This window comes from Triticum urartu, chromosome 1A (assembly GCF_056163025.1).
Source record: "Triticum urartu cultivar PI428250 chromosome 1A, HENAU_Tu73, whole genome shotgun sequence".
Taxonomy (NCBI): Eukaryota; Viridiplantae; Streptophyta; class Magnoliopsida; order Poales; family Poaceae; genus Triticum; species Triticum urartu.
The window spans coordinates 24,138,606-24,210,512 of record NC_141873.1 but is presented as its reverse complement, the minus strand read 5'-3'; the positions used below and the strand labels follow the sequence as shown (position 1 = coordinate 24,210,512).

At 45.1% G+C, this 71,907-nt stretch overlaps 1 protein-coding gene and 2 pseudogenes across 1 annotated transcript; 2 read left to right on the top strand and 1 right to left on the bottom strand.

The window, feature by feature from the left end:
• The first annotated feature begins 1,486 nt into the window (after positions 1-1,486).
• LOC125532452 (uncharacterized) lies at positions 1,487-2,756 on the top strand (annotated as a pseudogene).
• Positions 2,757-31,795: 29,039 nt separating this feature from the next.
• Positions 31,796-32,959, top strand: LOC147988653 (uncharacterized; annotated as a pseudogene).
• A 5,282-nt stretch (positions 32,960-38,241) lies between these two features.
• On the bottom strand, positions 38,242-39,578 carry LOC125532453 (uncharacterized). The gene has a single exon (XM_048696510.2). The coding sequence runs from the start codon at positions 39,499-39,501 to the stop codon at positions 38,842-38,844; it is 660 nt and encodes a 219-aa protein (XP_048552467.1). The 5' UTR covers positions 39,502-39,578; the 3' UTR covers positions 38,242-38,841.
• Positions 39,579-71,907: the final 32,329 nt, after the last annotated feature.

Here is a 71,907-nt window from a genome sequence, read left to right as displayed (position 1 = left end):
CGAGGGAGGGCATTTCATACACCTGGAGGAGCCTCCTTCAGGGACTGGAGTTGGTCAGACACGGCTACATATGGCATATTGGCGATGGTCAGCAGGTTGATATCTCGGAGGACCCATGGCTGCCAAAAGCTTGGACACGGCGGGTGCAAACACCGAGGAACGGAATCCTGCTCAACAAAGTGCATGAACTTATAAACCCCATCACTGGGAAATGGGATGAGGAGTTGGTACGAGATATCTTTGTCCCAGAAGATGACAATCTGATCCTTGCGATTCCTTTGCGGGAAGGCATGCATGATTTCATAGCGTGGCACTATGACGAGAAGGGCATGCATTTAGTAAAGCAAGCATATAAACTAAAGGTGAAGATGCATGAGATAGCAAATGGAGTGGAGGCAGGCAGGAGTGGAGAACTACATGGCTCTCTCAATGCGTGTGAGAACATGTACTGGAGCCGGATATGGAAGATGCCGTGCCAGAGCAAGATCAGAATGCTCACATGGCGTTTGGCCCATAACTCGCTAGCCACACGCGCCAATCTAGAGGCTAGAGGGATGGTTATTAAAGACACTCGCTGCCTTCTTTGTGCGCGGAACGTCGAGGATGGTGGCCACCTTTTTATCCGGTGCAAGGAAGCTAAAGAGGTGTGGCGCGCGCTGGGGAAGGAAGCTGTCAGGATGGAACTGGAGAGTTACAACTCCATAGGGGATGTCATGGATCACTTGTGGTGGAGGATAGGGTGCAGATCCTGTACTTCTGGTGGGAGTGGTGGAACGAGAGGAACCGTGTCAGGAAGAACGAAGGCAGAACACGGGCAACGGAGATAGTGCACCGGACTAAGATAGCCACCATGGAGTACTGGGAGATTCTGGGGAAGAAGGAGCGACACTCTTCCAGGGTGAAGACTAAATGGCGGGCACCTGAAGCGGGCATTCTGAAGTTTAACATTGATGGTGCCCATGTGCCAGAAAGCTCACACTCTGCGTGGGGAGTGGTTGCCCGTGACCACACTGGAGATGTAATAGCTTGCATGGCAGGGAGGAACGAGCATGTCCATGATGCATTTGCAGTTGAGTTACGAGAGGCCGAGGGCGCAGTGGAACTGATTGCCCATCTTAGGGCGATCCAGATCAGCATCGAAACTGATTCACAGCTTCTCCAGGCGGCCCTTACTCAGAAGGAGCCAAGCTTTTCAGCGTATGCCTCGGCTCTGGACGACCTGAAGATCCAAATGAGGCTATGGTTCTCCAAGTGTGATGTAATCGCATGCAGGCGGGAGGCCAACGGTGTTGCGCATGAGCTCGCTAAGCTAGGATATGAATGTAATGTGGATGAATGTAATGTGCACGAACCCACCATATGCGCTTTGCTTTGACCCTCAAAAAAGAGTCGAGCCCAATCTCCTCGGACTGAACTGGTCGAGCCCAGCCATTCCCCTCCACCGTCTCCCTCACCGGACACACTCAACCCAGACCTAGCGACCGCCATGGCGCCGCCACCGCCGCCGCCAGCGGCGCTCCCGGACAAGCTCGTCGAGGAGATCCTCCTCCGCCTCCCGACCGACGACCCCGCCTGCCTCCTCCGGTCCTCCCTCGTCTCCAAGGCCTGGAGCGGCGCCGTCTCCGGCCCCGGCTTCCGCCACCGCCTCCACGAGCTCCACGGGACACCCCCCCGTGCTCGGCCTCCTCCACGACCAGGACAGCGACCGCGCCCCCTCCTTCTTCCCCACCACGGCCTCGTCCTTCTCCCTCGCCGTCCCGGACGGCCGGTCCTGGCTGGCCCGCGACTGCTGCCACGGCCGCGCCCTCTTCTTCCCCAAGTGCGAGGACGCCAAGGAACTCCTGGTGTGGGAGCCAATCACGGGCGCCCAGCACCTCGTGCCTGTGCCCGCGGCGTTGGAGCGCGGCTACTTGGCTGCGGCCGTGCTCTGCACGGCGGATGGGTGCGACCACCGTGACTGCCTCGGGGGCCCTTTCCGCGTGCTTTTTGTCTTCCCCGGCGGGTATGGCACGTCGGCGTGCGTGTACTGGTCGGAGACCGGTGCCTGGGGCGAGCCGGCCTCGACACACGACGACTTAATGGTATACATACAACATTCTGGCGTTCTCGTCGGCAGCTCTCAGCTCTACTTCGTCTTCTACGACCACGAGGAGAGTGGGTGGATCCTGGAGTACGACTTCTCCAGGCACTCCCTCACTCTGTTCAGCGCACCAGACAACCACTTTGGCCTGTATAATCTCGTGCTCGCAGACGACAGTGGGCTGGGAGTAATCCAACACGTGCATCCGCATCTCAAATTGTGGACAAGAGATGCGAGTGATGGCACTGATGCACGATGGGTGCTCAGCCGGGTCATCTCCCCGTGCAACTTGCTCCCAACTAGTGCTCGCTTGGATGAAGGTTATAGAGTGCTAGTGGTGGGCTTTGCCGAGGGAGCAAATGTCATTTTCGTTAGTACATTGGCGGGACTCTTCGCAATTGAGCTACAATCTGAGCAGGTGAAGAAGGTGTGTGATCAATGTAGTTTCCATAACATGGTTCCAGTTGTCACCTTCTACACTCCTGTGGCCCGAGGCAACCTCCAAAATCTGTTGGCGTCAAAGCCTGGTGAGGATCCAGGTAGTGAGGATGGTGTAGAGGAGGAGAAAACAGTAAATTAGGCGCAACAACTGGCCGACCATTGTTCCAATGCTATCAAGGAGGGGGACTTTGTCAACACTTTCGAAAGCATCCGCCATGACCACAATATCAGGTGAGGGCTCTAGTCCCAAACTCCTTCCCATTCCGAGCTACCCTGAAACATTTGTACAGATGTGATTGTGGAGAAAAAGAAATCCCCCTTAGTTCAGTGCTCATTAAGATTAGCACCATGTGCCATTAGTTTCTTTGGGACTTTGTTGTTTTGTTCAGGAGATAAATTTAGAACAGCTTTAGATGTTTTAGCCTTTTAGGACGAAGTGGTTGCCAAGTGGTAAGAAGGTATTGTCTATTATTGTCCCTTTCTTTGGGCCAGTGGTGGTGCCAGGGGCCCGGGCTGCACAACTGTGTGGTGAAGTGCTTTATTTTCTTTGAAGTTTGCGTTGCTCTCTAGGTTTTTATATGCAATTTCACTTCTATGGAATAGTAACTTTTTGGATCAACCAGCCCCATAGTTTAAACGGGGCATAGCCATCCCATCAGATAGTCATATGTACACAGAAAATGGCCATGTGATTCTGCATATGAAAACTAGTAATAGTCTTGTTTGGGTCTTGGAAGGAACTGTTTGCTGTTTGGACTTGCCTCTTGGATTCTCATCATCATTCCATAGAAGACCGTTTATTCAATGCTGTTTTGCTAATAGTTATTGTTAATTGATAGTAGATGATGTTGAAAACGCTTTCATTTTTTAGAACACTTGTGCCATGGATTGACTATATCTTGAAGTTGTATCTGGTGCCATATGTCTGCCATTTGCTTTCTAAATTTATATAAGTACTCCCTCCGTAAAGAAATATAAGAGCCTTTGGATCACTACTTTAGTGATCCAAACGCTCTTGTATTTCTTTACGGAGGGAGTATACTTTTATCTTTCACATCTGTACTTGGAATAGCAATGCCAGTTTGAACATATATGGAACTAACTAAATAGTCTATATGCACAAGGTAGCTTTTACTACATATAAGAGAGTTCCTCTTTTCAACAATCATGTCTTACATGAATTATGCAATAATGTCAATAGTGGGTGTTAAATGAGCCAATTCATTATCATCATCATGTTATAATGATTAAGTTGGATCATTTAAGCGCTTGTATTTGTATCTTCCTGTTGCTATTTCTTTATGAGTTTCTAGTGGCTAAATAAAATTGATGGTAAGCACCAATGTGTTTTCCTCCTGTTAGGTTAAATACTGGTAATAGTCGTTTTTTAACATGAACACCGACTTAGTCGTCAGGAAACTCAATAGCAAAAACAGAAACACTTGAAGTACTGTAAATAACCTTGGGGTTGTTGGCAGAGGCTTCAAATGTGGTAATGTCAGGGTTCAGATTGCAACAGATTGTTGAAATATGATTCATCTTGATAGAAAGCTCTGAAATCGCTAAGATATGCCTGACACATCGTACAAGATGTTTCTACTCTATTTTCATGTTGCCTCAGTGGTCAATACTCATCTGTTGATGTCTATACAAGAAGCCAACATTTAATCTGTTAATTTTTGTCAATGCTATTGCAGTGTTTGCCATGTTCCATATTCAATTGCAATTGCTCTGAAAAGTCTCCATTGTTTGCTCTTTGCCATGATGACAGTCTTTGCATGTTCTTCTACATGTATCAAATGTTTCCTTTTATGTGAAGTTTACATTTCATTGTGCTAGCATTATATGCCTCTTACATGAGTGTAGCTTTCTGTTTATATATCAGGTATTCAGTTATACTAACATCTTAATCTGGTAGTCTACTTTAGATTACAGACGCAACTTTTTTATGATATATTGTAGTTGATGGAACTTTGACAAGAATTAAGGCACCAAAAGTGGATTGACACCTCGAAGAACTGAATGATGTTGAAGACATGGTATGAAGATAATGCAAGGCTGCTGAGGGTGTGGATTAATCTCCCAGGACTTGAAAAAACAATTAGTAGCTTCTACACCTGGTAGTTCATGTACAACGATGTTTAACATTTGAACGGTTCAGATGTGTTTGATATATGCCCCCTTCAAGGTCTTTATGAAAATTTAGTTTGATACATAAAACAATGAAAAAAAACAAACAAAAACTAAAGGAAACAAAACAGTCTGCAGAAGAACAACTTTCTGTTTGTTTTTTCCTGAAAAGCCGGAGGCTGGAATGGAAATCCTGAAGTGTATATAGCGGGTGCTTGTTGTTCCTCCTCTCCATGGCAACTGTTGTCTTGTGTGGTCAGGTGAGATAGTGAAGCAGAGGCGGCATTGCCATTGAAGATGAAGGGATAGGAGCTACCGCTATCGGAGCCAGTACATCAGTTCTCACCTCCTCGGCTACTGCATCGTTGTTGCCCCCATCACTGTCAAGCGTTGGCAGGTTTTTGTCTTGCCTTTCATCTATTGGCGTCTCAGGTTATTGTTGGCTTAATTTCGTTAAGTTCCACCCTTCCCCTTCGGCGATAATTGTACGGTATGTGTCCCAACATGTGTTTTCTGACTTTTGACCTATATATTGACAATTGAAAATATTCTACGCGTGCATGCATGCCGACCCTTAGCAGCTACATACTCATCTCTTTTGGGGGTGGGCCAGCGGAGGTCGCGTCTCTCTGGCATGGCGCTGCTGTATGAATCCTCACCGACGGCCTAAGCTATCCCTGGCGCTGGTGCTAGCGATGCTCAGCACAAATGCATGTGCGTCGACCTGTTGGCGTGATGTTGGCGATGAGGAGTTGGCCGCGCCAGGCGGCCACCCGTACATGGCGATCAACGTGTACATGGACAGACGTCAGAAAGCCGACGGTACTAGAATTTTAGTGATTCAACCTGCTTCGGCAGCTAAGATGCTGCTTGTTTATTCAATTGTATTCATAAGTTTTTCTCTAAAGCAAGATGAATTGTCTTAGTTCCTTGAAGAAAACATGAATTGTCTCATACATGCAGTAGTACACGATTGATGGTTGAAGATTGCTGAATATACAACAACCCAAAAAAATGTACCCATACATTCATTAAGTTTGCAAATATTTTAAAGGTTAGCCATCATAGTTCGTAGAGTTACATAAAACGTGAAGCAGACAATATCTTGAAGAGACTGCGAAACTCAACATAGATGCATCGTTTGATCCTTGACTCGTATTAGGGTGTTGTTGGAGCGGTGATAAAGGATAGCAATGTGAAATTCATTGCAACTACAAATGAAAAGGTTGATTCCTGTTATAATGCTTTTACAATAGAGGCGCTATCCTTGAGGTTTGGTCTAAATCTTGCATATATGAGCGGATGCAATAAACTTGAGATCAATGCGGATAATACAGAAGTGATCACTACCATGAAAGAGGGGAGTTGGTCGTTTATTATTGCAAGTGCTATTTTTGATGACTTATATTTTGTGTCCTTAGAATTTAACTCATATAATTTATGAACACAGTTAAAGGGAAACCAACCATGTTTGTGCATGAATTGGAAAGATTGGCTATATTTCCCCTCCTAAACTTTTGTTAGAGTCTACCCCCGAGGACATTGTCCGATGCTTGTAAACAATGCGACGGTTCTTATGAATGAATACAGGAGGATTGAAGTTTAGAAAAAGACATCGTGTCTCCAACACCCATAATATATGTAATGTTAGTGTAACCAACACAAATTTTAATAAAAGCTTCTGACCATTGGGCGGCTATACTAGGCGAACGATCTTCGTTTGATGGACGGAGATGGACGCTACCACTGTTGCGGCGCAGGGTTCGACCATAGGCCGAGTGGCTGCCGAGCACTATTTCGAGGAGGTTCTCAAGGGTGCTCTTTTGATAGAGGCCCAGTGCTCGAAGAATATTATGTTTGAGTGATATGTATTCTCATTGTAAACACAATGCTTTTATGAAATTTTATAAGGCTGTGTTTATACTTTTGCCTGAAAGTAGTATGATGCCTCCTGTGCGGCCGTTTATGTATACATGTGTATAACCTAAAAGATTGCAGCCATCGGCCTCAACCCCCACGCATATAATGCGGAGGTGCTCGCGAAAAACGCGTGTTTACACTTATCCCAATGTCTTGGTCCTATTAAGGAGGTGATAGCGTAGCGAACGAGGCAACCGGACTATAATGCTTTAGCACTTTCACTTAGCCATAGGAGTTTGACAGTGGGGCTACTAGATAGCCCCTGGTGGCTGTAGCGACCAGACCTCAAACAGTCTGATCTCTGTGCTCCGGTGTCATCCCTGGATCAGTAATGCTGACACCACACAGTACTCGGAGGATTTAGAGCAGAGTAGCAATCACACACTTATTACATCGAGTGTCTCAATCGAGAACTTATTACAATAAATATGGCTTAAGGCCATCTAATAACGGTAACAGCGGAAGGCTTGGAAGATAAGTGAGTCCATCAACTCCAACGGCATCACTGAGTATAGAACCACGACCTAAAAACTCCTTAATCGTCGTCTAAAAAGTCTGCAACATTAATGTTGCAGCCCGAAACGGGTCAGCACAAGGAATATGCTGGCAAGTTAACACATAGAGAGTAATGGAATGAAACAGCTATACTATATGCATATTTGGCTGGTGGAAAGCTCTATGGTTACAGTTTTGCGTAAAGCCAATTTTTCCCTACTTCAAAGGAATAAGATTTAATTACTATCATGGTGGTTGTTAAACATTGAGAATGGTTGACAACATTCTCAATCCCAATTAAGCATCATCATTAAACATAACCCAACAAAATTAATTTAGAGTAACATGTTGAGATTCACATGATAATCCAGGTACTAGATACTCAAGATGTCCATAACCGGGGACACGGCTAACCATGATTAGTTTATTACACTCTGCAGAGGTTTGCGCACTTTTCCCCACAAGACTCGATCGCCTCCGTTTGTTTTCTCGCACTACAGGGTGGTTGAGAAGACGGATGACCGAGACATAGTCTTTCAGAAGCGCTAGCACCTTACGATCGGGTAGACCGTACCACCTACATCTGCTAGTATACCACTTTAAGAGTTCGCACAACTTAGTCAACTATGCTAGATCCCATAATAGCTTGTGGCTGCGCACGAAAGTTTCTAGTATGAATAGTCTCATGATCCCTTTGAGCCTGGGTGGCGGTCTAAAAGAAAACAGGCAAGTCCTGAAATACCCAGGTGCCTCAATCCACCCAGATGTGTGTTTAAGTTGCCACCTTAGATAAACCATTAATTAACAAACTCACATCTGTCATGGATATCACTCACCCAATCCACGTCTACTAGCATAGCATGGCATAATAAGCAAACGTAGAAGTAACTCCCAAAGATTTGATAATAAACAGGTAATAGGTACTACCTCAACTACTTCCCATCCCACAATTTAATTAGATCCAAATCATGCAATGTGTGAGGATTGATCTAATGCAATAAAACTGGATAGTAGGAAAGGTATGATCAAAGTGTTACTTGCCTTTCTGATGATCCGCGAAACCTAACGATTCGAAGTAACAAGCGGCGCACTCCGGGTATTCTATCGCAGACAAACAAACAAGCATACAATAAGTACTCATTTAATGCACAGGTAAAACTCAAATAAGAGATCTAACCAGAAAGTTCAACTTAAGAACTCCGGTTGGCAAAAAGAATCAAATCGAATGAAGCAACAAAAGACGAACGGCGAAAGAAAACAACTTTGTTCTAGTAATCTGGATCTAGGGAAAATTTTACAGTAGCAAAAACTTTTTTAAGTTGGTTAAACGGATAGAGGGTTTCGAGACGAATCCCTAGGCGCTTGAATCGCTTGATTCCGATAAATGAGCAAAAAGTTAAACTAAAACGAAAATCGGATCAGGAATCGCGATCAGAAAAATCACGGATTAATTCCGAGAAAAAGAAAAACGACGAATGCCAATTTTTTTCTCTTTTTTTAATTGTTCCGCTCGGAAGAAAAATAAAAATAAATACTAAACGGACTCCAAAAATTCCGAAATAAATTTTCACGGGCTTCCAAAATCAAGCCGCACAAGGTGAACATTTATTTGGGCCCTAAGTGCAATTTTGAAAAACGCACATTTTTCCTAAATTCAAATAAAACACCGAAAAACTCTGAAATAAAATCTTATTTGATTTTATTATTAAATTCTCAATATTTCTTTATTTTGGGAAAGTCATTTTATTCCCTCTCTCATATTTTTGTAATAGAAATAATTGATGATAAAATAAATAAAATCAAATGATCCTATTCTCAAAATTTGAGAAAACTCAAATATGAAAATAACGAAATCCCCAACTCTCTCCGTGGGTCATTGAGTCATGTATAATTTCTAGGATCAACCAAAAAGCAAAATAAAATATGATATGCATGATGATCTAATGTATAACATTCCAAACTGAAAATTTGGGATGTTACGAACCTACCCCCCTTAAGATGAATCTCGCCCTCGAGATTCGGGTTGGCTAGAAAATAGGTGAGGGTGGTCTTTGAGAAAATCTTCCTCTCGTTCCCAGGTGGCTTCATCCTCCGTGTGGTGACTCCACTGAACTTTGCAAAACTTGATAACCTTGCTGCGGGTAACTCGGTTGGCAAACTCGAGAATCTTAACTGGTTTCTCCTCGTAGGTCAAATCGTTATCCAACTGAATAGTTTCCAAAGGCACTGTGTCTCTCAATGGTATGTCAGCCATCTCCGCGTGACATTTCTTTAACTGGGAAACGTGGAACACATCATGTACCCCTGACAATCTTTCGGGCAATTCCAACTTGTAGGCCACTTCTCCCATACGCTCCAAAACTCGGTATGGTCCTACAAATCGTGGTGCTAACTTCCCTTTAACTCCAAAATGCTTTGTTCCCCGAAGTGGAGATACTCGAAGATAAGCCCTATCTCCGACTTCGTAAACTGTCTCCTTTCGTTTAGAATCTGCATAACTTTTCTGTCTGGACTGGGCTACCTTGAGCCTATCGCGAATCAACTTCACCTTCTGTTCAGACTCTTTAATCAAGTCAGGACCAAACAACTGGCGGTCTCCAACTTTGTCCCACGACAACGGTGTCCTGCACCTCCTTCCGTACAAAGCTTCGAAAGGGGCCATCTTCAAACTGGTTTGATAACTGTTGTTGTAAGAGAACTCTGCATATGGCAAATTATCGTCCCAACTAGATCCATAGTCTAGCGCACAAGCTCTCAGCATATCCTCCAAAATCTGATTGACTCTCTCGGTCTGTCCATCTGTCTGTGGATGAAAAGCTGTACTAAATTCTAGCCTGGTTCCCAAAGTTTCGTGCAACTGCTTCCAGAACTTTGAGGTAAACTGGGTTCCTCTATCCGATACGATACTCCTCGGAACTCCATGCATACATACGATCCTGGTCATGTATATCTTTGCCAACTTAGCACTGGTGTAAGTGGTCTTTACTGGGATGAAATGAGCTACTTTCGTCAATCGATCAACTACAACCCAAATCGAGTCATATTCTGAACGAGTCCTGGGCAATCCCGTGATAAAATCCATGCCTAGCTTATCCCACTTCCATTCGGGTATCGGCAATGGTTGTAACAATCCTGCTGGCTTCTGATGCTCTGCCTTTACTCTCTGGCATACATCACAAACTGCTACATACTCAGCAATATCCTTCTTCATTCCGGTCCACCAGAAAATATCCTTCAAATCCAAATACATCTTGGTATTTCCTGGGTGAATTGAATACGGTGAGTCGTGTGCCTCTTGCAAAATCAACCTCCTGATCTCCGGGTCATTGGGCACGTAAACGCAGTCTTCAAACCATAGGGTATCGTGCTCATCCTCATGAAATCCTTTAGCTTTTCCTTTGCTCAGTTTCTCCTTTATAGCGGCAATCTCTTTGTCAGCTTTCTGAGCTTCCCTGATTTTATCCATCAAGGTTGACTGAATCTCCAATGCTGCTACATAGCCTCTCGGAACTATTTCCAAACATAGTTCACGAAGATTTTCTGCTAACTCCTTGGGTGTTTCTCCCGTCATTAACGTATTGACATGGCTCTTACGTCTTAATGCGTCAGCTACTACATTAGCCTTTCCAGGGTGGTAATGCAATTTCATATCATAATCCTTGATAAGCTCCAACCATCTCCTTTGTCTGAGATTTAACTCCTTCTGTGTGAAAATGTACTTCAAACTCTTATGATCCATGTACACCTCACAATGATTTCCAATCGGAAAATGTCTCCATGTTTTCAAAGCATGCACTACGGCTGCTAACTCCAAATCATGCGTAGCATAATTCAACTCATGAGGCTTCAGTTGTCTTGAGGCATATGAAACAACTCTCCCTTCCTGCATAAGCACTGCTCCAAGTCCTCGACGTGAAGCGTCACAATACACCTCATAATCTTTGGTCTGGTCTGGCAAAATCAACACTGGTGAGGTAACCAAACGTTTCTTCAATTCCTGGAAACTAGCCTCACGTTCCTCTGTCCATATGAACTTGGTATCTTTCTTTAACAACTCAGTCATAGGCTTTGCAATTTTTGAGAAATTCTCAATAAATCTCCGGTAGTATCCTGCGAGTCCAAGAAAACTCCGGATCTCTCCAACTGTTGTTGGGGCTTCCCACTTGGTCACGGTTTCAACTTTAGCGGGATCTACTGCTATACCTTCTCCAGATATAACATGTCCGAGGAATCCTACTTCCTTCAACCAAAACTCACATTTGCTGAACTTGGCATATAATTGATGTTCTTTGAGCTTTCCAAGTACCAAACGCAAATGCTCCTTATGTTCCTCTTCATTCTTCGAATAAACCAGGATATCATCAATGAATACTACGACAAACTTATCCAAAAACTCCATAAACACTTTGTTCATCATGTTCATAAAATAGGCAGGTGCGTTAGTCAGACCAAATGACATAATGGTATACTCATACAGCCCATACCTGGTGGTAAAAGCTGTCTTCGGAATATCCTGTTCTCGAATCTTCAACTGGTGGTATCCTGATCGCATATCGATCTTGGAAAATACCTTAGCTCCTTGTAATCGATCAAACAAATCGTTGATCATTGGTAGTGGGTACTTGTTCTTGATCGTTACTTCATTCAATCCTCGATAATCAACAACCATCCTTAATGATCCATCTTTCTTCTCCACTAGTAGTACTGGCGATCCCCAAGGCGAAGAACTTGGGCGAATATATCCTTTATCCAGTAACTCCTTAATCTGCTTCTTAATTTCCACCAAATCCTTTGCTGGCATCCTATATGGTCTCTTTGATATTGGACCTGTGCCTGGCAATAGCTCAATCAAAACTCAATATCTCTATCCGGTGGCATGCCTGGCAACTCCTCTGGAAATACATCAGGGAAATCCCTTACCACTGGTACTTCCTCCTGCACAACTCCTGTTAGGTAATTTACTTGAGTCCTCTTTGGCACATGCCGGGATACATACTTGATCCTTCTCCCTTCTGGTGTGGTAAGCAAAATTGACTTACTAGCACATTCAATATTCCCTTCATACTTTGATAACCAATCCATGCCTAATATCACATCCAATCCTTGAGATTCCAATACTATTAGGTCTGAGGGAAAAACATAGTTACCAATCCTTAATGGTAACCGATCACACCATAGACTTGCCACATACTCTGCTCCGGGCGAGGTTACTAACATGGGTGACCTAAGGGCTTGGGTTGGTAGGTTATACTTATCCACAAATCCCCTTGATTCTGATTCTGGACTAGCAACTGCATCAATGTGTTCTGCTGTTGGATCAACTGGGTGAGCTCCAGTGGAAAGGTAAATCCGGGGTCACGTCTCGGAGGCATCTGAGGGTTTAGAAAAGATGAGATATAAGAATAGAGGGGGTCTAAAGAGAAAACACTACCCATATGCACATGAGGCAAAACAAACAATTCACTTCAATCAATCAAACAAGGGCATACAATCGATCTAACTATCGCAAAAGTGCTCGGACTACTATATTTACATGGTGGACTACTACTACTAATGAGGTGGTCTACTAGAAATATTCTACGGTCGTTGACTCCATGATATCAGCTCCGGCTTCATCAACATAGTCATCATCGCTACTATCTGCTTCCGAGTCGGTGCCGTCAATGATGATGTAGTCTTCCGGGCTAATTTCCTTGGGTTCTTCCTCTTCATCTACTGGCGTAGGGCCTCCCATAAATATTCCAATCTTCTTGATCAGGTCGTCATTCTTCTCCACCAATACTTCAATTTCCTCTTCATAATCTTCACGTGTAGCCTTGAGTTCTTCCTCCAGTTCCTTGATTCTAGTCTTTGCCTTCTTCAGATTTATCATGTCGGCGCACATCTGGTTCTCCTGTCGTCGAATGTGCTGGTTTAGCTCCTGGATAAAAGCTGCAATTGATCTATCCTTCCTGGTGCTGATCATCTCCCAGTGTTCATCTCGGCGCCCACAAATCTGGTAGATAGTATCCTTGAGATCCTTGCGGTATACTTCTCCAATGTGTCCCATGGCGATGTGAGCTGCCATGCTCTTTCCTAGCCTCCAAGTTGGTGCATCAAAAGAAAATTCTATGGGCTCAGTGACTGGCATGAACATCCTTCCTGGTACTTGAACTTGAATCATCCAGCGCTCTTCTTCAGGTAAAGTGGCGTTGTAGGTTCCCGTGAAGCTTGGTACTCCTATATTCAGGTATCTAGTGACTTCCTTCAAGTGGCGTCCAAAGGGTGTATCTTCATCCGGTTGCGTGAACTTGTTCCTTGCATCCGCCATCCTAAAGAGTAGAAAAGATGAGAGGTCAGAAGAGAAGAGAATGAGTAGTGATCTAGGTCTTGTGCTTAGTGGTCGTGTCCTACAGTCAGCGTGTGCTATGATACCATCTCTGTAGCGACCAGACCTCAAACAATCTGATCTCTGTGCTCCGGTGTCATCCCTGGATCAGTAATGCTGACACCACACAGTACTCGGAGGATTTATAGCAGAGTAGCAATCACACACTTATTACATCGAGTGTCTCAATCGAGAACTTATTACAATAAATATGGCTTAAGGCCATCTAATAACGGTAACAGCGGAAGGCTTGGAAGATAAGTGAGTCCATCAACTCCAACGGCATCACTGAGTATAGAACCACGACCTAAAAACTCCTTAATCGTCGTCTGAAAAGTCTGCAACATTAACGTTGCAGCCCGAAACGGGTCAGCACATGGAATATGCTGGCAAGGTAACACATAGAGAGTAATGGAACGAAACAGCTATACTATATGCATATTTGGCTGGTGGAAAGCTCTATGGTTACAGTTTTGCGTAAAGCCAATTTTTCCTACTTCAAAGGAATAAGATTTAATTACTATCATGGTGGTTGTTAAACATTGAGAATGGTTGACAGCATTCTCAATCCCAATTAAGCATCATCATTAAACATAACCCAACAAAATTAATTTAGAGTAACATGTTGAGATTCACATGATAATCCAGGTACTAGATACTCAAGATGTCCATAACCGGGGACACGACTAACCATGATTAGTTTATTACACTCTGCAGAGGTTTGCGCACTTTTCCCCACAAGACTCGATCACCTCCGTTTGTTTTCTCGCACTACAGGGCGTTCGAGAAGACGGATGACCGAGACATAGTCTTTCAGAAGCGCTAGCACCTTACGACCGGGTAGACCGTACCACCTACATCCCCTACATCTGCTAGTATACCACTTTAAGAGTTCGCACAACTTAGTCAACTATGCTAGATCCCATAATAGCTTGTGGCTGCACACGGAAGTTTCTAGTATGAATAGTCTCATGATCCCTTTGAGCCTGGGTGGCGGTCCAAAAGAAAACAGGCAAGTCCTGGAATACTCAGGTGCCTCAATCCACCCAGATGTGTGTTTAAGTTGCCACCTTAGATAAACCATTAATTAACAAACTCACATCTGTTATGGATATCACTCACGCAATCCACGTCTACTAGCATAGCATGGCATAATAAGCAAACGTAGAAGTAACTCCCAAAGGTTTGATAATAAACAGGTAATAGGTACTATCTGAACTACTTCCCATCCCACAATTTAATTAGATCTTAATCATGCAATGTGTGAGGATTGATCTAATGCAATAAAACTGGGTAGTAGGAAAGGTATGACCAAAGTGTTATTTGCCTTGCTGATGATCCGCGAAACCTAACGATTCGAAGTAACAAGAGGCACACTCCGGGTATTCTATCGCAGACAAACAAATAAGCATACAATAAGTACTCATCTAATGCATAGGTAAAACTCAAATAAGAGATCTAACCAGAAAGTTCAACTTAAGAACTCCGGTCGGCAAAAAGAATCAAATCGAACGAAGCAACGAAAGACGAACGGCGAAAGAAAACAACTTCGTTCTAGTAATCTGGATCTAGGGAAAATTTTACAGTAGCAAAAACTTGTTTAAGTTGGTTAAACGGATAGAGGGTTTCGAGACGAATCCCTAGGCGCTTGAATCGCCTGATTCCGATAAACGAGCGAAAAGTTAAACTAAAACAAAAATCGGATCAGGAATCGCGATCAGAAAAATCACAGATTTAATCCAAGAAAAAGAAAAACGACGAACGCTGAATTTATTTTTTCTTTTTTTAATTATTCCGCTCGGAAGAAAAATAAAAAGAAATACTGAAGGGACTCCAAAAATTCTGAAATAAATTTTCACGGGCTTCTAAAATCAAGCCGCACAAGGTGAACATTTATTTGGGCCCTAAATGCAATTTTGAAAAATGCACATTTTTCCTAAATTCAAATAAAACACAGAAAAAGTCCGAACTAAAATCTTATTTGATTTTATTATGAAATCCTCAATATTTCTTTATTTTGGGAAAGTCATTTTATTCCCTCTCATATTTTTGTAATAGAAATAATTGATGATAAAATAAATAAAATCAAATGATCCTTTTCTCAAAATTTGAGAAAACTCAAATATGAAAATAACGAAATCCCCAACTCTCTCCGTGGGTCATTGAGTCGCGTAGAATTTCTAGGATCAACCAAAAAGCAAAATAAAATATGATATGCATGATGATCTAATGTATAACATTCCAAATTGAAAATTTGGGATGTTACAGTGGCTCCGCACTCTCCCGATTTCGGGGTGCGTACATGCCTGGCCGGAAAACGGCCCTTCGTTAAGGCAGAGGAATTCTAACATTCCGATAGGTCATCGAGTGGTTGACCAGTCTCATGCTATATCATGACAGTCAGTTTTCGGCTTTCTCTACTGAGGTGCTCGTCCGGATGAACCAGGGCACAATCGCAGTAGTTCTCCTGGTGCTACCTTAGCCGATAAAGCGGAATGTGAGGCACCAAAACACAGGAGCCGGGCAAACCCAACATTTGACCAAAGACAATGATTCGGAGCTGATGCATATAAGGCCAAACTCGCGACACCGAACACTCCCTAAGGTATTCAGTCTTTATGGTATAAACCGGGCCTAAATAGTGCCCTTTGTAAGAAGCCCCTTGTGTCCAGGTACGTGCATTGTTCTGACGTGGCCATATGCCAAGACGTCAGCATCCTTCTCAATTGTGCTAAGAATTCAGTGGATGTGTATCAACAAGAGACAGTAAAAAAGGTTTACGCAGGGTCTTAATCTAAAAAGAATCCTTGGAACGGGTCCCTGCTGCACGTCTGCGCCTGTGTCTCCGTTGTGCCGTATCCTGGACGGGTGTAGCATGATGGTCATCTGTAAAAGAGAAGATTTTAGGTGAAAAAGTTGTCGTGCAGAGAGATAGTTTTTAAAGGAATCATGTATAATTCAAGATGAGTAAAAATTGCCACTTGTCTGCGCGCGTTGAGCCCCTTGTAATTGTAATAGGGGTGTGACCGGTATGAATTACATATAGCTGCGCCGGACTCGTCTAACCGTGTCCGTGGTCTTGACGACCTGTTAAATGCTTTAGTTGTGAGGCCGTTTTTAGTGTGTGGCTGCCAAGGCAGCCGTACTCTCTTCGGCGCGCAAAGATCGCTTAATACTTCCATTCACTGTAATGATGCCACGTGGACCGGGCATCTTGAGTGTGCGGGAAGCGTAGTGCGGTATTGCATTAAAGCGAGCGAAAGCTTCGCGTTCGAGTAGTGCTTGATAGCCACTTTGGAACGGAGCGATGTGGAAGGTTAAATGTTCGCTACGGAAGTTATCAGGGAAGCCGAATATAACCTTTAGTAGCAGGGAGCCCGTGCAATGAGCCCATGGTCCTGGCGTTACTCCTTTAAAGGTAGTATTGCTATGGAAAATTTTCGTTGGGTATATCTCCATTTCGCGGATTGTATCCTGGTATATCAGGTTTAGATTGCTGCCACCGTCCATCAGGACTCGTGTGAACTGGTATCCGTCAATTATTGGGTCTAATACCAGGGCAGCCCATCCTGCACGCCGGATACTTGCTGAGTAATCAAGATGGTCGAAAGTGATCGGTTGATACAATCAGTGGCAGGACTCCGCGGTGATAGGCCCTTGGGCATATTTTTATGGGAGTGCCGTTTTGTTTCTTCCCTTGATAACGTGTAACACGTTTACTGTTTTGACTTCTGGTGGAAATTTCTTTTGTTCCCCAGTGTCTTTCCTGAGAGGCTCATCCTCGTCTTCGCTTGGTGTATCCTCCCCATTGTGTACGGCGTTGAACTTGCCGGATGTACTGGGGTCGCTGGTGCTGCATCTGGCTAGCCCGCTATCCTCACCCGCGCAAAAGCGGGTCATGAGGCTTGTTAATGCTGCCATTGTTCTCGGCTTTTCTTGGCCGAGGTGTCTGCCAAGCCATTCGTCACGGACGCTATGCTTAAAAGCTGCCAAGGCTTCGGCGTCCGGACAGTCGACAATTTGGTTCTTTTTAGTAAGAAACCTGTTCCAAAGCTTTCGGGCTGACTCTCCGGGCTATTGAGTTATATGACTCAAATCATCCGCGTCCGAAGGTTGGACATAAGTCCCTTGAAAATTTGCCTGAAAGGCGTCTTCGAGCTCTTCCCAACTTCCAATGGAGCTTTCGGGGAGGCTCTTAAGCCAGTGCCGAGCTGGCCCTTTGAGTTTGAGGGGTAAATACTTAATGGCGTGGAGATCATCTCCCCGAGCCATGTGGATATGGAGGATATAGTCCTCAATCCAGACCCCAGGGTCTGTTGTTCCATCGTATGCCTCTATGTTTACGGGTTTGAATCCCTCTGGAAATTCATGGTCCAGCACCTCATCGGTGAAGCATAGGGGGTGTGCGGCACCCCTATATCTGGGTGTACCGCGTTGTTTGGATGTTTGTTGTGTTGCATCGTATGCCGGAGCACGCTTGCGTGGTCCATAGATGGATCTGGTTTCGCCCTCCTTTTGGTGCGAGCCCTCGCGTAGACCGCGTATTGGCTTATGTGCGGCGTTGCTTGCCGCTTTATGTTGGCCGTGAGATCGTCTATCCGGCCAGATGGCTGTTTTAATTTTTGGTTGTGGGAGGGTCTGAGGCCTCCTCATCGAATTCAGGTAGCAACTTCTGCTTTGGGTAGCTCTTGGTGGGGCGATTGCCGCCGTACTTCGCTGCTGTGTTGAGTACTTTACTCCATCTGATTTGGAGTGTGTCCTGCGTAGCCTTGAGCCTTTGCTTCTGCTTTTTCAGACTCCTCACGGTGGCAACAAGCCTTTGGCGGGCATTCTGCTGCTCTGGGTGCTTGTCCGGCGTTATGTCCTCCGGACTATCATCTTTGACAGAATTGGTTTGTTCGGTTTGATTCTCCGTATTGCCATGGTCCGGCGGTGGTTCGCCCTGGTCCAGCGCTGGGTCTGTATGATCATTATTTCTGCCGAGGCGGGATTTGGGGAAGCGCTTGCGCCGCCACTTTGACTGCTTCTTGAGGGAACAAGCCTTCGTTGCGTCCTTCCGTTCCTCGTCGTCGTCTTCTTTTGGTGTGTCCACCATGTATACGTCATATGATGAGGTGGACGTCCAGCGCCACTACAAGGATACCCTCTATAAAGCAACACAAGTTGTACAACATTTTGACTATATGTTGCAAAATTCACTGTAGATACACATATTAAAGTTGTAGCGTATGCGTTGCAGGTTTGCAGCTCATGACCCTATCGTGGTACATATGAAAAAAAAACAGAGGAAAGGAGAAAGGGGCGCACAAGAAACAGAGCCCCCGATTCTCCCCTCATCTCCCCCAAATCGCCGCCACCCACCGCCTTGTCTCCCTCCTCTGATCCTACTCGCCGCCGGCCTTCCCCCTACACTCCTCCCACCTTGCAGCTCCGGAGGCTGCCGGACCTGCCGCATCCCCCACCACCCATCCCCTCTCGCATCCCATCTCTCTCTTCACGCGGCTCCTCACTGCGCCACCTACGGCGGCTGATTCAGGCGACGTCCGGCGAATCCCACCATCTCGAAGCATAGCCCGAGGTTACCTCGCACCACGGCGCCCTTCCAGCCGGCTAGATCCGGCGCTCGCAGCCACCAAAGCCCACCGGCGACCCTCCTCCATGGCTAGGGTTTCCGTCATGGGCTCTGGCGCCGGTGGCCATGTCGTCATCCTCTCGTCCGGTGAGTGCATACCCTCCCCTGGCTTCATCCTCTCTCTCTCCCCTTTCTCTAACCTCTTTTTTTCTCTTCTCCTGTAGACGTGCAGGGAGGAACGACCAGTGGATAGCCTTGCTGCTGCTCAGGACGAAGCAGCCATGGAGCTTTCTCATTGTTCTCCTCTGGTTTCAGGTGCGTTGTTCCACTCCTCCTCTCTGTTCCCAAGTCCTCGATCTGCTACAGTTAAGACCGGCGCTTCGTAACTCCCTCCTTGCATTGCTTAGTCACTAGACACACCCAGCTAGGCTTTCTTTGTTCATTGATATGGTTCGTCCTAATTGCCATGGAGGTGCCCTCACAACCATAAGGACCAACATAGCTTCATGGATATTATTTAACCCAGGTAAGGATAAAACAATAAATCCAAATAGGTGGAACCTACATTACGGCACCAATATAGCTTCAACATGCTTAAGTTCTGCACAGCATACGCATGTGGGGATTGTACAACAGATCAATGTCATGCGCTAAGCCTGCCAGTCATACTTTGTGCTTACCTTCACCGTAGTTAGTCTGACGAATTCCTATAATCTAATTAGTAATTAGGTGTGGACACATATGTTCTGTTTTTTTCTCTGTTCAAGGGAGCAGAATCTTCCGATTTGGCCTTCCGTAAGGACCAAATTAACAACAATAGCGAGGAATATTAGGAGTTAATCCACTGCTACAAATATTTCATTACTGTCATAGTTGGTATAATCAGATTTTATAGTAGAAATATTTAGTATAGATGTCAACGCGGGCACAGATTTGTCAAATCCACATGTATTTGCATGAGTACTACTTTTTTCTACGTCTGAAGTCTGAAATATTTTAAGTAACGGCTAATGATTTCAGTGAAAGAACTCTTTGTTTTTATTTTTTATTTTCTTGGTGTATCCGCATATTGCACCATTTTGCTGTATGAGAGGCACTATTAGAGCCTCCATATTAATTCTAGAAGAGAGTTACAAAGAGTCATTGGATGTGCTAGCCAATGGAATGTAAGGCGTTACATTGTAGATTTTTGTTCGAGAGAGTCGGTTCAGTACTATAGGCCTGTGGGTGACAAAAGAAATATATTAATCCAAGTGGACATTGTTTTCCTGCAGAAATGAGCTAGATCCATCTAGGATGTGACAACGAAGTGCTGAGCAAAGAAGTGGCTTCGTGGGGATGGCATGCTTGATATGCTCTACTGTAAATTATCATGTGCCTTCTCTCCTTTTACTTACTAATTCTCTCCCTGAAGCTGGAAAGAGACCGTGACTTGCAAATTTGATCCTGTGAACCTTAAAACTTATTTTTTCTTTCGAAATGTCCGAGCAGAAGCTAAGATTTGGCTTCACTGATGTAAATAATTCATAAGAGGTTTGCATCCTTCCTTTTTATTTATGTACGTTATGGATAATGGTGCTACTTATGCACATATTCAGGTTGCAGTCAATATTCATCGTAAGAAGTTTTTTTGAAGAGCTATCTTTTGAGCACATATTCAGGTTCGTTTGATATCTAAGCAAGGATAAAACTGATGGTTACTACCTGATATGTCTTCTCTAAAAAATTAAAAGTATTTGATACTCTTAACTTAATTATACGTTAAAATTTAACAAGCATGGGAGAGTCTGAACGTCACATTTGTAGATTCTCACTTTTTAGCTTAAGATCAAGATTCCACAAGGCTAATTGATATGTTAAATTGTATTCAGTTCTGGTGTGGAAACTCATTGGCAAAAAACGTGTATTTTAGGCTTTTAGTTCCAAGTGTCAATACTAGAAAGAGAACGCTGAGTTTGATCTTCAATCAAAATGAGTAACTGGAGCATCAGGTTCTTTTAACCGAAACCTACATTTAGGTAATCATATATGTTGTACTACATCATTTGTTCAGATGTCATACTTTAAGCTAATGACCCCTGTTTTCTTTGCTACACCAAACTATAAATCCTTCCCATCTGATTTCTTAAACTTCTATTCCATCATATAATGAAGCTTATATTTTCAAAAGTTGTAGGTTTGCTCCAAAGCGTGGTGGGCACCTGTCGGTTTGTTTGTTTCCTGTTGGATGAGTCAAACCAACTACAGCTAAATGTTTTGGTTCAGTTTCAGATGACTAAAACCATTTTGGTTCAGTTTGCTAACTAACTGGAGATAATAAGAGAAGTGGTGCTGTCACTCACATTGCCCTTGAATGCACATTAGCACTTTAGCTAGTGTCCATATAATTTTACTGAGCCATGTTGTTCTGCAGACTGTGTGGTATGCTGTGGCATGTGGATTAGTCATCAATGACAACTACACTCATGCTGGTATCTTATCATAATCACATACAAATTGTCTTCAAACTATAGTGCTAGCTTGTTATTTGCTATTGGACTTCTTACTTCTTATTTGCTCTTGCTACAGTTGTAAGTTGTGATACTAAATTTAAACTTGATGGTGCTAAAATCAAAAATGTATTCTGGGCAGTGAATGTCGATATGGCACTTGTGAAATTTGGTATGAAGTCGCAAAAACTACAATACTCTTGGTAATGCAGAAAATACAAAGATTGCATGGCCTTCAACCTTAGTACGTGTATAATATCCTGTCTCTATCGTCAATGCATTGTGTGTTAATTATTCATTTTGTTATTTTCTTTGTAGATTCAAAAGATATATGGATGATTATATCGGTGCATGGCAAGTATACTGCAATGATGATGATGATGTTTCGGTTCATGATGAAGATGATGGATGCTTTCAGTTTTAGTTATGTAGTAGGGATATTGTTCCTATTGGATGATGTTCCTCGGCTAACTTTTAGTTAAGATGTAGGGATGTTGATGGATGCTCTTTCAGTTTGATCTTCGTTGTCAAGAAATTCTTTAGATTATGCATCACATTTCGATGATGTTCCTCTTGTAATACCAACTATTGTAATCCAATAGTTTTATACAAATATGGGTTCTTCCTCTGGCGAGTATACTCTCTTTTCCCCCTTACTTAATATACATAATTATCATCATTATGTGGAGCATTAATTTAATTGCTGGCAATAAATAAATAAATGTATATATAAAATATTATTCACATTATATATGTAAAATAGCTGAAGCGTTGCAAATTCTCGGTTGCCGAGTAATGAGATTTGTATTCTAGTACATTAACCACCAACATATATAAGTGTTGTAAAAACCGGTTTTATTTGTTGTACTCTTGCAACGGCCCCTTTTACCAACGGCTGCATAAACGTTGCGTTATGCGCTAGCAACACTGGATAAGGCAACGGATCCCAAACCGTTGGTAAAGACACTAGCAACGCATATATGGACATTTAGATACGGAAAAGAGTGTTGCTATAGATGGGGTCCTGTTATAGTGCGCTCTGTGGGCGGTGGTTCCTCTTCGCCTCCCGCATCGTCGTCCATACCGTCGATGTATTCGGAGTCGAAGTCGAGCATGTCGGTTGAGTCATCAATAGTGGCTATTAAGTGGGTGGTGGGTGGGCATCGAATTTCTTCGTCGTCCGCATCCCAATCCTGTTGGCCATAATCCGGCCAGGGCTCTCCTGACAAAGAGAGAGACCTTAGTGAATTCAGAATGTCGCCGAAGGGCGAGTGCTGAAAGATATCCGCGGCGGTGAATTCCATGATCGGCGCCCAATCGGATTCGATTGGCAGGGGCGCGGGCGGTTCGCAGTCGGAAAAAGAGTCCGGCACCTTGGGGTCACGGGCTGCGCAGAGGATTAGGCTGGTGTTCGACTCGATCGCCGTTGAGACTGCAGCCCCTGAGGCGGTGTCTAACCACCCGTCCTCGATTGGCGCAGTTGGCTCTGAGCTATGGGTCGGAGCTGATGCGGGAACGACCTCTGGGGTACTGTTCGGCGGCAGAGCTAGGTCATACCCATCGTGACAGTGCGGCGCGCCCGGCAGTGGCTCGAATCCGTCGAAGATCACGTGTCCGTGGATGTCGGCCATGTAGTTCAAACTTCCAAATCTGACCTGACGGCCAGGGGCGTAGCTTTCAATCTGCTCCAGATGGCCAAGCGAATTAGCCCGCAGTGCAAAGCCACTGAATACGAAGATCTGTCCGGGGAGAAAAGTCTCACCCTGGACCGCATCGCTATCGATGATACTAGGAGCCATCAAGCCTAATGGCAACGACACAGAGGAACTCTCAATGAAAGCACCAATGTCGGTGTCAAAACCGGCGGATCTCGGGTAGGGGGTCCCGAACTGTGCGTCTTGATGGCGGTAAAACCCTACGTCCTGCTTGATTAATATTGATGATATGGGTAGTACAAGAGTAGATCTATCACGAGATCGGAGAGGCTAAACCCTAGAAGCTAGCCTATGGTATGATTGTATGTTATGGTTGTTGTCCTACGGACTAAAACCCTTCGGTTTATATAGACATCGGAGAGGGTTAGGGTTACATAAGGTCGGTTACAAAGGAGGAGATATCCATATCCATATTGCCTAGCTTGCCTTCCACGCCAAGTAGAGTCCCATCCAGACACGAGATAAGTCTTCAATCTTGTATCTTCATAGTCTAACAGTCCGGCCAATGGAGATAGTCCGGCTGTCCAGAGACCCCCTAATCCAGGACTCCCCCAGGAGCCTTTGACCCTACTCCGTTGGGGGAACTCACGGCATGGCCACCCGTCCACGGGCGGAAACAAAAGCGTTGCTCCCGGCACTGGTCATGTGGGATCCGCCAGTGGACGCACGCCGCAGGATGCCCTGCCGACTTGCTTGCTTCCCCAGAGTTTATCCAAAAGAAGCAAATCGAATGGCACCCTTGTTTCCATTTCAATTTGGAAACAAAATGAATTCTTTTTTTCAGGATGATTTTATTCCACCAAATCTGGATTCTGACTCCAAACTTCATGTTTGGCAACCAGCTAGCAAGTTTTGCTTTTGGTAAAAAAAATTAGGCTGAAAAGTAGTAGTAATAGACAAGCATTATCTTTTCGGATTTTAAAGTTGATGCCGGAATGTATATTAAGTTAAAGCCGCTCTATAAGGCACAAGACCACACAATCAAATTTCGACCGCCATGTTCAGAGCCATATAAAGCACTAATGCGTGTCTTTGGCACAAACTAAGTAAATGTTCAAAGCTTGTAAGTATCAAGCAAGGTATGGAAGACAAAACATTATACCTTGTCACCACGAATTCAATGGGACCATACAATTTAATCTTTGCGACCAATGAAGGGGCTTGAATTTGCATCAGGACATGTCTCTTTTTGTTCCATCAAGTAAGGCTTGATGAGATTTGATCTTGTGGCTTCTTTCTTGTCCTGCGAATATAACGAGAATCATGTAAACAAATTTACTAAAGTAGTTATCAAATCATGTATATACCAGAGCAGAGAGAGAGACATGCTCATTGCTTTGTATAACATGGTAGGGGCAATGTACATACCAGAGCACAGAGAGAAGCAAATTAGAGCAGCATAAAGAACATATGCTCATTGCTTGTGTACATATCAAATCATAACGATTTTTTAAAGTGGATTGCGCAACTAGTACTAGTTAAGAGAAAGACAATGCTGTCTTTTCTCAAGAAAAGAGAACAAATTGTTGGTCTGGTGATTCCGGTGTCCAATCTCAAAGATGTGCTAGAATTGGTCTTGGCAAATTCAATTCCTACTGCCTATCCAAAAAATGCAGCTCAACCTGTAGATGCACAGTTGGTTCTGTAATCAAGGATTTTAATCCATCATTACACAGTCAAATTTGGGTCTGTCGTGCTAACGCAGACCCGCAAACACCTCACGCATGCGTCCATATCACAGAAGCTATCGTCAAAGCGGTCATGTATCGGTGCGCGGCACGGTCAGGATGTACTTTCTCCCGCAAATCGGAAACAAACGTGGAGGCTTTGCGAGAGTCTGAACCGCTCCCAAGCCCTTTTCTAACCACCCTGGTCCACTCAAACCCCTCCTTCCTCGCCCGCGCGCGTTCCTGCCCAGCGTCAACCGCCAGCATTCATGCCGCTGTAGAGTGCCATGCTCCACATTGAAGACGGCTCAGAGCGGACGCGACCTATCACTGCCTCCGCCATTGAAGTGGTGCATCGGCCGACGGCACCGCCTGTTACACACCCGACTGAACACGCCTCATCGCCGCATTAAACGCCTCCATTAAACCCGCGTGGAAGCCGAGAAAATTACTCCGGTCACACAGTTCATTCACAACCGGGCCGACATTAAACGCAACACCGGACAAGCTCCTCTCATTTGCCCTCTATTTAAACGAGGCCAGAAGCCGGGCAAGAATCGCACCACCAAGTCCACCGCATCTGATGAGAAGGAAGAACAGTTCTCCGGCATAAAAGCCGGTTGGGCGGCCGGCCGAGCCCGCTAGATACGGGTGAGGCAGCTCGCTGCTCCACCTTCCTTGCCTAGCCCGACGGAGCAAGTTGCCGCTCAAGCCGGCGCGTGGTTAAACAACTTGCCGCTCTAAGCCAACTTGCAGAGGAGGGGCGAGTTGCTCCAGGCCGACACGACGGTGAGCACAGCGGCACGGGCATCGTCGCTATCATGGACGACACCATGTCGTACCACCCCTCCCGTGCCCGCGATCGCGCCATCCACCATCAACGCATGCGTAACCGCGCCCAAGTGGCACAGAAAGAAGCCGGCTGCACAGAGATTGACAAGGTGGCCAGCGCGTCCGCGTCCGCCGCCAACATCGAGGGAAAGTAGAATATGGGAGGCTATTGCCGCTTGGGTCCCAGGAAGGCCACTGCCGAGGCGATGCCAGCGTACACATCCGGTGTCTTGTCTGATTCTTCTTCAGTGCAGACCACCATCAACCCTTGTCTGGGCTTCACGGAAGCGGAGGCACCCCTTCCCCTCCGGCTGAAGCATCAGCCGGCAGTTCCACTGCAATAAATGGTGGGGAAGCAAGCCGCCATTTGCGCTGAAGCATATACCTCCGGGGCTCCCGACGGTCCGGTGAGTGGGCTACCGGACAAGGGGAAGACAAAGGGATCCGCCGCGGCCGGCCGTAGACTAGTGTAGTGTATCTGTGTCGTGGGAGTGGAAGCCCACGCGGCCGTACGTGCACATAGTTTTACCATATTAGTTAAAATATGTCCAAAGTGTAAACATTTTTGTCCCGGTTGTATGAAATCCGTCATATTTATATGAAATCCGGTCGTGTTTGCATGAATTTCATCAGTTTGTTGAAAAAGAGTTTGAAATGTATGCGGTTGCGGTTGGATAGAGACCTCCCGCATCCGTGTCCCCGGACTAGTCCCCCCCTGAGCGTGGACGGATGTGGGAAAAATTTTGTAGGTCGCCATTGGAGCTGCTCTAATAAACAAGGTGAAATCAGAAGAGCTTACATGTTTGCAATATATAACTTGACATCAACAATATATGAATACAGTCAAATTTTATAAACATGGTCAAAATATATAACTTGACATCAACAATGACCTCTCAATTTACATATTGGTAGCTGGTTGTGTTGTTTGAGTAAAAGTTACAAAATGAGGCATCACTAGAATTGGCTCTTTGCAAATGTATATATAGACTTATTATTGCATAATTTTCATGAAGGTTGCTACGCGTCGGCCGGCTAATCTCAGAGAAAGACCAGCCACCTGATCAGCCATACGATCAAAGTGTGGAGTGCATCTTACTTCTCTTTGGATCTACACCCAACAAGTCTAGCGACGAATGCAACCTTCTGCAGCAATGAGGATGTTGCGAACTTCACGACAGCAGCACCGACGCCTTAACCATGACATCGATGACGGCAGTCTCACAACAGAGGATGGTGCGATCCAACGAGCGCAACTCCGCCGAGGCATGACACCGTCCACTGCCTGCTCACCCCTCGCCACACATTTGCTTCGATGCTTCAAAAACCCAGAGAGCGATTCTGGCCACCGTCCCTATCATCGGTGCCTCCATGATGCTACCTTGCAGCTACACCACCACCACTGATGATGCTTTACAACACGGCCGCCGATGGACGGAGCGAGATATCGATCGGGCGATCACTAGTAGAAAAACGACTTTTAGTACTGGTTCGTAAGGACCTTTAGTACCGGTTCTAGAACTGGCACTAAAGAGTGGGGACTAAAGGTCCCCCCTCTTTAGTCCCGGTTCAACACGAATCGTGACCAAAGGCCCACCATGTGGCACGAGGCGCGCCGTGGTCTGGGGAACCTTTAGTCCCGGTTCGTAAGGATTTTTAAAATTTTTATTTTTGAAGTAAAGCAAAAACAGCCCGCCTACTGGGCCGGCACGGCCTGCATACGACTAGAAACCCAATCTCTAGTTGGGCCAGGATGTAGGCCCGTACGGCCCAGTAGGCCCCACAGGGCAGAAGATTTGCAATAGGCCCACAAAGGCCTGCTTAGAGAGGAGCTCGACACGGTAGCCGCGGCGGGGCTTATAAACCGGTGCGAGCTCCTCTCCACTAGCGAGGTGGGACTAAACATTGTGCACTGCGGGTGGCAGCGCACCACCTTTAGTACCGGTTGGTGGCTCCAACCTGTACTAAAGGCCTTTAGTACAGGTTGGAGCCACCAACCCGTACTAAAGGCCACCACCTTTAGTACCGGTTGGTGGCTCCAACCGGTACTAAAGACCCCCCCTTTAGTACCGGTTGGAGCCACCAACCCGTACTAAAGGCCACCACCTCTTTAGTACCGGTTCATGGCACGAACTGGTACTAAAGGTTCGCCACGAACCGGTACTAAAGGTTGGCCATGAACTGGTACTAATGAGCACCGCCCGCCTAGCCGTTGGAACCGGTACTAATGGTCACATTAGTGCTGGTTCAATTACAAACCGGGACTAATGAGTTTCACATTAGACCCTTTTTCTACTAGTGGATTTAAGGAGTTTCACAATTTTCATGGCAAACAGAAACACCCAAAAAATAGGTAATCATGGAGAAGTTCAGAATATCAAATATATAATCTCGTCTGGCCAGAAAAAGGAAAAGGGAAACGTTTCACACTAGGGCACCGGCCGAACCTTCGGCCGGTCGCGAGCCATGCTGGCGCCCCGTGCCCGCCCAAGCCGCACCCCACGCGAGACTCCTGTTTTTGTTGGGCCCCCACGTGGACCACCCCTCCTCCCTTATCTTTTTCCCTAACTGCTGCCTTCATCCCCTACCTCTAGATACATCATTTCCCTTGGTTGTATTTCTTCTTCCTTTCCCCGCACTGCTGCCTACCAGTGCTTCTGCCGGCCGTGTGCTTCGCAAGCCAGGGGGACTGCCTGACTGCTACCTGCCGGCCGCCGCCACTGGTTGTGCTATGGCTGGGACACGGTGGTCGCAAATGCTCCATCCGGTGTGGGGAATGCTGGAACTAGAGAAAAAAATGCTACAACCGGTGCATACGTGAGCTACAGGCGGCATTTAATTTTGCTGGAACTAGTAAGTGTCGGCTGTGGAAAAAGTTTCAAGGCGGCATGGGAAAAAAGCTTCCACCGGAGAGAAAATGCTTCAACCGTTTTGGAAAAAGCTTCAACCGGCTGTGTAAAAGCTTCATCCAACTAGAGGAAAAGCTTCAAGTGGCCTGAGGAAAAATGTTTACACCACGAGAAAAAAGCTTCAATGGTAAAAAAAGCTTCAAGCAGCGATTGAAAAGCTTCAACCAGCGGGAGGAAAAGCTTCAAGCGGCAATGACGAAATAGCTTCCACATGTGGAAAAAGCTTCAACCAGGGGAACACCAATGGTATGAGGAGATGACGACGTGAGCTGCGGCCGATAGCACGGTGGTGCTGTGACGGGCGCGCTACGAAGACAGCGAGGCTAGGTGCTGAAACATGAGATGCATCGGCTGTCTTTTGCGTTGTTTTTGAAATGAGGAGCGATGACCGCCGGCGAGGCAGAGGCGGCCAACTGTGATCTAAAGGGGGGCGAGGCGCGACCTATTGCGAGGTCTGCAGCCGGCGGGGACGAGGGTGGTGTAGGAACTACTCGCAGGGAAGGGGGGGGATTTTGAGGATCTCGCGATTGTGGAAGATGAAGTCAATGAGGGACATGGGCCAGCTGGCAAATCAGGCGGTTGACGACGCGCAAATCATGCGGCTGGGGTGTGACCGGCCCAAATTTGGGCCGGTGCACCGGCGCCTATTAGAGCATCTCCAGCCACGCCCCCAACAGGCCCACCCAGGCGTTTTTGCCGCGTCGGCGCCAAAAAAACGGCCCAGTCGTGCCCCTAGAAGCCCGTTTTTCGCCGGCTTGGACTGAAAATGGTGCCGGCGGACCCAGGATGAACCCGGCGCCCTGGGGTGCGCCTGGGGCGCCGGCACAAGCGAAAAGGGCGCGTGGGTCCGCCCTGTCGGAGAGTCGAGCGCCTCTTCCCGCTTTTTCCCCACTTCCCTCCCATACTCTTCCTTCCTCCTGCCAATCTCCCTCCCTCTCGCCTCCCAGCCGGCCGCCACGCCACCGAAGAAGTTCGTCGCCCCCCGCGTGGCGGCAAGCGCGACCGCCTCCGTCGCCCAGCCGAAGCAGAGGAAGCCGAGGGCGCCGCCGACCAAGCCACCGGGCATGTCAAACGCCGAGTGGAGGGCGAAAATTCAGCGACAGGAGGCTGTCACCGCTGATCGGCGGAACAGGGCCATCGCCAAGAAGGCCCGCGACAGCGCGGCGCGCGCGGCTGCGGCTGCCTCATTGGCGGACCAAGCTGAGGCCGAGGCGACTCGCGCGGGGATGATGAATCCACCCGGAAGCCACGCCTAGTACGCGCCCTGGGGCCAGCAAGGCGGCGGCTCTCCGCAGCCATGGGGATCGCCCTCGCCGGGCTACGCCGATGGGGACGCGCACGGTGGGTTCAACCCAAACGTCACTTTCCCCCATGGATACCCGGCCCAGCGCACGCCCTCTGCCGTCTTCGCCGGCGTGCAATACCCCCCATATAACTACTCGCCGCCCGCCTACGCTCCCTCCCCGACGCCCCCACTCCGCCGTGGCCCGCTGCCTTCTCGCACCTCGGCGACACCAATGAGACCGAGGCAGACATGGACGACATCATCGCGGCAGGTTCAGCCGTGGTCGCTGCGTCTCCCGGGTTCGTCACCCAGGACGAGACGGTGGATCTCAGCGGTGGCATGGACGGAGAGCTTGGCTACGTCTACGGCGAGGACGAGCAGGAGGAGCAGGAGGACGAGGACGAGGAGGAGGAGGAGGAGCCGGCGCCTGTTCCGGCGAAGGGGCGCAAGAAGAAGAAGTGGGCGGCCAGGTTAGGCGAGCCGTGCATCAAGTGGGCGTCCAAGGAGGAGGAATGCCTCGCCGAAGCATAGAAAGTCGTCTGCCTCGACCCGACCACCGGCATGAACCAGAGCATCGAGACGTACTGGGACCGCATCAAGGCCGAGTTCGACGAGCACAAGCTCATCGACCCCTACTTCAAAGGCGTCTACATGCAGCGCGGCTCCAAGGCGATGGCAAACCATTGGGGGCGTATCCAGGGGGCGTGCAAAAAATGCATGGGGTCGTCGAGGAGGTCGCGGCTCGCCCAGAGAGCGGCGCCAGCGTTGAGGATCAGGTATGCCACGCCAGTCTCCCGCCTCTCTTCGCCGTGTACGCCCGCCAACTGTTTGTTCCTCCGTGCAGTTGCTGCGCATGTTCGCCCTGTACCGGCAGAGCAACAGCGACGCCGAATTCAAGTACCTCCACGTCTACAAGCGCATTGAAAAGTGCGAGAAGTGGGCGGAAGTCCGGCGCACCCTCGACAAGGCCAAGAAGACCTACAAGCCGGACGCACCGACCCCTGGCGCATCGGAAGGGCGGCCGGACGACAACAACGGTGCCAAGAAGGGGAAATATGTCGACGGCGGCTACCACTCGAGTGCAGGAGTCCATCGAGCACTGTCTCGCTGACGCGCAGGCCCGGGCCGTCCTTCATGAAGAGAAGACCGATGCACGATGGTCGGCGTTGATGTTGAGCAGCGCCGTCAAGCTCGACCTGCTCCGGACCAACGTCACCGCGAAGAAGAGAAACACTGACCTGGCTTTCCTGCGTGGCGGGGCAGACATGCTCCAGAGCACCGACGAGGCGGTCAAGGCGTGGTACTTGGCAGAGCGCGGTCTCATCCGGAACCAATTTCCCTCGACAGCGCCGCCGACACCGACGCCCACGCTGCCGCCGCCGCCAAGCCCATGTGATGACGCCTCCACGACGCCCAGCACCACCGAAGCCGCGCTGACACCGCCCAGCAGAGAATCAGCTCCGACACCGCCAAGCCCGTGCACGCCAACTCCGCCGACGCCTGGGGCAAAGCCCGCCGAGTGATGCGTTGCGCACGCGAACTTCTGCCGCTCTATTTTTTGTACGCCAAACTGTGACTTGCGATCGCCGGACTTGTGGTGTCTTTTGTGAGCGAGAACGACCAAGTTCGAATTTTCTGCATCTTGGTGGTGGCGCCTGGGGGCGTGACTAGGAGCTAGGTCACCCTCAGGGACCGAACTTGCGCCGGTTCACCCCCAGACCGCTCTTTTTTAGTGCCCTGAGTGCCCAAAGGAAAAAAAGGAAACTTCAGGTAGGCTGTTTGTGTGTACGACAGAGTCGAGCCCAATCTCCTCGGACTGAACTGGTTGAGCCTAACCATTCCCCTCCACGGTATCCCCCACCGCACGGACCCAACCAAAGACCTAGCGACCGCCATGGCGCCACCGCCGCCGGCGCTCCCGGACGAGCTCGTCAAGGAGATCCTCCTCCACCTCCCACCCAACGACCCCGCCGGCCTCCTCCATTCCTCCTTCGTCTCCAAGGCCTGGATCAGCGCCGTCTCTGGCCCCGGCTTCCGCCGCCGCCTGCATGAGCTCCACGGGGCAACCCCCGTGCTCGGCCTCCTCCATGACTAGGCCAGCGACCGCGCCCCCTGCTTCATCCCCACGATGGCCTCGCCCTTCTCCCTCGCCATCCCGGACGGCCGGTCCTGGCTGGCCCGTGACTGCCGCCACGACCGCGCCCTCTTCTTCCCCAAGTGTGAGGACGCCAAGGAACTCCTAGTGTGGGAGCCAATCACGAGCGCCCAACACCTCGTGCTTGTGCCCGCGGCGTTGGAGCGCGGCTACTTGGCTGTGGCCGTGCTCTGCGCGGCGGATGGGTGCGACCACAGCGACTGCCTCGAGGGCCCTTTCCGCGTGCTTTTTGTCTTCCCCGGCGGGTATGGCATGTCGGTGTGCGTGTACTTGTCGGAGACCGGTGCCTGGGGCGAGCCGGCCTCGACACACGGCGACTTAATGGTATACATACAACATTCCGAAGTTCTCGTCGGCAGCTCTCTGCTCTACTTCGTCTTCTACGACCACGAGGAGAGTGGGTGGATCCTGGAGTACGACTTCTCCAGGCAGTCCCTCACTCTGTTCAGCGCACCAGACAACCACTTTGGCCTGTATAATCTCGTTCTCGCAGACGACGGTGGGCTGGGAGTAATCCAACACGCACATCCGCATCTCAAATTGTGGAAAAGAGAGGCGAGTGATGGCACTGATGTGCGATGGGTGCTCAGCCGGGTCATCTCCCCGTGCAATTTGCTCCCAACTAGTGCTCACTTGGATGAAGGTTATAGAGTGCTAGTGGTGGGCTTTGCCGAGGGAGCAAATGTCATTTTCGTTAGTACATTGGCGGGACTCTTCACAATTGAGCTACAATCTGAGCAGGTGAAGAAGGTGTGTGATCAATGTAATTTCTGTAATGTGGTTCCAGTTGTCACCTTCTACACTCCTGTGGCCCGAGGCGACCACCAAAATCTGTTGACGTCAAAGCCTGGTGAGGAGGCAGGTGGTGAGGATGGTGTAGAGGAGGAGAAAACAGTAAATTAGGTGCAACAACTGGCCGACCATGGTTCCAATGCTATCAAGGAGGGGGACTTTGTCAACACTTTCGAAAGCATCCGCCATGACCACAATATCAGGTGAGGGCTCTAGTCCCAAACTCCTCCCCATTCCGAGCTACCCTGAAACATTTGTACAGATGTGATTGTGTATAAAAAGAACTCCCCCTTAGTTCAGTGCTCATTAAGATTAGCACCATGTGCCATTAGTTGCTTTGGGACTTTGTCTTTTTGTTCAGGAGATAAATTTAGAACAGCTTTAGATGTTTTAGCCTTTTAGGACGAAGTGGTTGCCAAGTGGTAAGAAGGTATTGTCTATTATTGTCCCTTTCTTTGGGCCAGTGGTGGTGCCAGGGGCCAGGGCTGCACAACTGTGTGGTGAAGTGCTTTATTTTCTTCGAAGTTTGCGTTGCTCTCTAGGTTTTTATATGCAATTTCACTTCTATGGAATAGTAACTTTTTGGATCAACCAGCCCCATAGTTTAAACGGGGCACAGCGATGCCCATCAGATAGTCATATATACACAGAAAATGGCCATGTGATTCTGCATATGAAAACTAGTAATAGTCTTGTTTGGGTCTTGGAAGGAACTGTTTGCTATTTGGACTTGCCTCTTGGATTCTCATCATCATTCCGTAGAAGACCGTTTATTCAATGCTGTTTTGCTAATAGTTATTGTTAATTGATAGTAGATGATGTTGAAAACGCTTTCATTTTTTAGAACACTTGTGCCATGGATTGACTATATCTTGAAGTTGTATCTGGTGCCATATGTCTGCCATTTTCTTTCTAAATTTATATAAGTACTCCCTCCGTAAAGAAATATAAGAGCCTTTGGATCACTACTTTAGTGATCCAAACGCTCTTGTATTTCTTTAAGGAGGGAGTATACTTTTATCTTTCACATCTATACTTGGAATAGCAATGCCAGTTTGAACATATATGGAACTAACTAAATAGTCTATATGCACAAGGTAGCTTTTACTACATATAAGAGAGTTCCTCTTTTCAACAATCATGTCTTACATGAATTATGCAATAATGTCAATAGTGGGTGTTAAATGAGCCAATTCATTATCATCGTCATGTTATAATGATTAAGTTGGATCATTTAAGTGCTTGTATCTGTATCTTCCTGTTGCTATTTCTTTATGAGTTTCCAGTGGCTAAATAAAATTGATGGTAAGCACCAATGTGTTTTCCTCCTGTTAGGTTAAATACTGGTAATAGTCGTTTTTTAACATGAACACCGTCTTAGTCGTCAGGAAACTCAATAGCAAAAACAGAAACACTTGAAGTACTGTAAATAACCTTGGGGTTGTCGGCAGAGGCTTCAAATGTGGTAATGTCAGGGTTCAAATTGCAACAGATTGTTGAAATATGATTCAGCTAGATATAAAGCTCTGAAATCGCTAAGATATGCCTGACACATCGTACAAGATGTTTCTACTCTATTTTCATGTTGCCTCAGTGGTCAATACACATCTGTTGATGTCTATACAAGAAGCCAACATTTAATCTGTTAATTTTTGTCAATGCTATTGCAGTGTTTGCCATGTTCCATATTCAATTGCAATTGCTCTGAAAAGTCTCCATTGTTTGCTCTTTGCCATGATGACAGTCTTTGCATGTTCTTCTGCATGTGTCAAATGTTGCCTTTTATGTGAAGTTCACGTTTCATTGTGCTAGGATTATATTCCTCTTACATGAGTGTAGCTTTCTGTTTATATATCAGGTATTCAGTTCTACTAACATCTCAATCTGGTAGTCTAGTTTAGATTCCAGACTCAACTTTTTTATGATATATTGTAGTTGATGGAACTTTGACAAGAATTGAGGCACCAAAAGTAGTGATCCAAAGGCTCTTGTATTTCTTTAAGGAGGGAGTATACTTTTATCTTTCACATCTATACTTGGAATAGCAATGCCAGTTTGAACATATATGGAACTAACTAAATAGTCTATATGCACAAGGTAGCTTTTACTACATATAAGAGAGTTCCTCTTTTCAACAATCATGTCTTACATGAATTATGCAATAATGTCAATAGTGGGTGTTAAATGAGGCAATTCATTATCATCGTCATGTTATAATGATTAAGTTGGATCATTTAAGTGCTTGTATCTGTATCTTCCTGTTGCTATTTCTTTATGAGTTTCCAGTGGCTAAATAAAATTGATGGTAAGCACCAATGTGTTTTCCTCCTGTTAGGTTAAATACTGGTAATAGTCGTTTTTTAACATGAACACCGTCTTAGTCGTCAGAAACTCAATAGCAAAAATAGAAACACTTGAAGTACTGTAAATAACCTTGGGGTTGTCGGCAGAGGCTTCAAATGTGGTAATGTCAGGGTTCAAATTGCAACAGATTGTTGAAATATGATTCAGCTAGATATAAAGCTCTGAAATCGCTAAGATATGCCTGACACATCGTACAAGATGTTTCTACTGTATTTTCATGTTGCCTCAGTGGTCAATACACATCTGTTGATGTCTATACAAGAAGCCAACATTTAATCTGTTAATTTTTTTCAATGCTATTGCAGTGTTTGCCATGTTCCATATTCAATTGCAATTGCTCTGAAAAGTCTCCATTGTTTGCTCTTTGCCATGATGACAGTCTTTGCATGTTCTTCTGCATGTGTCAAATGTTGCCTTTTATGTGAAGTTCACGTTTCATTGTGCTAGCATTATATTCCTCTTACATGAGTGTAGCTTTCTGTTTATATATCAGGTATTCAGTTCTACTAACATCTCAATCTGGTAGTCTAGTTTAGATTCCAGACTCAACTTTTTTATGATATATTGTAGTTGATGGAACTTTGACAAGAATTGAGGCACCAAAAGTGGATTGACACCTCGAAGAAGGGAATGATGTTGAAGACATGGTATGAAGATAATGCAAGGCTGCCGAGGGTGTGGATTAATGTCCTAGGACTTGAAAAAACAATTTGTAGCTTCTACATCTAATAGTTCATGTACAACGATGTTTAACATTTGAACGGTTCAGATCTGTTTGATCTATGCCCCCTTCAAGGTCTTTATGAAAATTTAGTTTGATACATAAAACAAAGAAAAACTGAAGGAAACAAAACAGTCTGCCCAGAAGAACAGCTTTGTGTTTGATTTTTCCTGAAAAGCCGGGGGCTGGAATGAAAACCCTGAAGTGTATATAGCGGGTGCTTGTTGTTCCTCCTCTACATGGCAACTGTTGTCTTGTGTGGTCAGGTGAGATAGTGAAGCAGAGGCGGCATTGCCATTGAAGATGAAGGGATAGGAGCTACCGCTATCGGAGCCAGTACATCAGTTCTCACCTCCTCGGCTACTGCATCGTTGTTGCCCCCATCACTGTCAAGCTTTGGCAGGTTTTTGTCTTGCCTTTCATCTATTGGCGTCTCAGGTTATTGTTGGCTTAATTTCGTTAAGTTCCACCCTTCCCCTTCGGTGATAATTGTATGGTATGTGTCCCAACATGTGTTTTCTGACTTTTGACCTATATATTGACAATTGAAAATATTCTACGCGTGCATGCATGCCGACCCTTAGCAGCTACATACTCATCTCCTTTGGGGGTGGGCCAGCGGAGGTCGCGTCTCTCTAGCATGGCGCCGCTGGATGAATCCACACCGAAGGCCTAAGCTATCCCTGACGCTGGTGCTAGCGATTCTCAGCACAAATGCATGTGCGTCGACCTGTTGGCGTGATGTTGGCGATGAGGAGTTGGCCGCGCCAGGCAGCCACCCGTACGTGGCAATCAACGTGTACATGGCCAGACGTCAGAAAGCCGACGGTACTAGAATTTTAGTGGTTCAACCTGCTTCGGCAGCCAAGATGCTGCTTGTTTATTCAGTTGTATTCATAAGTTTTTCTCTAAAGCAAGATGAATTGTCTTAGTTCCTCGAAGAAAACATGAATTGTCTCATACATGCAGCAGTACACGATTGATGGTTGAAGATTGCCGAATATACAACAACCCAAAAAAATGTACCCATACATTCATTAAGTTTGCAAATATTTTAAAGGTTAGCCATCATAGTTCGTAGAGTTACATAAAACGTGAAGCAGACAATATCCTGAAGAGACTGCGAAACTCAACATAGATGCATCGTTTGATCCTTGACTCGTATCAGGGTGTTGTTGGAGCGGTGATAAAGGATAGCAATGTGAAATTCATTGCAACTACAAATGAAAAGGTTGATTCCTGTTATAATGCTTTTATAGTAGAGGTGCTATCCTTGAGGTTTGGTCTAACTCTTGCATATATGAGCGGATGCAATAAACTTGAGATCAATGCGGATAATACAGAAGTGATCACTACCATGAAAGAGGGGAGCTGGTCGTTTATTATTGAAAGTGCTATTTTTGATGACTTATATTTTGTGTCCTTAGAATTTAACTCATATAATTTATGAACACAGTTAAAGGGAAACCAACCATGTTTGTGCATGAATTGGCAAGATTGGCTATATTTTCCCCTCCTAAACTTTTGTTAGTCTACCCCCGAGGACATTGTCCGATGCTCGTAAACAATGCGACGGTTCTTATGAATAAATACAAGAGGATTGAAGTTTAAAAAAAGACATCGTGTCTCCAACACCCATAATATATGTAATGTTAGTGTAACCAACACAACTTTTAATAAAAGCTTCTGACCATTGGGCGGCTATACTAGGCGAACGATCTCCGTCTGATGGAACTTCTGTAAGTAACTTGTAATACTGCGATCTTCAACATCAAGTTACATGTGCAGGAGAAATAGAAGGAATAAATTCAATCATGCCTTCATCTTGTCCATTTGCAAGAACTCAATATGGAGTATGGCCCAAGTCCATATTTTCTAATCTGAGCAACCGGTCCATTAAAGAGACCATTTGAACAATGATAAAATGCAACACGAAGTCATCATCATGTCCCTCCCTTCCATATAAAGCCGGTACTGAGATTTTCACTGAGACCAGTGATTGGTCACCATATCTTTAAGCATATGTTGCTTCATATGCACCTCAACAATTGTAAAAAGTGTGTCTATGTACAATCTAGAACATTTCAGATAATAAGGTCACACAATTCACATCGCTAGCCACCAAAGAGATGCAATTAATTATTACTCCTTAATTGGTAGTACTACAATTAAACCAAGTTTCACAATCATTAATTGTGTTAGGATCATATGAATTCTCTTCATAAATAGGTAGTTAATGCACATGACTCAAATTATATTTTGGGATGAAAATCCAAGTATGGCATGAATGTAATAATTACCAGCAATGTCCTTGTGACAAGAACTTTCTTTGTCTTTTATTCTCATGTTTGAACTAGTATAGGTCGGGGTTACACATGATGGTACACATCACTTTATTTATCATCGTTACATTGAACACTCAATTGACTAAACAACGATGATCCGCCGGGATAGTACTATAGCTCTTCGTTTCCTTGGCCCCCGATGCCTATACCATTACTCCTGATGGTTGCTGTTGTGGATAAGGTTGCTGAGGTTGGTTTGTCTGCAGAGGGAATGGTTGTTGGGGTTGCTGGGGAATTATTTGTACTACTTGTTGGGGTTGGGGAGATGGTTGTTGTGGTTGCTGGAGGAACGGTTGTTGTGATTGACAAAGGAACGATTGTTGTGGTTGTAGAGGGAATGGTTGTTGGGGTTACTGAGGAACTATTTGTGCTGATTGCTGGGGAAATGGTTGTTGCGGTTGCAGCGGGAATGGTTGTTGGGGTTGCTGGGGAAATGGTTGTCGTGACTGGGAAAATGGTTGTTGGGGTTGCTGGGGAATTATTTGTACTACTTGTTGGGGTTGGGGAAATGGTTGTTGTGGTTGCTGGAGGAACGATTGTTGTGGTTGCCGGAGGAACGGTTGTTATGGTTGCAGAGGGGATGGTTGTTGAGGTTGCTGAGCAATTATTTGTGCTGGTTGTTGGGGAAATGATTGTTGCGGTTGCAGGGGAAATGGTTGTTGGGGTTGCTGGGGAAATGGTTGTTGTGACTGGGAAAATAGTTGTTGGGGTTGCTGGGATAATATTTGTTCTGGTTGCTGGGGGAATGGTTGTTGCGGTTGCAGGAGGAATGGTTGTTGTGGTTGCTGTGAAATTATTTGTTCTGGTTGTTGGGGGAATGGCTGTGGTCTCTGGGGTTGTTGTGGGAATGATTGTTGTGGTTGTTGGAGCTGGGGAAATTGTTGTTGTGGTTGCAAGGCAAATTGTTGTTGGGGTTGGGGAAAAGCTTGTTGTGGTTGTTGGGGTTGCTGGGGGAATGGTTGTTGTGGTTGTAGGGGGGTTGCTTGTTGGGGTTGGGGAAATGGTTGTTGTGGTGGGGAAAATGGTTGTTGTGATTGATGGGGGAAATATTGTTGGGGTGTGGGAAATGGTTGTTGTGGTGGATATGGTTGCTGTGGATTTGGTTGCTGCGGATATAATTGTTGTGGTGATTGCAACTCTTGCTCGCTAGGGTTTAGCTGCCTAGCAGCAGTGACGATGCTCATCGCCATGGCAAGGAGGACGAAGATGAGGAAGGTCTTCATGTTGGGTTTATGGTTACTAATACTTGCTTGGAATAGATGTTTTTGATTATGTGCGTGAAGTTTGGATGATGAAAGGTGGCTATGATGATGAAGGTGTATTTATAGCTGTCATGGTATGATTTCATTCATCTTTCCACTTGCTTTCTAAAAAGTGCTCATAAGGTTATCCAACTAAGTGTTTGGTATGTTGTGGTTGGTGGGGCAACTTTACTTGTGTGATTTAGATGATTCATGATAGTTGCTTTTTGTTACACATATCATTTAGTTGTAAGGCATACTTGATAACGACTTATGACTCATTTTTTTCACTTTACACTACACACATTGATCTAGATTTTACCTCCTTTTGGAATTAAGTTTGTGATGCTCCACATGATATTAGGCATATCCAGATATGCATAGATTGAGTGGGGCTAAGTTTGTAAGCTTGTGTGTGTCAATATATGATAGATCACACTATAAATGAGAAGATTGTTCTAGACATTATTTTCACTAAACAAACTTTGTATTTTTTGCCTAGTATGATTCTAAGATGGATAACCAGATTTGACTCATCAAATAACTAGATAAATCGAGTGGCAAGTTAAGGGTTGTGACATGGACTTTTCTCTAAGATACATCATCTTATCTTGCATGCTCTGCATATTTAAAAAGCAGGTACAAATTCATATGCAACTGAAACAAAACTATGAAAAGATAACATGAGAATATATAAAGAGTATAGGACTATATTATGTTACTAGTAACAAAATATTCTTCTATTAATGTAGCACCCTAGAGGGCCTAATGTCCGATCCCCGAACCAGTACAAAAAAAGTAAAAGAAGCGAACTGTCCCTCACAGCGCATACAAACTTTTTAGGAATCCCACCAAGCCTCTCAGTATCCATACGCATGCAAATTTGGATCCTTGAGGGCACCCTCTGACCCTCTTTAGTTAACCTAAATCCTGATGTCTCCCAGGCCTATTAACTAGTACTCCGTTCCTAAATATTTGTCTTTTGAGAGATTTCAACAAGTGACTACATACGAAGCAAAATGAGTGAATCTACACGCTAAAGTATGTATATATACATCAGTATATGGTAGTCCATTTGAAATCTCTAAAAATACAAATATTTAGGAATGGAGTGAGTAGTATGCTGGTGTTGAGGAACGTAGTAATTTCAAAAAAATTCCTACGCACACGCAAGATTATGGTGATGCATAGCAATGAGAGGGGAGAGTATCGTCCACGTACCCTCGTAGACCATAAGCGGAAACGTTATGAGAACACGGTTGATGTAGTCGTACGTCTTCACAATCCGACTGATGCAAGTACCGAACGTACGACACCTCCGAGTTCAGCACACGTTCAGCTCGATGACGTCCCATGAACTCCGATCCAGCAGAGCTTCGCGGGAGACTTCCGTCAGCATGATGGCGTGATGACGGTGATGATGTTGCTACCGACGCAGGGCTTCGCCTAAGCACCACTACGATATGATCGAGGTGGATTATGGTGGAGGGGGGCACCGCACGCGGCTTGGAACAATCAACTTGTGTGTCTTTGGGTGCCCCCCCGGCCCCGTATATAAAGGAGCAAGGGGGGAGGCCGGCTGGCCTTGGTGCGCCCCAAGGAGAGGAGGAATCCTCCTCCTAGTAGGAGTAGGATTGATCCTTTCCTAGTCCTACTAGGAAGGGGGAAAGGGGGAAGGAAAGAGAGGGAGAGGGAGAGGGAAAGAGGGGCCGCGCCCCCCTCCCCTAGTCCAATTCGGACTCATGGGAGGGGGCGCGCCACCTCCTGGGCTGCAGCTCTCTCTCTCCCCTCAGGCCCACTAAGGCCCAATACTTCCCCGGGGGGGGGGGGGGGAAGGGGGTTCCGCTAACCCCTTCGGCACTCCGATTTTCTTCGAAACCATCCGGAACACTTCCGGTGTCCGAATATAGCCATCCAATATATCAATCTTTACGTCTCGACCATTTCGAGACTCATCATCATGTCCGCGATCACATCCGGGACTCCGAACTACCTTCGGTACATCAAAACACATAAACTCATAATACCGATCGTCACCGAACTTTAAGCGTGCGGACCCTACGGGTTCGAGAACTATGTAGACATGACCGAGACTCGTCTCCGGTCAATAACCAATAGCGGAACCTGGATGCTCATATTGCTTCCTACATATTCTATGAAGATCTTTATCGGTCAAACCGCATAACAACATACGTTGTTCCCTTTGTCATCGGTATGTTACTTGCCCGAGATTCGATCGTCGGTATCCTCATACCTAGTTCAATCTTGTTACCGGCAAGTCTCTTTACTCGTTCCATAATACATCATCCCGCAACTAACTCATTAGTCAAAATGCTTGCAAGGCTTATAGTGATGTGCATTACCGAGAGGGCCCAGAGATACCTCTCCGACAATCGGAGTGACAAATCCTAATCTTGATCTATGCCAACTCAACAAGTACCATCGAAGACACCTGTAGAGCACCTTTATAATCACCCAGTTACGTTGTGACGTTTGGTAGCACACAAAGTGTTCCTCCAGTACTCGGGAGTTGCATAATCTCATAGTCATAGGAACATGTATAAGTCATGAAGAAAGCAATAGCAGCAAACTAAACAATCATCATGCTAAGATAATGGAATGGGTCAAGTCAGTCACATCATTATCTAATGATGTAATCCCGTTAATCAAATGACAACTCATGTCTATGGTTAGGAAACATAACCATCATTGATTCAATGAGATAGTCAAGTAGAGGCAAACTAGTGACTCTCTGTTTGTCTATGTATTCACACATGTACTAAGTTTCCAGTTAATACAATTCTAGCATGAATAATAAACATTTATCATGATATAAGGAAATATAAATAACAACTTTATTATTGCCTCTAGGGCATATTTCCTTCACTCTCCCACTTGCACTAGAGTCAATAATCTAGATTACACAGTAATGATTCTAACACCCATGGAGTCTTGGTGCTGATCATGTTTTGCTCGTGAGAGAGGCTTAGTCAACGGGTCTGCTACATTCAGATCCGTATGTATCTTGCAAATCTCTATGTCTCCTTCCTTGACTTGACCACGGATGGAATTGAAGTGTCTCTTGATGTGCTTGGTTCTTTTGTGAAATCTGGATTCCTTTGCCAAGGCAATTGCACCAGTATTGTCACAAAAGATTTTCATTAGACCCGACGCACTAGGTATGACACCTAGGTCAGATATGAACTCCTTCATCCAGACTCCTTCATTTGCTGCTACCGAAGCAGCTATGTACTCCACTTCACAAATAGATCCCGCCATGACGCTTTGCTTAGAACTGCATCAACTGACAGCTCCACCGTTCAATAAAAATACGTATCCGGTTTGTGACTTAGAGTCATCCGGATCAGTGTCAAGGCTTGCATTGACGTAACCATTTACGACGAGCTCTTTGTCACCTCCATGAACGAAAAACATATCCTTAGTCCTTTTCAGGTATATCAGCATGTTCTTGACCGCTGTCTAGTGATCCACTCCTGGATTACTTTGGTACCACCCCGCTAAACTAATAGCAAGGCACACATCAGGTCTGGTACACAACATTGCATACATGATAGAGCCTATGGCTAAAGCATAGGGAACATCTTTCATTTTCTCTCTATCTTCTGCAGTGGTCGGGCATTGAGTCTGACTCAACTTCACACCTTGTAACACAGGCAAGAACCCTTTCTTTGCTTGATCCATTTTGAACTTCTTCAAAACTTTATCAAGGTATGTGCTTTGTGAAAGTCCAATTAAGTTTCTTGATCTATCTCTATAGATTTTGATGCCCAATATATAAGAAACTTCACCGAGGTCTTCCATTGAAAAACTCTTATTCAAGTATCCTTTTATGCTATCCAAAAATTCTATATCATTTCCAATCAGCAATATGTCATCCACATATAATATTAGAAATGCTACAGAGCTCCCACTCACTTTCTTGTAAATACAGGCTTCTCCAAAAGTCTGTATAAAACCATATGCTTTGATCACACTATCAAAACGTTTATTCCAACTCCGAGATGCTTGCACCAGTCCATAGATGGATTGCTGGAGCTTGCATACTTTGTTAGCACCCTTTGGATTGATAAAACCTTCAGATTGCATCATACACAACTCTTCCCCCATAAATCCATTTAGGAATGCAGTCTTTACATCCATTTGCCAAATTTCATAATCATAAATTGCGGCAATTGCTAACATGATTTGGACGGACTTAAGCATCGCTACGAGTGAGAAGGTCTCATCGTAGTCAACTCCTTGAACTTGAAGAAAACTGATACGTCTCCGTCGTATCTACTTTTGCAAACACTTTTGCCCTTGTTTTGGACTCTAACTTGCATGATTTGAATGAAACTAACCCGGACTGACGTTGTTTTCAGCAGAATTACCATGGTGTTATTTATGTGCAGAAACAGAAGTTCTCGGAATGACCTGAAACTTCACGGAACGTCTTTTTGGAAATAATAAAAAATCCTTGCAAAAGATGAAGAACAGGGGGCCCACACCCTAGCCACGAGGGTGGGGGGCGCGCCTGCCCCCCCAGGACGCACCCCCTACCTCGTGGGCCCCTTGGAGCTCCTCCGACCTCAACTCCAACTCTATATATTTGCTTTCAGAGAAAACAAATAAGAGAGAAGGATTCATCGCGTTTTACGATACGGAGCCGCCGCCAAGCCCTAAAACCTCTCGGGAGGGCTGATCTGGAGTCCGTTCGGGGCTCCGGAGAGGGGAATCCGTCGCCATCGTCATCATCAACCATCCTCCATCACCAATTTCATGGTGCTCACCGCCGTGCGTGAGTAATTCCATCGTAGGCTTGCTGGACGGTGATGGGTTAGATGAGATTTACCATGTAATCGAGTTAGTTTTGTTAGGGTTTGATCCCTAGTATCCACTATGTTCTGAGATTGATGTTGCTATGACTTTGCTATGCTTAATGCTTGACACTAGGGCCCGAGTGCCATGATTTCAGATCTGAACCTATTATGTTTTCATGAATATATGTGAGTTCTTGATCCTATCTTGCAAGTCTATAGTCACCTACTATGTGTTATGATCCGGCAACCCCGAAGTGACAATAATCGGGACCACTCCCGGTGATGACCGTAGTTTGAGGAGTTCATGTATTCACTATGTGTTAATGCTTTGGTCCGATACTCAATTAAAAGGAGGCCTTAATATCCCTTAGTTTCCACTAGTCAACAACCCGTGCACCTGCACGGGCTAGAACTAATTTACATTTTATTTTCCTTTTTTGATTTATAACATTTATATCAGTCATAATTTAGAGAATCACATGATTAAAAAGGTACAATGGTATTCAATACATCATATCTATTCTTCTATAAATAGTACAATAATAAAGAAATATGTTGAACAATGAAACAGATGAATTAAGTTTTATTTCATAATATGTAGCTGCAATTAATCTTCATTCTACATCATAGCAACCATCCAACTTTAACCAACACTAAAATGCTTCAAGTGAAACGACTACGTACAATGGCACATACCGAAAAGAAATTATAACTATCCCACATTAAGTAGAAGTAGAAGTATCAAATTTAGTCATGTTGGTTCCATGAAACCAAGCCAAGTGATTATTTCATCTCTTCAAGAACAATCCGGTGTTCAGAAAGTTGTAGCTTTCTAGACCTTCTTCATGGGAGGAAATGCCATTGCCTTGCCGTCAAGTGTGAAGATATCTTTTGTTTCCATAGCAAAAGATGGCCCAAGGTCACTCCTCTAGGATCGAACACATGCATCGAAAATAAAAACTATACCATCATCACGTAACCACGATTGAAATCGTAATGTAAGATCATTGCATCAAAGCACATTATAAAAGATAAACTTCAAAGTTCACATATTTCAGGTTTGCAAAACAATGGCTGAAATTGGTTATATTTCCTGATATAGAACAAATAAGATAGAAGATTTCAACAAAAAATTGCATCAATTACAATGGATCCACGACATTACATAGATGCCTATGTGCTAATTTGTAAAGACATCGTTGATGTGGAATCAAAGTGTGTATAAAGAATTACCTATAAGTAAATCAAACATATCTATCTTGTCGGTTACAGAACTGGACAAATTTGTAAGTGGATTATAACATTAATCTATCTTCATCCTAATGATATTCCCATCAAGTGCCATGTTTGAAACATTCTAATCAAAATCTTAATGGCAGATGAAGAACTAATATGTAGTATACACATATAAAATTCCGTTAACTGGTTTACTTTGTCATTTGAAAAAATAAACCAATAAATTTTGTATGTATATTGCAATGTGTACATCATGAATTATCATATACAAATCGGACTTCTGGCTTCATTGTCAAACTGAGGAAAGATCTCCATGGCCATCTATTAAGCAATACAACAGGAAAGTAAGAAGAGATGGAAGGCAGAAGAGGCAGCGATAATGACGTGTAATGTTAAGCTCCAAACTGATGAAGTATGTGTTATATTACACTCGCAATTTGATTTTTTATGAAGCACATCGAACAATCGATACTATGTCCGATTAATAAATTGAAAATGCCGACCACGTTGAGAAGATAATTAAATTTAGTGACCCAGGACACTGCGTAATATGTATGTGATAAATGAAGATAGATAGATGTAGTCACACGCATATTCATCTTACATGTAACCTTCACTCCAAAATTTCTACGACTTCTTTTCTTTGTAAGATTAACCTGTGTGGGAAGTTATATTATAGGATATGTGAAGATCATCGTTGGAACTGGTGGTGTAGAATCGGTAGAGAAAATAGATGCAATAGCCAAATAATGAGAAAAATACTTCTAATTCAGGTAGTCGTACAAAATTATGAACACATAATCAAAATCCAAAGATCACTAAATTCGAACTATAGCTCGATGTAGCAAAGCCATAGCATCAGATATACATTCGAAGAGCTGTTTTTTTTTTGTTGCATCTAAACTAAGATATCCATGCAATTCCTGCTGGAATCGTACTGATCAATTGAGATCAAAATAATCATGAGGAATTTAGGTCAGCTTCCACCTTTTTATTGACAGTAAAAGCGAAACAAAAGGGGATATTAATATGAGATTTCGGGTGGAAGAGGAAGTATAAGACTTCTGCACGCAACAGCGGACTGATTATAGATGGAGGCGACAACCAAAAGCTACGAATTAATGAAGCAAAAGTCTCTACGTGCTCCTCCAAAAAAATAAACTGTACGTGCATATGAATGGGTGCTGTAGTAATAAGTATCTCAGCGATTATGCTAATGCATCCACCGTTCCGTACTCCAAATCAAAACGCTCGCCACTAATATGCTTACCTACTAAACGCTGGCCGCTAATATGCAATTGGAAGTACACAGTTCTGTACCCAGCATACATTACGCAGCCACCCACCAGCACTGTGGTTGCCTACCAAGTTCCATTTGCCACGATGATGTTGGCGGTACATAATGAAAATTACAAACCCTAGAACATAGGAGAGAGTGATCACACAGGGAGTCGCGTGAGAAAGCACGTTAGATTTCTATCTTTATAGGAAAACAAACATGGACAGGCAAAGATGTCATTCAGGTTTAATCATGAAGTCAAGGTGGCACAGACCGCAGCTGGCGGGCAGTGAGGGAAGATAAGAGAACGGTGGCTACTTGTTTAAACAGCAGGCTCAATGGAGGAGATGCGGAAGAAAAGGGGTAAACGTGCCTGCTGCCAGAGGAGATGGGCTTGAGCAGGGACCTCGTGAGGAGGAAAGTTTGCTTCTCCATAAGGAAAAGGAAAAAGTCTGAAATAAACCTTAAACTCGTAGCCTAAGTTTGATTCAAACCTTGAACTATTAATCCTGGAAATCAGCACCCTAACCTTATCGATCCTCGTTAATCCCCGACCCTACACCATTCTGGACATGTTTGTCGAAGTGGGAAAAGACAATCCCGACCTGGATTAGACATTTTTCTCACCAACGAGGCAACGACCATGGTACACATTATCTTCTTCCTAATCTCTCTCTCTCTCTCTCATGTGCAAGGTGAGCGCCCAGACTACTGCGGAGATGTATGAGGCGAGCCGTTGATGCTAAGGGTCACGAGTCACAGCAGGCACTCTGAGCTCGTATACGACATCCTTGGAGCACATGAAGAAATTGTTCAAGTCTGGCTTGGGCTCAAGCGGGGCAAGCGCATCCGCGAGCTATTGCCGGAGCACGCAGACGGGCGAGAGGAAGAGGACCGCCCCTCTACCTCCAGGCTTAGAGCATCTCCAACAGGTGCGCGGTAGCGCGGCACCGCTAAGTTTTTTTGGCAGCGTTGAAATAACATTTTAGCGTGCGTAGGAGGGTGGTTGCTTTATAAGGCGCTGCAAAATCTAGCGCTCCACTATAGCGCTTCACCGGGCGCGGTAAAACCCAGCGCGCGTTTGGAATTTTTTTGAAACAATACATACGAAAAATATATGAAACAATACATAGTTTAGAACTTTAAATTTCATAGCATAGTTCCCCAAACCACAAGCCAGTTCATACGATGCTAATAAAAATAAATAAAACGATACTAAATAAAACTACTCCTCGTCCTCCTCAATGGTGTAGTCCGACGACGTAAATGCATAGAGCCACCGAGGATCTTCATTGTCCCAGGTCGATGTAGGTCCTAGCTTGATCTGGGCTTCTGCATGTTACTTCCGCGCATATGCTTGTCCGCCAGACGCACGGCTTGCTCCGCCCTCCTTTGCGCGCAGAACTCGTTCTCGGCGGTGACATCCTGCGGGAAGTGCTCGCGCTACACCGCCATGGCATGCTCGTCCGCCTTGGCGATGAGGAGGCGGCGCTACGTCCGTTGGAGGCGGCGATCCTCGTCCTTGATAAGTCACAGGGGAGGCGCGAGCTCCTGCGCCTGCTCGCGCATCCGCACATCGGTGAAGTTCATCTGTGACCAAGGCCACTCGGGGCGCCACGCCGCCGCATCGTACGCGCGGGCGGCCTAGTGGGCAGTCTCGAACGTGCCGAGCCTGAGACGTGTATCGCCGGAGTGGATCTCCGAGTAATACACGCCAGAGGGGCGGGCGGACGTCGCGGTAGCCGGACCTGCTCCGGGGGTGCAGCGGCATGGCAGGGCACTGGAAGAGGCGAGGGGAGAAGGCGCGGCGGCGGTGGGGCACTGGAAGAGGCGAGGAAGAAGGCACGACGGGAGGGAAAGAGTAGCGGCGGGCGCTTGCGCGCGGCTTTTAACCAGCGCGCTGGTTGACGCGTGCCAAAACTGTTGCACGCGCTGCCGCTTTTTCCCCGCACGCACATCTTTTTCACGCTCAAACTATCCCATGTCTGCTGGAGCGTGCCGCGCAGCCTCTCGCGCGCCAAATTATTGGTTTATCCAGCGTGTCGAATATTTCGCGCGCATTTGGAGATGCTCTTAGTCTAATTCTGCTGACGGCTTGACGCTCAATCAATTTCGACCATCCTCAACTGAAGCGTCTCGCTACCATAAACTTTCGCCGCCAGCCATCTTCACATCTTCACCGGAATTCCTACCACAACATTAGGTTCCTGGTAATTCGTGATTCCTTTTGATTTTCCCAGCATCCACTATTGCTACTCCAGTGAGTGGAGGGTCCGGTCTGGATGTTCGCCTCCGCGCGCGCCCCTAGGTAGATGATGCAACTGTAGTGTAGATGAGAGAGAGAGAATGACTAGCGACAGATATTTTTAGGCAAATGACTATTGACTAGAGACGTAAGTGATCCCGGCCAGGATCAGATGTTTTGCTGTTGTGCCAAGCAAAAATAGGGTCGGAATTAACCGGGATCAATAAAATGAGGGTGCTGATTTTAGGGATTAAGAGTACAAGGTTTGATTCAGACTTGGCGTACAAATTCAAGGTTTATTTTAGACTTTTCCCGAAGGAAAATCTGAGGGCTACTAGATCAAACCGCTGGCACGATGGAGGAGATGCGTGAGAAAGAAAAATATTCTTGTTGCGGGAGTATAAGTGCTTGAGGATGGAACCTCGGGAGAAGGAAGGACTGTTTTCGATGGAAAAATCTGAGCCGAGAAGATTATAGCTATCTCGATTTTTCCTACAATTTATCGGACGATCGTAGTTGTAAAACTTCTAGGATGAACTATGGATCGACAATGCAGAATCAGAGATCGATCGATCTTATAACTTTTTGATCTGTTATTTGATCCTAACCATAGAATTGAGATCCTAAGGATATAGCGATGCATGTAGGAGTCCAAACATGGAAAGATATAACTCTTTGATCTGTTAACGTGTAAAGATAGTAAGTTATTGATCTCATATTTGATCCTAACCATAAAATTGAGATCCTAAGGATGTAGCAATACGTGAAGAAGACCAAACTTAGAAAGATATATCTCCAACGTGGAAAGGTATGACTCCTTGATCTGTTTTTTTTTCAGGAAGGACTATTTGATCTATTATTTGATCCTAACCGTAGAATTGAGATCCTAAGGATATTTTTACATGGTTTTCTAGGATTAACGTGGTAAATCCAATGGTGCCTCCAATTAGTAAATATATAAGATAAGATTAGGACGCCGCTGCCACGAGAGGGTAGGACAAAAGATGTCATGCAAGTTCTTTTCCATAAGCACGTATGACTATATTCGAAATACATGCCTACATTACATTGATGAATTGGAGCTAGTTTTGTGTCAACCTAGGTTATGACTGTTACATGATGAACCGCATCCGGCATAATGCTCTATCACCGATCCATTGCCTACGCGCTTTTCATATATTGTTCTTCGCTTATTTACTTTTGCGTTGCTATTGCTATCATCACTACAAAATACCAAAAACACTACTTTTGCTACCATTACCTTTTGCTATCGTTACCACTACTATCATATTGCTTTGCTACTAAACACTTTGCTGCAGATATTAAGTTTTCATGTGTGGTTGAATTCACAACTCAGCTGCTAATACTTGAGAATATTCTTTGGCTCCCCTTGTGTCGAATCAATAAATTTGGGTTGAATACTCTACCCTCGAAAACTGTTGCAATCCCCTATACTTGTGGGTTATCAAGACTATTTTCTGGCGCCGTTGTCGGGGAGCATAGCTCTATTCTTTGAGTCACTTGGGATTTATATCTGCCTATCATTATGAAGAACTTGAGAGATCCAAAAACCAAGATTTATCCCTCAACTACGAGGGGAGGTAAGGAACTGCCATCTAGCTCTGCACTTGATTCACCTTCTGTTTTGAGTAAGCTTGCGACACCTGTTGGGGATATTATTATCAGCTGAGACCCGCCCAGGAGGGGCCGGGTCAGCCTTAATGGCGGGTTACCTAAGAAGCCCAATATACAGTCAAGATGATAGTTTATTAGTATATGTAGAAAGCCCAAAGGCCTCGGGCCGGCTTAAAAGCCCGTTATTGTAAACCGCTATAGGAACGGAAAGACTTGTAAAGAAAGGCATGTTGAGGAAGTCACCGAGCCGGACACGATTATGAGCCGGCCGGGACTCTGTAAGCCATGAGACGTCAACACGTGTATATAAGGGGACGACCCGGTGGCGGTTTAGGGCAAGAAACAACAAGTCGATAACCAAGCCGGGGAGTTAAGCCTCTTGGTGATCGAAACCCCAGCAATACCAAACCCAACTATACGTAGGCTTTTACCTTCATCGTAAGGGGCCGAACTAGTATAAAACTCTCTCGTGTCCTTTGTCCCGATTAACCCCTTCAAGCTTCCTAGTGCGATGGCCCTACGACTAAGTCCTTGCTCTAGGACATCTTCTGTGAAAATTCCACGACAGTTGGCGCCCACCGTGGGGCCAGCGCACGGTGGATTTGAGTTCTTGAAGGGCAACTTCGAAGGGCTCAAGTGATACGCTGTGGGCCGGATGACCAAGAGTCATCGCGGCAAGATCTACATCGGCGACAAGGGTGGGGCCCCGAGGCCGGCTCAATCGAGTACGGGTACCAGGTCCCCTTCGGCGGAATCCACGTCTTCATCGGCCGGATCGGCGAGTCAGGCCCTGAGCCGGATGTCTACACCGACCTCATCGAAATGGCTCAGCGTGTCGGGTCCGCCCGTGTTCAATCTGTCATGAAGCATGCCTTCGTAGGCTGCGTCCATGGCAGTGAATACTCCGAAGGATCGATGGAAGGTGGGGAGACGGCCATCTGCTCTGATACTGCATCTTCAACGGGTGAGACGGACTCATTGTACCAACTGCAAGACGACATGCTCGGGGCCTATTCCGATGGCAGCAGTATTCCGGACCCCCTTGAGCCGCCAAATTGGGCCGGAGTCTTCATGGCAGGGACGCGGCCCGGACAGAACTCCACCGCAGCGACAGCGGCCGCCACCGGGTCGGCAGCTGCCGGGTTAGGAGACCCTGCGCGCCCCCCGGCTCAGGTTCTCATGGACCTCATGGATAAACTGACGACTCTGTTAACCGCTGCGGTAGAGCCGGCGGATAAAGCCCAGCATGACGCGGAAGTAGCACGCGTGCGGGAGGAGATGGTGCAGGCTAAGGAAAATTTGGCTGCGGAGGAAACCCGGATGGCAGCAGAACGAGCAACTTTGGATGCTCGTGCTCAGCAGCTTCAAGCAGAAACCTTCCGGCTCTCCGTGGATCTTAATGCATCAAACGAAGTCATGAGGAGGAGGCGTTAGAAAACTCAGTCGTGTCTGCCTCTAACACTGGATCCGAGGAATCTGTTCCATACACCCGGAGCTGGAGGGAGCAACCCGCCGGAGGTAAACCGGGTCGAGACGCCCGGAGCACTAGTTCAGCCATGCACCATGGAGCCACCGCGCATGAATACAACTCCTCCTCGTTATATATCAACACCCCCGGGTCACTTCTACAACCCCATAGAGAACCTCATTGCAGCATCGGCTCGTTTGGCGGCTCTCCCAATGGAAGGCAACTCGCTAGCAGCAATTGAGACCCGGAGGGTAAGAGAACTGCTTCAGACAGCTTTATCCCAGCAAGACGCATACTCCTACAGTCGAGGAAGGATTCATTCAACTCCTCGCCCAAGCCGGAGCCCGAGTTACAGTAGGCATATGGAGTCTGCAGAGATGTCGAGTAATGCTCAACGCCACAATCAGCCATATAGGCATGAGCCGGTGCGAGCTGGAGCCCTTAACTTGGCGGATCAGGAGAGGATTCGTCAAGAGGCGGAGCGGGCGACTCAGATAGCAGCAGAGCAGGCAGCTCACCAAACCTTTCTGGCTTATCCAGCAACCTTGGTTGAGGCAGGAGTGGTTACAAGAACCGGAGGTGTACCTTGCCTGGTCCCAGCCATACGCAACGAACGGTTGCCCAAGGATTTCAAGGGACCTCGTAAGGTACCTAACTACATGGCTGACTTACAGCCGGAGCTTGGATTGAGAGTTATGAGATGGCTATGGAGCTGTTGGAAGTTAGTGATGCTGCAATGGCCAAGTACTTTACCATGATGTTGGATGGAATGGCTCTGACCTGGCTAAAAGGATTGCCACCCAATTCCATCGGCTCATGGGCAGAGTTGAAGGCACGGTTCATCCAGAACTTTAAGGACACGTGTAAACAGCCAATGTCAATTGTGGACCTGACCAATTGCAAGCAAGAGGATGGAGAATCTACGACTCATTGGGTGCGCCGGGTCAAGGAGATAATACATTCGTCTGACAAAATGGACGCCAACTCAGCAGTTTTGATGTTGGAGAAGAATTACCGTTTTGAGCCTCTGAAACAGAAGTTGGGGCGGCTTAAACGAGACTGTAATGACATGGGAACGTTGATGGCGGCTCTTGTCAAGTATGATGATTCTGATACCACTAAAGACCCGGCGTCTGATGAAGAAAAGGCAACAAAGGGAAAGAAGAACGACAGTGGCAAGGGTCACCAGCATAACCCGGCAAATCAAGGAGGTAATAAGCGTAAGGCTGATGAGTTTGTTGCTAATACTAATGCACATGGTGGTAATCAGCGGCGCAAGGGCAGACAGCCCCCTCGATCGGGCGGGTCGGGCCTCACCCTTGAGCAGCTGTTGAATGAACCTTGTCCCAGACACGGCACCAGGGAGAAGCCAGCTACCCACTTATGGAAGGATTGTACGATCATGAAGGCATTTAAAAATTCAAACGCGTTTCATGGGGGTCACGGTCCGGGTGGCGGCTCAGGCGGCTTTCAGGGCCCGGGCGCCGGTTCAAGCAGAGGAGGTTTTCATGGTCATCCTGGTCACCAGAGGGGATATAATCAGCAACATGGCCAAGGGAATCAACATCAGCAGCAATCCGGCTATCAGAGTAACCCGAAGCAGTTGAGTAGCGGATAGTATCATGTCTTTACTACCAGTTTATGTAAAAGAGACCAGAAGCTCCACAAGAGGGCCGTTAATGCTGTTGAGCCGGCAATTCCACGTTACTTACGTTGGTCAGAGCAGCCCATTGTATGGAGTAGAGAGGACCACCCGCCCCGGGTTGATAATCCGGGTCACTTGGCGTTAGTAGTGGCACCTTAGGTTGGTGGATACAAATTTACTAAGGTACTCATGGATGGAGGCAGCAGCATCAACATCCTTTACTATGAGACGTTTCGCCGTATGGGATTGAAGGATAAAAATCTTAAACAATCCAACACTGTTTTTCATGGTGTGGTGCCTGGTAAGTCGGCATATCTAGTTGGTAAGATCGAGCTGGAAGTAGCTTTTGGAGATGAGTATGACTTCAGAGCAGAAAAATTAACCTTTGAGGTGGTTAAAATTAAGAGCCCATATCATGCTCTGTTTGGGCAGCTGGCTTATGCCAAGTTCATGGATCGACCGTGTTACGTATATTTGCAGCTCAAGATGCCGGGTCACAAGGGCACCATTACAGTCCATGGGAGCCGGAAGATAGCCTTGGAATGTGAAGAAGGGGATGCTGCGTATGCTGAATCTGTTTGTGCTACAGAGGAGTTGAAATTCTATAAAGATCATGTTGACCCGGCAGACATGATGTCATTAAAGAAACCAACCACAGAGCACGAGCCGGAGTTGAAGTTCAAATCAGCTGATGACACTAAGATGGTTGACTTTGTGCCAGGCAATTCATCCAAATAGTTCATCATCAGCGCAAACTTGGATCCGAAATAGGAAAGTGCGCTCATCGAGTTCATCCGTGAGAACCGGGACATCTTTGCATGGAAACCTTCAGACATGCCGGGTGTCCCGAGGGAACTCGCTGAGCACACTCTTAATATTGATCCGAAGTTCAAACCTGTCAGACAGTTTCTTTGACGGTTCAATGAAGAAAGGCACAAGGCCATTGGAGAAGAGGTGGACCGGCTCTTGGCGGACGGGTTCATTGTGGAGGTCTTTCACCCATAATGGTTAGCTAACCCGGTGCTCGTGCTAAAAAAGAATGGCACCTGGCGTATGTGTGTGGATTACACATATTTAAACAAGGCCTGTCCGGCTGATCCTTTTGCTCTTCCCCGTATTGATCAGATCATTGATGCTACGGCGGGTTGCGCACGGTTGAGTTTCTTAGATGCTTACTCCGGGTATCATCAGATTAAGATGGCAGTCAAGGATCAAGAGAAGACGGCATTTATAACTCCTTTTGGGGCTTTCTGCTATGTGTCTATGCCTTTTGGGCTCAAGAGTGCTCAGGCGACTTACCAACGGTGTGTGCAGAATTGTCTTCATGATCAAATTGGGCGCAATGTTCATGCCTATGTGGATGATATAGTAGTAAAGTCCAGGGAAGAGGAAACCTTGGTCACAGACTTGAAAGAGACCTTTGATAATCTTCGGGTTTACAAGATGATGCTTAACCCGGCCAAGTGTGATTTTGGAGTGCCAGCCAGCAAACTTTTGGGTTTTCTGGTGTCCAACGAGGTATTGAAGCTAACCCGGAGAAGATCAAGGCGATTACATCCCTGGCTAAACCAACTTGCGTCAATGATGTTCAACGACTGGCGGGTCGTGTGGTTTCTTTGAGCCGGTTCATAAGCCGGTTAGGGGAAAAGGCTATGCCTCTGTATCAGTTGATGAAGAAAACAGATGTGTTTGTTTGGAGCGATGCTGCGAACGCCGCTTTTGAGGATCTGAAGGCACAATTGGTTGAGCCGCCGGTCCTAGCTGCTCCAACTAAGAAAGAGCCGCTATTGTTATACGTAGCTGCCAACTCACGGGCCGTTAGTGTGGCTATTGTGGTAGAGCGCAAGGAGGCGGGCAAGGAGCATCCGGTTCAGCGGCCGGTTTATTATGTCAGTGAAGTGCTAACTGAGTCTAAGCAACGATATCCACATTGGCAGAAGCTTGTTTATGGGGTGTTCATGGCAAGCCGCAAGCTTAAGCATTACTTTCAGGGACATCCAATCACTGTGGTTAGCTCTGCTCCTTTGGGAGACATTATTCAAAACAGAGAAGCTACAGGGCAAGTTTCCAAGTGGGCAATTGAGCTTGGGTCTCATGGGCTGAAGTATGTTCCACGCACTGCGATTAAGTCTCAAGCCCTGGTTGACTTCATCAATGACTGGACAGAGATGCAGATGCCAGAAGAAAATCCGGACAACATGCATTAGACTATTCATTTTGATGGGTCCAGGCAATTGGAGGGCTCGGGGGCTGGAGTTGTTTTAACTTCCCCAAGAGGTGATAAATTTTGTTTTGTGTTACGATTGATGTTTCCGTGCACTAACAACGCAGCAGAGTATGAAGCATTGCTCCATGGTCTTCGAGTGGCAAAGGAGATGAGCTTGAGCCGGGTCAGATGTCTTGGTGATTCAGAGTTAGTGGCTCAGCGGGTGTCTGGAAAGTGGGATTCCAAAGACCCTCTCATGGCGGCTTATCGCCGAGAGGTCGATGCTGTTGCAGGGTATTTTAAAGGATATCAGGTGGAACACATTGACCGTCGAAAGAACGAAGCAGCTGATGCTTTGAGCCGGCTGGGGTCTCAACGTAAGCCAGTACCACCCAACACCTTTTTAGATGTTTTGCATAACCCCTTTGTCAAGTTGCCCACAGAAGAAGATTTAGCTGTTCCTGACCCAGAGGCGCAGTTGGTGGCGGCTCTTCATGTCATCCCAGATAGGACGGTGCCGTTCTTGGCTTACATGACCCGGGGAGAATTGCCAGCAGATGAGACTCTGGCTCGACAGATAACCCAGCAGTCTAAGTCCATGACGATTTCGGATGGAGAGTTATTTCATCGCAGTGTTTCAGGAGCATTTCAACGGTGTGTTTCTCCCGAAGAAGGTCAAGAAATCCTTCATGAGATCCATGAAGGCGATTGTGGTCATCACGCCGGGTCAAAATCTTTAGTGGCCAAGGCGTTTCGTCACGAGTTTTACTGGTTGACGGCTCACGCTGATGCAGAAGATCTGGTCAGTAGATGTGATGGATGTCAGAAATTTGCACGGCGAGCGCATGTACCGGCTCAAGAGCTCCGGATGATTCCAATCACTTGGCCATTTGCAGTCCGGGGGCTTGACATGGTGGGACCTTTCAAAAGGTCTATGGACAAGAAGACACATCTCCTGGTGGCTATTGATAAGTTCACTAAATGGGTTGAGGCAGAGCCTGTGAGTAAGTGTGATGTAGCCACGACGGTTCAGTTCGTGAAGAAAATAATCTTCCGTTTCGGTTTTCCACACAGTATTATCACAGACAATGGCACCAATCTATCCCAAGGGGCTATGGAAGAGTTTTGTCAGCGAGAGCACATCCGGCTTGATGTTTCTTCTGTAGCTCATCCTCAATCCAATGGTCAAGCTGAGAGAGCCAATCAGGAAATTGTGAAAGGGCTAAACCCCCGGCTTATGGTTCCTTTATAGCGAACGCCGGGTTGTTGGGTAGAGGAGTTGCCTTCAGTGTTATGGATCATCAATACTACACCCAACAAGTCTACAGGTTACACACCCTTTTTCATGGTTTATGGAGCAGAAGCAGTATTGCCCAGTGACATCCGTCATGACTCACCCCGCGTGGCGGCTTATGTTGAAGCTAACAATGAAAAAGCCAGACAGGATGCGCTTGACTTATTGGATGAAGAAAGAGACTTAGCAGCAGCACGATCAGCAATCTATCAACAGGACCTGCGTGGTTATCACAGCCGCCGGGTTAAGTCCAGGACTTTTCAAGAAGGCGACATGGTGCTCCGGCTCATCCAAGATCTTTCAGATGCACACAAGTTATCCCCACCTTGGGAAGGACCCTTTGTGGTCAGTAAAAATTTAAACAACGGGTCTTACTACCTCATTGACGTCCGAGAGCAAGCAGACTCACATAAGTCAGAAGAGGAGACCCGCCGGCCGTGGAACATTGCTCAACTTCGGCCGTACTATACCTGAGCCACCGGCTCTCATCCTGTATATATGTTCATCCTGTATATACGATGAGAAGCAATAAAGTAAGACCATCGGTCTCTTTTCTTTTCAAAGATTATGCATCTTTATTACTTTTTCATAAATGACTATTAAGGAGCTGATGATATTTGAATCAAGTTTAACCTTTTCTAGTCCGGCTTATGATCGTATTTGAATCTAGCTGTAAATATCAAGGTCACTTGGGGGCTTCCTATTCAAACATAGGTCGTATTCGAACCAAAGAGAACATAGCCGTCGTAACCCTTTTGATCGGCCCAAGGCCAAACTCACTTGGGGGCTTCTTGATCGTATTCGAATCATAGCTTAACCCCTTTTGAGCCGACTTGGATCGTATTCGAATCAGGGTCGTTAAAAACCTCTCAAGGTCATTTGGGGGCTTCCTGTTCAAACATAGGTCGTATTCGAACCAAAGAGAACATAGCTGCCGGTACCCTCTTGATCGGCGCAAGGCCAAAGCCACTGGGGGCTTTATGGTCGTATTCGAACCTTAGCTTAACCCATTTGGTCCGGTTTATTGATCGTATTCGAATCAGAAACCCCCAATCTTTGAAATATAGAGTTAAAATTATGTTTGTTATCTGTTGCTTGCCTTTGAGTTTTTGTTGTTTCAATATTACAAATGAGATAACCTGTTTCTCTTCACCGGCTCAATTATTGGACAACACAACCGCCCGGGTTATCCAGGCCGGTGGTCTAAGGATCCGAAGGTACGAGCTACTGAGATATGATAATTATTGACTGTTTAAGAAGTCTTAACTTTTATATTGAAATTCTCAAATTCATCACCCGGGTTATTTAAACCGGCGATCTAAGGATCACCAAGGACAAGGTATGGTTTTTACTTACACGCGCTTATCGGCTGCGTTAACTTCAGAGTTGGTATTAAGCCTTATCCTTTATTTATAGTTTTCTCTGTTTTTTGAGGTGTTTAAGCCCAGTTGGTTTTAAACCGCCTTGCCAAGCTTTTTCCTTGTGTTCACAGGAACAGAGTTTAAACATTGCAAAGACAAGCATTAAACGAGGCACCCGGAAGCATAGATTCACATAGAAGTGTTTCATGCGCGATGGCATAAGCAGACATGTGGTGTTTTTAACAGCTAAAACTATTACAAGGCTTTCTAAAGCCCATGAAGATGATCATTGTCCTTCCCTCACCGGCTCAACATCTTGAATCTGCTGGAAGTTGTGCTTTGACCAGTCATACTCGTTCATGGCGACAAATTCAGCTTCATCATCAATCAGGCCGACCGGATCAACCTCCGGGGCAAATGTGTCTTCTCTCACCGGTGGAATCAAGTCGGTTACTTTATAGGAAGGAGGAGCCATCTTCTTATTTTCACTGTCAAAATCCGGTTGATACTTGTCCACATTGGTGTCATCTCCAAGGCTAGTCGCCTGAGGCCGGACTTCACGAACGCAGGCTATAAAGTCATCCTGATCAAAAGGAGACTCGTCCTCCTTCACGGTAGGATAACCCCTTGCCACATCTGCCGGGTCTAGATCTGGTACCCAAGCCTTGGAGCGGCTTAGGGCAGTCAAAGCTCCGGCTCATGCGCAAGAGCGTTTCACCTCTTGGAATCTGGCAGGGAGAATGGACAACCTCTTCAGGACGTCACTGATCCGGTTAGACCCTTGATTAGTAGGAGAGATGGCTGCCAGAGCTCGTTGTGCACCGATATACAATTGTGTAGTTAAAGTGTATATGGCTTTCATCTTAATCAACGGGTCTTGGTCTAGATTCTTACTTCGCGGACCTACACGCATTTTTCACGAAGTCAGTTAATGGGTCATATTTCGGCTTGACAGGAAACACATATGAAAGATCAAATCAGGAAGCTTACCAAAGATAGCAGCGACCATCTGAGACACCCGGCCTTTTAAACTGTTCAGTTCGGTTGAAATTTCCTTCAGAGCTGTTTTGGCTGTCTCAGCTCTACGGGTCAGCAGTATCTTCTCATCTTCCCAAGTTTTCTCTTTGACAGCAAAGTCAGTCTTCAATTTCTCCGTTTTACAAAGACTTACTTGCAGTTGGGAGGTGGAAGATTTAATTTCTGATTCCTGGTTCGCCAGCCGGGTCTTTGTATCAGTCAGTTGGGAGTCCAGTTCAGACAATGCATTCTGTGAAAACATTCACATAAATCAAGACTTGGCTTCAAATTCCAGTATCCAATTTCAAAGATTCAAGTCTCAAATACTTTATGAATAAACCACTTGAAACTTGGGGGCTAATGTATGTGAAATCAAATTTTTATGACTCTACCAACATATTTGAAGTCCCATGTCCTTTACAAAACTAACAGCACTTGGCACTTGGGGGCTAATGCACGCAGTTCAGCAAGTTTTTCAAGTTTAAATCGGGATATTAAGTATTTTACTGATGGTGCTCAATTCTGAAGTACCGATTCAGTAATGATTAAATAAACCGGTCTTTGGGGACTACGGGTGAAGTCTTGTTCTACCAATATCAAGCAAAGACTCAGAGGTAAAAGTATCACTATATATTATAAGTCTATAGGTTATTCTGTTTCTCTCATAATCTACAGACTTGGGGGCTGAAGGAATATTGATAAACCAGAAATTACATACCTCATACTTCAATTGAAGCTGCTTGACCATCTCAATCTCAGAATCACGACTGGAGTGTACATGACTGAGATAACTGGATAAGATATCACTGGCGTTAAGATGGTCATAATTGGCAACATCAAGACAAACCTTCCGCCTCTCCAAAGCTTCTTGCTTAGCGGTGCACCGTGCCAAAACCGTCGGGTTCCCCGGCTCAACATAGCGGCTCCTAGTAATTTGAGCATCTTGAACACGGGGAGACGGTGGGCCGGTTGAGCTTGATGGACCAGCTGTAGAAGGGCTAATAGTGTTTTTGACAAGGGATGGCTCTGGAGGATTTGCTTCATGAACGATAGGCGTGTCTTCCGGGGCGACAGTCAACGGAGAAGGTGGCCTAGCCAGCTCAGATGCCAGTACTGGCGGGTCTTCCATTGGTTTTGTTGCCTTCGCTTTCTTGGACTTAGCTTGGCCACTGAAGAAAAATATTGCAGGGTAATCAGTATTAAGATAACAATTGATCAAACTCGGAAGAAAAGAGGGTTTTTAATTACCGAGGAGCAGTCTTGAAAGCCGGAAATTGTGTTTGTGATGAGTCATCCGAAGAACGAGACACCTCCTGAAAAGATAAAGGAAAGAGTTAAAAGAAATGTAAGGAGCAGGATTCATTGCAACGGGTTAAAGACAGTAATAATTAAACCTCGTTCGGGCGTTTCCGAGGGGTCTGTTAAAGGGTAACAGCCGGTTCATCCTCAGTTCCAACTTCACGGCGGCTTTCATGTTGTTGCTTTTTCAAATGAAAGTTGGGATCCAAATTAGCTAAAGGGTTAGAAAACCTTACTTTACGGATCACTCGATGAACTTTGTGTCTCGGTAAGGGCTCTGAGTCGGAGGAAATGATAGTTACCTCTACTTCCTCAGCCTGACTGGCCCCAGTATCATCCTGGTAAGGATCAGTGTCAATAAGAGTGTTAAAAAATTGGCCAAGGGAGTCAAGGGCTACCTCTGAGTCAGACGAGTCGTCAAGCTTCATTAAATCTTCATCAGTGGTTCTCTTCTTCTTCTTCTTGGATTTCCGGGCTATTTTCTTGGCGTTCATGGCAGCGAGTTTTGCCTTTTTGGCAGCTTCATGATCACATTTCACCTTCCAGAAGTCAGAATTGGCCTGTAAAAACAAGAAGAAAGATCAGTATTAAGTACTAATAGCTGGGCAAAACACAAAGAAAAAGAGATTAGAATGTACTTACTTCTGGCACCGGATTAATCTTGCAGAAGGGACTTAACCCAACAATACTGCAATCTTCGTACTTCCCATTTACCAAAAGGGTTGACATCGAAACAATGTCTTCTTCGGTGAGTTCAACTGAGCTATGACAAAGAGGATGGTCCGGACTTCCGTCATATTCATACATCAGTTGAGATCGACGACTTAATGGGATAACCCGCCATGAGATCCAGCAACGGGTCAGATCTACTCTGGTTAGACCATTACCCAATAAGCCATTGATTCTTCTAATGGAGGGAAGAAGCTTCCTACGCTCAACGACGGTAAGCTTATCCGGAAGGGTAAACTTGGAATCAAGACGGCTAGGGCGGTAACCCGGCAGGGGCTTCTCGTTCGCTGGAGAAGTATCCTGACAATAAAACCAAGTTTGGTTCCAATCTTTTGGGTGGCTCGGTAAGACGATGAGAGGAAAAACAGCACCCTGCCGGCGTTGAATCGAGATGCCTCCAAGTTCTAAGCTAGAACTGTTGGTGCATTCATTCTGGCGATTCAGATAAAAGTATTCTCTAAACAATTCTACGGTGGGCTCTTGATGAAGATATGCCTCACAGAGCACTTGGAAGTTACAAATATTGGAAATAGAGTTGGGTCCAAGGTCCTGAGGACGGAGTTTCAAAAAATGAAGGACCTCTCTGAAGAATTTTGAACCAGGTGGTGAAAATCCCCGGTTCCTGTGGTCAGTAAAGATAATTACTTCTCCATCTTTCGGATTGGGACGTTCTTCCTCCGGGTCAGGAGCACGATAAGACATGACATTCTTTGAAGGCAGAAACCCAATGATGAAGAACTCTTTTAACCGTTCTTCAGTTACGAAAGAAGGGACCCAGTTACAGATGGTCGGTGACTTCGATGGCATGATGTGCAACGCACTGAAAAATAAGTAACAATATGCCGGTTCAGTCTACGGTCAATTATAAAGCAAGTAATGGCGGTTTAACTAAGGGCTTATGGTATATAAGGAAAAGAAAAGTCGGAGTGGTAAGCCGCCATGACTACAGATTTTCTCAGAAGACAGAATTCAGTTAAGTGTTGATATAAACAAGTTTCACAAGTTGTTATTATTATTTTGGATCAAGATGGTTCAAAAAAGGAAAATAAATCTAGACCTAAAACTGGCACAGATGAGTTCGTCAGTGCTAAACAAGGCCTCTGAACAGGGAAAATAATTTGTTGGCATTTGAAGCAGGGGCGAAATAGCTGCCGCATCAGTTTTATACTATCCAAAGATCAAGAAAGGGCGATGGTGATGAAATCTACAATGAGTTCATGACGAACAATAAAGAACACCAAGGAACTCGAAGGTTCTAATGCGGATCTGATGTCGAGAAGAAAGGGACTTACAGATGCAGAGTTGCAGCGGAGGTTTATTGCGGTCTCTTCGGATCTAATCAGGTTGATGCGGCGGCCTGAGTCGATGAAGACAAGATCTGCGGCGGCGGCGGAGCTCGAGCAGCAGAGAAGCAGCGAGAGGAAGAAGACGACCGAAGGGGGAGAACGGAAAAAACCTAGGTCGTGCCTATTTATAAGGGCGTGTGCGAACAGGCGGGCGCGAAAATCAAGGAGACCCAATAATGATTATCCAACTGAACAAACGCCTCGATTCCCGGAAGACATTAAAAATGAAAGATCCGTTGAAAGATGACGTCATAAAAGTTTTTTGTGTTTCAGAAAGATGACGTCACGGCGGGTTAAGGAAATTTTCAGACAGAGGATGGATTTTGTCTAAGTATTGAAGATTGACAAAGAACAAAGTTCAAAGTTAACCTGGGGCCTAATGTTGGGGATATTATTATCAGCTGAGACCCGCCCAGGAGGGGCCGGGTCAGCCTTAATGGCGGGTTACATAAGAAGCCCAATATATAGTCAAGATGATAGTTTATTAGTATATGTAGAAATCCCAAAGGCCCCAGGCCGGCTTAAAAGCCCGTTATTGTAAACCACTATAGGAACGGAAAGACTTGTAAAGAAAGGCATGTAGAGGAAGTCACCGAGCCGGAGACGATTATGAGCCGGCTGGGACTCTGTAAGCCACCAGACGTCAACCCGTGTATATAAGGGGACAACCCGGTGGCGGTTTAGGGCAAGAAACAACAAGTCGATAACCAAGCCGGCGAGTTAAGCCTCTTGGTGAACGAAACCCCAGCAATACCAAACCCAACTAGACGTAGGCTTTTACCTTCATCATAAGGGGCCGAACTAGTATAAAACTCTCTCGTGTCCTTTGTCCCGATTAACCCCTTTAAGCTTCCTAGTGCGATGGCCCTACGACTAAGTCCTTGCTTTAGGACATCTGCCGTGACAATTCCATGACAACACCTAAACCTGCTTCTGGTATTCGTTCTGATATGTCGCATGTTATTGATGATGCCACTTCTGCTATGCATGATACTTATGATGAAACTACTTCTATGCTTGATACTACTGTGCCACTTGGTGAATTTCTTGATGAACAACTTGCTAGGGTTAGAGAGAATGAAATTATTGAAACTAATAACATTGATGAAAGTGATGATGCAGACTCTCCCCCTAATAAATATGAATCACCTGTTATTCCTGAGGGTTATGTTTTTGAAAAGGAAGCTGCTTTAGCTATTTTAGCTTGCAAGGATAGATATGAGCTCAAGAGGTTATTAGCTAAATGGAAGCAGCAATCTCTTAATTCTAGAATGAAACCTGACCCTGCTTTTGCTACTTCACCTATCTGTGTTATTGATAAGGATTATGAATTCTCTATTGATCCTGATATAATTACTTTGGTTGAATCTGATCCTTTTCATGGCTATGAATCTGAAACTGTTGTGGCACATCTTACTAAATTAAATGATATAGCCACCCTGTTCACTAATGATGAGAAATCTCGCTACCTTTATATCATTAAAATATTTCCATTCTCATTAAAGGGTGATGCTAAGATATGGTTTAATTCTCTTGATCCTGGTTGTGTGCATAGTCCCCAGGATATGATTTATTACTTCTCTGCTAAATATTTCCCTGCTCATAAGAAACAAGCTGCTTTGTGGGATATATATAATTTTGTGCAAAGTGAAGAAGAGAGTCTCCCACAAGCTTGGGGGAGGCTTCTCAAGTTACTTAATGCTTTGCCTGATCATCCTCTTAAGAAAAATGAAATACTTGATATCTTTTATAATGGACTAACTGATGCTTCCATAGATTACCTGGATAATTGTGCTGGTTCTGTTTTAAGGGAAAGAACACGGGATGAAGCTGAAATTCTATTGAATAATATGTTGACAAATGAAAATAATTGGACACTTCCTGAGCCTATTCCTAAACCAGCTCCGAAGAAAAGAGGTGTTCTATTTCACAGTCCTGAAGATATGCAAGAGGAAAAGAAATCTTTGAAAGAAAAAGGTATTAAAGCTGAAGATGTTAAGAATTTACCTCCTATTGAAGAAATACACGGTCTTAATTTACCGCCTGTTGAAGAAACATATGATCTTAATATATTACCTATTGAAGAAATACATGGTCTTGATAACCCGACACAGGTAGTAAAGGTAAATTCTCTCTATAGATATGATAAAGCTGAAATCCCTCTTACTAATTTTGCTAGCCAATGCTTAGATGAGTTTGATAATTTTATGGTGAAGCAAGAAGATTTTAATACTTATTTTGGTAGACAATTGAAATACAATTCAAATATGCTTGAACACTTGGGTGATTATATGGCTAATGTCAAAGGTGAACTTAAACTTATTAGTAAACATGCTTCTATGGTTACCACTCAAGTAGAACAAGTACTTAAAGCTCAAAATGATTTGCTCAACGAATTGAATAGTAAGAATAATGATTATGCTGTTAGAGTGGTTACTAGAACTGGTAGAATGACTCAGGAACCTCTGTATCCTGAAGGCCATCCTAAGAGAATTGAGCAAGATTCTCAGAGAAATAATATAGATGCACCTAGTCCTTCTAAAAGGAAGAAAAAGAAAAATGATAGGACTTTGCATGCTTCTAGTGAACCTATTACTGAAACACCTGAGAATCCAAATGATATTTCTATTTCTGATGTTGAAACACAATCTGGTAATGAACCTGAAACTAGTGATAATGTTAATGATAATGTTCATGTTGATGCTCAACCTAGCAATGATAATGATATAGAAATTGAACCTGTTGTTGATCTTGATAACCCACAATTAAAGAATCAATTTTATGATAAGAGAGACTTTGTTGCTAGGAAACATGGTAAAGAAAGAGAGCCATGGGTTCAGAAACCCATGCCTTTTCCTCCCAAACCATCCAAGAAAAAGGATGATGAGGATTTTGAGCGCTTTGCTGAAATGATTAGACCTATCTTTTTGCGTATGCGATTAACTGATATGCTTAAAATGAATCCTTATGCTAAGTGCATGAAAGATATTGTTACTAATAATAGAAAAATACCGGAAGCTGAAATTTCCACCATGCTTGCTAATTATACTTTTAAAGGTGGAATACCTAAGAAACTAGGAGATCCCGGAGTACCAACTATACCATGCTCCATTAAAAGAAATTATGTTAAGACTGCTTTATGTGATCATGGAGCCGGTGTTAGTGTTATGCCTCTCTCTTTATATCGTAGACTTGATTTGAATAAGTTGACACCTACTGAAATATCTTTGCAAATGGCTGATAAATCAACTGCTATACCTGTCGGTATTTGTGAGGATGTGCCTGTTGTAGTTGCAAACGTTACTATTTTAACGGACTTTGTTATTCTTGATATTCCTGAGGACGATAGTATGTCTATTATTCTTGGAAGACCCTTTTTGAATACTGCAGGGGCTGTTATTGATTGCACTAAAGGCAATGTCACTTTTCATGTTAATGGTAATGAGCATACGGTACACTTTCCGAGGAAACAACCTCAAGTTCATAGTATCAACTCTATTGGAAAAATTCCATCGATTATATTCGGAGGTTTTGAATTTCCTCTTCCTACTGTCAAGAAGAAAAATGATATTCTTATTATTGGGGATGTGCATATCCCCGTTGAGATAACATAGTGTTATTCGAAATTTCTCCGGTTCCATGTTATTCGGAATGAGTTCGTTAACAAGACTTGATCAACCTTGTTAGTGGATTCCTTTTGATGAGCATGAGATGGATGAAACTAGAAGGCACAACCTTCTATACCCTCCTTTTACTTTCTGTTATTTATATTAAATAAAATAAAAATAATATTTTTCTATCTATTATCTGAATTATCCGTGCAATATAAAAATACCCCGAAAATAAAAGTTCTCCAAATGCCCTGAAATTTAAATATGATTTTTTCTGGAATATTTGAGAATATTTGGCACTGAGAACACAGCAGGAGGGGCATCCACCTAGCCACGAGGGTGGAGGGCGCGCCCTACCCCCCTGGGCGCGCCCCCTGCCTCGTGGGCCCATGGTGGCCCTCCTCCACTTATTCATACACCCACACACTCCTTCTTCCTCCCACAAACACGATTATCCAGTTCAAACCCGAGTCCAAGCTCATTTTGCTGCCACTTTCGATCTCCTTGCTCAAAGCACCTCTCACAAAACTGCTTGGGGGGATTGTTCCTTGGTATGTTACTCCTCCATTGGTCCAATTAGTTTTTGTTCTAGTGCTTTATTCATTGCAAATTTGTGCTGCCTAGGTGACCCTGTTCTTGACCTTGCATGTCAAATTTATATGGTCCCAAGTAGTTCTAATGCATGATATAGGCTCTAGGCACTTGTAGGAGTTGTTGCTATCAATTTTGTTGAGCTTGGATCACTTTTATTTGAAGTTACTAAAAATTTCAGAAATTTTTCAAAGGAAGAAATATGTTTAGGAAAATGTACCAAGGTGTCTCTTCAAGGAAACAAGAGCCCAAGCTTGCAATGCGTGATGCTGATGATGAGACACCAAGGGACGCTCCAGTGCGGCCCTGTGAATGGCCTTCAGAGGACTTCATGGATCGAGCGGGGATTAAGGAAGAATTTAACGTATATTTGTGTAACGCTGATCTTGTGAGCTTAGAGGAAGAAAAATGCCGTCAGTACCACTATCTCACTAGTTCCTTTGTGAGGAGGTTTGAATTTTCATCTTCATGTAATTCTCAAACTGTTCTGTTTGATCTTTATGAAAATTCTTACACTATGGACTTAGAGGATTTTACCACTGCTTGCAAACTTCCACAATGGGGTAGTGTCAGGGAACCTCGCAAATCTGAATTTAGAAATTTTCTTACTAGTATAACTGTGGGGGAATCTAGAGATATAATACAAGCTGCCATAGGGAGCATTCACTTTCCTGCTATACATTATTTTGCTCTCTTCATAGGTAGATGAATTGATGGTAAAGATGAGGCATGTCACATGTGTGTCCCTGAGCTCAGTATTCTTAGGAGTGCAGTGTTAGGAGATAAATCTTATAATTTGGGAGCCATTGTAGCACGTAGGTTGCATCTTAATAGATTTAATGGAGATTTCTTTGGTGGAATTTATGCAACCCGCTTAGCTGATTTTCTTGGTGTAACTATACGTAATGATGATATTGAATTACCTCCTGCTTACCTAGACTTTAATGCTATGGTTCACCACCAGTTTGTCGGGAGGAATGAATCACCTCTCTAGTATCGCTTAATCTTTGACAGACGTCATGCTGTCCGTATTACTCTCCCTGCTCCTACCTTCTTTGATTATCAGGCAAAAGGAAGACATTTTATTACCAGAGAGGAGGCAGATGAGTACGAGAGGAGGGCGGAGGTAGCTCGCCACCACGCTGCAGCTCAGGAAGCAATAGCCGCCGCATCGCACTATGACCCCAGCTACAACTATGGATATCCGCCACGCCAACCATGGCCATAGACCAACTTAGGCCAAAAGCCTAAGCTTGGGGGAGGACGCATTTCTCACCGACATTATATTCATGTTCACACACTCATTGCTAGATGTCGGTGCTCATACTTTTTCATTGTAATATCCATGCTAGTTTATTTTCTCTTTTTATGCTTTCTTCTTGTGTGTTTAATAAACCTTAAGAAAAACCAAAAAATTAGTTAGCTAGCTTTAATTTCGATGCTTGTAGTAGTAATTAAAAAGAAAACCCAAAAAGATTTCCTTTTCTTCTTTTGCTTGTTGGGAGCTTTCCCGTGTAAATAGTTCTATTTCTTTTCTTTTCTTTGGGGGTCGAAAGGAGAAGACCATGATTAAATTGTTGAAGTGGCTCTTATATGCATTATTGTTGATCTGACAAAAGAGCCCATATTGCCTTGTCTTCTCCTATTTATTGAATGCTTGCAGATTCCTGCTTAGTCCAATGCATGTGCACTATTATTATTATTATTATTATTATTATTATTATTATTATTATTATTATTATTATTATTATTATTCACAACATTCGGTCGTGCAAGTGAAAGGCAATTATGACGATATATGACAGACTGACTGAGATTAGAAAAGCTGGTATGAACTCGACCTCTCTTGTTTTTGTAAATATGATTAGTTCATCGTTCCTGATTCAGCCTATTATGAATAAACATGATTGCAGTGACAACTAGAGATCATAGTTTCTTGTGACATGCTTGATTAGGTAGGAGCTTATATTGGTTTATCTTGCGTGCCTACATGCTATTAAAATGGTTGTGATGTGGTATGATAGTGTGGTATCCTCCTCTAAATGATTTAAGTGACTTGAATTGGCACATGTTCACGCATGTAGTTGAAACAAAATCAACATAGCCTTCATGATATTTATGTTCATGGTGGATTATATCCTACTCATGCTTGCATTAGGTGTTGATTAATTTTAATGCGTGTTCATGACTGTTGTCGCTCTCTAGCTGGTCGCTTCCTAGTCTTTTTCTAGCCTTCACCTGTACTAAGCGGGAATACTGCTTGTGCATCCAACTCCATAAACCCCAAAGTTATTCCATATGAGTCCACCATACCTACCTATATACGGTATCTACCTGTCGTTCCAAGTAAATTTGTATGTGCCAAACTCCAAACCTTCAAATAAATATCCTGTTTTGTATGCTCGAATAGTTCATGTATCAACTAGGGATGTCCGGATCTTCCATGTTAGGCGGTTTATTCTCAAGAGGAGTGGACTCCGCTCCTCACTCACGAGAAAATGGCTGGTCACCGGGATGCCCAGTCCCATGCTTTATGCAAACTAAATCAAAATAATTGCAAACAAAACTCCCCCTGGGACTCTTGTTAGTTGGAGGCACTCATTGTTTCGAGCAAGCCATGGATTGATGCTTGTTGGTGCAGGGGGAGTATAAACTTTACCATTCTGTTTGGGAACCGCCTATAATGTGTGTAGCATGGAAGATGTCGCCATCTCTTGGTTGTTATGTTGACAATGAAAGTTTACCGCTCAAAATATTATTCACCTCTATTTCAAAACCGAGCTCTGGCACCTCTACAAATCTCTTCTTCCCTCTGCGAAGGGCCTATCTATTTACTTTTATGTTGAGTCATCATCCTCGAATTAAAAAGCACCAGTTGGAGAGCATCACTGTCATTTGCATTCATTACTATTAGTTTACATTGAGTATGACTTGACTGGATCTCTTTTACCATGAATTACAATGTCTAGTCAATCCTTGATCTTTAAAGGTGCTCTGCATTTATGTTTTGCGGTCTCAGAAAGGGCTAGCGAGATACCATCTTCTTATATCATATTATGATTGTTTTGAGAAAGTGTTGTCATCTGAGATTTATTATTATTGCTCGCTAGTTGATTATGCCATTGATATGAGTAAACATGAGACCTATGCGTTATTGTGAATATGGTTAGTTCATAATCTTTGCTGAAAACATGAATGTTGACTTTACATATTTACAACAACAAGAGCAAACAGAGTTTGTAAATTTTTTTCTTTATCACTTTCAGTTTATCAACTGAATTGCTTAAGCTTGGGGGAGTTGATACGTCTCCGTCGTATCTACTTTTCCAAACACTTTTGCCCTTGTTTTGTACTCTAACTTGCATGATTTGAATGAAACTAACCCGGACTGACGCTGTTTTTAGCAGAATTACCATGGTGTTATTTATGTGCAGAAATAGAAGTTCTCGGAATGACCTGAAACTTCACGGAACGTATTTTTGGAAATAATAAAAAATCCTTGCAAAAGATGAAGAACAGGGGGCCCACACCCTAGCCACGAGGGTGGGGGCGCGTCTGCCCCCAGGGCGCGCCCCCTACCTCATGGGCCCCCTGGAGCTCCTCCGACCTCAACTCCAACTCTATATATTTGCTTTCGGGGAGAACAAATAAGAGAGAAGGATTCAACGCGTTTTATGATACGGAGCCGCCGCCAAGCCATAAAACCTCTCGGGAGGGCTGATCTGGAGTCCGTTCGGGGCTCCAGAGAGGGGAATCCGTCGCCATCGTCATCATCAACCATCCTCCATCACCAATTTCATGATGCTCACTGCCGTGCGTGAGTAATTCCATTGTAGGCTTGCTGGACGGTGATGGGTTGGATGAGATTTATCATGTAGTCGAGTTAGTTTTGTAAGGGTTTGATCCCTAGTATCCACTATGTTCTGAGATTGATGTTGCTATGACTTTGCTATGCTTAATGCTTGTCACTAGGGCCCGAGTGCCATGATTTCAGATCTGAACCTATTATGTTTTCATGAATATATTTGAGTTCTTGATCCTATCTTGCAAGTCTATAGTCACCTACTATGTGTTATGATCCAGCAACCCCGAAGTGACAATAATTGGGACCACTCCCGGTGATGACCGTAGTTTGAGGAGTTCATGTATTCACTATGTGTTAATGCTTTGGTCCGCTACTCTATTAAAGGAGGCCTTAATATCCCTTAGTTTCCATTAGGACCCCGCTGCCATGGGAGGATAGGACAAAAGATGTCATGCAAGTTCTTTTCCATAAGCACGTATGACTATATTCGGAATACATGCCTATATTACATTGATGACTTGGAGCTAGTTCTGTGTCACCCTAGGTTATGACTGTTACATGATGAGCCGCATTCGGCATAATTCTCTATCACCGATCCATTGCCTACGAGCTTTTCATATATTGTTCTTCGCCTATTTACTTTTCCGTTGCTATTGCTATCATCACTACAAAATATCAAAACACTACTTTTGCTACCATTACCTTTTGCTATCGTTACCACTACTATCATATTACTTTGCTACTAAACACTTTGCTACAGATATTAAGTTTCCAGGTGTGGTTGAATTGACAACTCAGCTA

Bases quoted from the DNA above. Each gene is read 5' to 3' on its own strand.
- LOC125532453 (XM_048696510.2), bottom strand. From the start codon at position 39,501: ATGAAGACCTTCCTCATCTTCGTCCTCCTTGCCATGGCGATGAGCATC.